This window comes from Vigna unguiculata, chromosome 6 (genome assembly GCF_004118075.2).
Source record: "Vigna unguiculata cultivar IT97K-499-35 chromosome 6, ASM411807v1, whole genome shotgun sequence".
Taxonomy (NCBI): domain Eukaryota; kingdom Viridiplantae; phylum Streptophyta; class Magnoliopsida; order Fabales; family Fabaceae; genus Vigna; species Vigna unguiculata.
This window is the reverse complement of record NC_040284.1, coordinates 27,789,466-27,844,143: the sequence shown is the minus strand read 5'-3', so window position 1 is coordinate 27,844,143 and position 54,678 is coordinate 27,789,466. Positions and strand designations below refer to the sequence as shown.

At 31.1% G+C, this 54,678-nt stretch overlaps 7 protein-coding genes and 1 long non-coding RNA gene across 8 annotated transcripts; 6 read left to right on the top strand and 2 right to left on the bottom strand.

Moving 5' to 3' along the window:
* Positions 1–4,222: 4,222 nt before the first annotated feature.
* LOC114187956 (tonoplast dicarboxylate transporter-like) lies at positions 4,223–8,305 on the top strand. Its single transcript, XM_028076403.1, has 6 exons — positions 4,223–4,810; positions 5,419–5,896; positions 6,994–7,037; positions 7,117–7,212; positions 7,290–7,803; positions 7,903–8,305. The coding sequence occupies exons 1-6, from the start codon at positions 4,373–4,375 to the stop codon at positions 7,929–7,931; spliced, it is 1,599 nt and encodes a 532-aa protein (XP_027932204.1). The 5' UTR covers positions 4,223–4,372; the 3' UTR covers positions 7,932–8,305.
* Positions 8,306–12,739: 4,434 nt separating this feature from the next.
* LOC114187055 (tonoplast dicarboxylate transporter-like) lies at positions 12,740–15,150 on the top strand. Its single transcript, XM_028075175.1, has 6 exons — positions 12,740–13,313; positions 13,401–13,878; positions 14,021–14,064; positions 14,166–14,261; positions 14,346–14,857; positions 14,930–15,150. The coding sequence occupies exons 1-5, from the start codon at positions 12,879–12,881 to the stop codon at positions 14,781–14,783; spliced, it is 1,491 nt and encodes a 496-aa protein (XP_027930976.1). The 5' UTR covers positions 12,740–12,878; the 3' UTR covers positions 14,784–14,857; positions 14,930–15,150.
* Positions 15,151–16,642: 1,492 nt separating this feature from the next.
* LOC114186959 (cysteine proteinase inhibitor 5-like) lies at positions 16,643–17,384 on the top strand. The gene has a single exon (XM_028075045.1). It carries the CDS (start codon positions 16,732–16,734, stop codon positions 17,083–17,085), a length of 354 nt encoding a protein of 117 aa, XP_027930846.1. The 5' UTR covers positions 16,643–16,731; the 3' UTR covers positions 17,086–17,384.
* A 4,015-nt stretch (positions 17,385–21,399) lies between these two features.
* LOC114188715 (putative MO25-like protein At5g47540) lies at positions 21,400–26,281 on the top strand. The gene is made up of 11 exons (XM_028077337.1): positions 21,400–21,795; positions 22,379–22,543; positions 22,717–22,835; positions 23,182–23,256; positions 23,787–23,880; positions 23,980–24,039; positions 24,760–24,828; positions 25,226–25,324; positions 25,628–25,672; positions 25,757–25,859; positions 25,950–26,281. The coding sequence occupies exons 1-11, from the start codon at positions 21,676–21,678 to the stop codon at positions 26,006–26,008; spliced, it is 1,008 nt and encodes a 335-aa protein (XP_027933138.1). The 5' UTR covers positions 21,400–21,675; the 3' UTR covers positions 26,009–26,281.
* Positions 26,282–27,871: 1,590 nt separating this feature from the next.
* Positions 27,872–34,147, top strand: LOC114186922 (inositol-phosphate phosphatase). The gene is made up of 12 exons (XM_028075002.1): positions 27,872–28,164; positions 28,254–28,309; positions 28,427–28,477; positions 31,465–31,545; positions 31,650–31,753; positions 31,844–31,928; positions 32,299–32,353; positions 32,432–32,475; positions 32,844–32,912; positions 32,994–33,094; positions 33,168–33,224; positions 33,878–34,147. Exons 1-12 carry the CDS (start codon positions 28,146–28,148, stop codon positions 33,972–33,974), a joined length of 819 nt encoding a protein of 272 aa, XP_027930803.1. The 5' UTR covers positions 27,872–28,145; the 3' UTR covers positions 33,975–34,147.
* A 464-nt stretch (positions 34,148–34,611) lies between these two features.
* LOC114186923 lies at positions 34,612–39,110 on the top strand. Its single transcript, XR_003605172.1, has 3 exons — positions 34,612–35,388; positions 35,807–35,858; positions 37,180–39,110. It is a non-coding gene; the product is annotated as an uncharacterized LOC114186923 (long non-coding RNA).
* A 138-nt stretch (positions 39,111–39,248) lies between these two features.
* On the bottom strand, positions 39,249–41,131 carry LOC114186921 (cytochrome b561 and DOMON domain-containing protein At5g47530-like). The gene is made up of 3 exons (XM_028075001.1): positions 40,279–41,131; positions 39,940–40,194; positions 39,249–39,839 (listed from the first exon to the last, which is right to left on the bottom strand). The coding sequence occupies exons 1-3, from the start codon at positions 40,909–40,911 to the stop codon at positions 39,504–39,506; spliced, it is 1,224 nt and encodes a 407-aa protein (XP_027930802.1). The 5' UTR covers positions 40,912–41,131; the 3' UTR covers positions 39,249–39,503.
* Positions 41,132–50,349: 9,218 nt separating this feature from the next.
* LOC114188964 (cytochrome b561 and DOMON domain-containing protein At4g17280-like) lies at positions 50,350–51,861 on the bottom strand. Its single transcript, XM_028077649.1, has 2 exons — positions 51,045–51,861; positions 50,350–50,587 (listed from the first exon to the last, which is right to left on the bottom strand). Exon 1 carries the CDS (start codon positions 51,665–51,667, stop codon positions 51,095–51,097), a length of 573 nt encoding a protein of 190 aa, XP_027933450.1. The 5' UTR covers positions 51,668–51,861; the 3' UTR covers positions 50,350–50,587; positions 51,045–51,094.
* Positions 51,862–54,678: the final 2,817 nt, after the last annotated feature.

The following is a 54,678-nucleotide window of genomic DNA, read 5'->3' as shown; positions in this document are numbered from 1 at the left end:
TTTTACTACTGACAATATACATAAATTAAATACTAATACACGTAATCATACATTTAATTCGTATACCATTACTTTAATATATATTTTGATGCATTTTAATAATATATTAAAAGTTAAAATACTTCGTTGATCCTCGTTTTTTTTTTAAATTTTAATTTGGTTCTCGTATTTTTATTAGTCTCAATTAGATTCTTATTTTTGTAAATTAGTATCAATTAGATCTTTTCCGTTAGTAGAGAACTAACACCGTTAAGTAGGTGCCACGTGTCAGCTCCTCGTTTTTGTGAATTTTTTGAATTTTTTGAATTTTTTTAAAATTTTTAAAAAAAATTTTATTTAAAAAAATATATATATTTATGCCACGTGTCATGTCTGTAGTGTGCCACGTGTCAATCTAATATGGTAACACGTGTCAAATTATTATATGAATCTCAATTTGGTCCTCATATTTGTTAATTTGATCTGATTTGAATCCCAAATTCTTTAAAAAAATTTCAATTTCAGGCACTCCAAATTTAGACCAAATTTTACTTTTTTATATAATGTTATGATTATTTTATTAAAATTGATATTTTTATTAAATATTTTAATAATATTAATTGTATTTAATATTAAAATTTTAAATATATTTCTTTTAATTTGTTATAAAATTATTTTAAAATTTTCCATTTGAATTTATAAAATTGTTATTTTTAAGCCAACTCTAAAATATTGTTGATATTGAATATTATACAAATATTTCAAATATAAATTTATTAATCTATATATTTATAATTTTAAAATAAAATTTAAATAAAGTTTAATGTAAAATATAAATTTAAATAAATTAAATATTGTTAAAAATATGTAATAGAAATATCACTTGTAATAAAAGTATCATCATTACATTTATAAAAAAATTAAATTTATTCTAAATTTGTAGCACATAAAATTAAAATTTTTAAAAAAAAATTTAGAACTGAAATCAAATCAACAAAAATGAGGACCAAGATTCATACAATCACTATATTAGATTGACACGTGGCACACTACAAACCTGACACGTGGCATAAATATTTAAAAAAAAAATTAACAAAAAAAATAAGGAGCTGACACATGGTACCTACTTAATGGTGTTAGTTCTATTTACAGAAAGGACCTATTTGATACTAATTTACAAAAACGATACCTAATTGAGACTAATAAAAATACGAGGACCAAATTAAAATTTTACGACAAAAATGAGGATCAACAGAATATTTTAATCTATATTAAATATGTAGTGACAGGTTGATATAAAAAATGTTAAAAGAAAAACTAAAATAACATCATTTTAGTGACACGGTCTTCTTAAGATTATTTTTAATTATACATCAACAGTTAGACATCAAACATATTAACAAAATGAAAAATCAGAAAGCTAAGTTTTTCGTCATGTGTTTTATTTTGTCAAACTTAGTTTTCATTGTTGCAATTTGAAGTTAATGAATTAATTTTCAAGATTTTAAAAATTTATTTAAATTTAATCATTTCGTAAACTTCGTAACAGTAAAAAAATTAGCATAATAATTAAATTTAAATATAAAAAATATTTAAAATTGCTTATTTTTAAAATTTTAGAGAACTGAATTCGTTAATTTAAAAAGATAAAGATCAATACAATTATGAAAATAAAAGACACAAATATACAATTTTTTTCATAAAAGAGTGAAATAATATAATATAAAATAAAACTGCGGAAATGATAAAAGTTCATTCATAAAAGTGACAGTTAAGTCTTTGATTTCCACTCATAAAATCATACCAGTGATTATCATTTGATTTCATTTCATTATAATTTATATTTTAATCCCTCTTAAGAGAGGATAGTTAACTTTACTGAGTATTAAATAAATAACAAAAATATTTTCATGGATCAAGTCGTGTTCGGTCACCATTGCCATCGTATAATAGGTGTTTGGTTATGGTCACATCTTTTTATAATAATAAATGTAAATTAAAAATATTATTAACTTCAGGAGACAATTATTGGATGCATTGATGTAGACGAAATTAATTTAGTACAAATGGTTAATAATATTAAACATTAATGATGATATATAGAAAAAAAAAGACAGATTTTTAATAAAACGTGATATGAATGGTTAGGCCCGAGAGAGAGATGAACATTGACCAATTATATTGAACAAGTAGATCAAGTAGATTAGTTGTGCCACAACCACTAAAATAAAATCCAATATAGGGTCATAGTTATCCAACACCAACCAAGCACAAAAACTTCAGTTTATTCAAAACAAATTCAGTGTGAAAATCAATAGGAACAGTGACGCGAATCCATAAGTGTACTAGTAAAAAATATTTATTAAAGTATACTATATTAACACTTTATCAAGCTTTATCAATTTTTTTTTTTTAAATATCCACGTCTCCTTTTAAGATTTTATTTTCTTAGAAGCAACATGTTCCATTAGTTTCCTAAATAAGTTTGTCGATTTTATTTTATTTATTAAAATTAAAATATAAATACTTTTATCTTTTATACAGACCACGTATAATTTCTTATCAGATAATCTTGAGCAAAGGTAGTCTTTTTGAATATTTTTATTTTTGTTTAACTGCATCTAATTTTATTTAGCTATGATAGTACATTTCTTATAATTTTCATTCATTTTTTTTTTTTATATTACGCAATCACGTATAATCACTAAGTTTACTACAGAATCGTATGCACATTTTTTTTTTAATTTATTGATGTGTATTAATGTTTTTATATCGCAAAATATCAGGACAAAAAACTCACCCGAATGGTTTACTTAAGTAACTAATAGACTTTAACCATTGACGTGTTAGAGAGTTATACCCTAGTTAGTAGTTATTTATGATTATTTGACATCATGATTATGAATAACTAAGTATAGGTAGGACAATATGATATAGTCATGTACCTTCTTAATATATAAACAAATATTTAAACTTCTACAAACCCTCTTCAAATTCAAGGATAAATAGAATTGTACAATATAAAAAAATCAATAAAATACTTGCTGCATTCAATAGTAACTTTTAATTTACTTAGACATTTATAATATTTTATATATTAATTTTGATATTATAATTTGAATGGTTAATTTAATATATAATAAACAAAGATTTTATCTTAAATAATTATTAAATGTTAATCATATTTTTAGAGTTACCCTTTTTAACATATTAAAAATTACATAACATAAAATTATTATTATTATTATTTTATTTTTCTCCTTTTACTCAATTTAAAACTAATATAAATATTTTTATTCATAATTATTTAAATAATATTTTACGAAAAAGTAATGATTATTTTTCAAAAAATAATATTAGATTTATTGTTTGTAGTATAAAAAGATAAAAGGTAGAATTATTGTAGAATATAATAAATATATTACTTAATTGAACAATAAGCTTAAATTAATTATATTAATTATTTTAATTAATATTGTTGAATTAACTTACCAAAAACACTTAACATATATAAGGAAAAAAACAAAAAAAAAAGTGATAAATTTGAAAGCTAAGAAGATGAATAATAATACTTATGTTTGAATTTCTTTTCCAAAATATTTCGACTTTATAGTACGTATAAATTAATAAGTGGTCACGTGAAAGTAACCATAAATTAATAATGATTTCCGAATCTGAGAATAACAGCAATGCTGCGATCCATGTACGAAACCAAAGAGAAAAGAGACCTAGTTTCATTTTTTTTTTTCCGTCACATGCCAAAACTAATCACCACATACTCATAAATCAAACTCATGATAATATTATATTTCTTCTCCATTTTTTTTTTCTTTCACGTGCCAAAACTAATCACCACATACTTATAAATTAATTTCATAATAATTTCGTAAATTAAACCCCTTGTATACTCTGGTTGTAAATCATCTGCACAGATTTAACCTTTCAAATGTTTTATTCTTGTTTTTCCCTCTCCGGATCGATCGTATTAAAATAATTTCGACATTTAATTAGCATAATAGCTACAACCACATTCATAATGGATGAAGTACCCTTATCTTATACAATACGTTCCACCTCACAAAAACATGCTTCATAAATAAATAAAGATTACGTTGTATTTGCCACGTCCTTAAACAAACATCCACATCAGATTATGTTGTATGTTTGTAGTCTTGTAGATTTGTAGATGTAAGTAATTATAATTATAATTACAACACTATTCTTACCTTCATTCTCATCCAGATAAGAATAACACAGCAAAAAAGAAAACAAATTTGTCCACTAATTCTGAAAATTCAATAATAAATCCTCCACGCATATATTTATTTCTACCCAACAAAAGCTTCCACGGCAAAACCATTCTCTGTAACAGCAGTTCTTGGTTCTCTGCAAGATGATCGGAGAACACACAGAGTCACATGTTTCCGATGACCACAAGGTACCTCTTCTGCCCATTCAGGAGGCAGCGGAGGGAACACAGAGAGGCGTCTCCTTCACCTTCAAAACGATTCTAACACTGCAAAACTTCTATGTCATTCTGGGACCTTTGTTGTCCCTTTTCATATGCTTCTTCGTGAAGCTTGACGGTCCACCCACGAGCCAGAAAATGCTTGGTGTGATTGCTTGGGTTTTTACTTGGTGGGTGACCCAAGCCGTGCCGCTTCCGGTCACCTCCATGTGTCCTTTGTTTCTCTTCCCCATCTTCGGGATTGCTTCAGCTGACACCGTGGCGCACTCCTACATGGATGATGTCATCACCCTCGTTTTGGGAAGCTTCATTCTCGCTCTCGCCGTCGAACGCTACAACGTTCACCGGAGATTGGCCTTGAATGTGAGTCACCCCTCTTGCCTTCACTTTCGTTCAATTTTCGCACTTGTTTTACCATCGCAATTGAGTTTTCATCAGTGTCAGCCATCAGCGATCCTGGGGTTTTATTGATTCAATCTCTTCAATTCTTTTATGATTATTCACACCTTTTTTTTCTGGTTCATAATAAGAAAAAAATATTTGTTTTGCCATTATTTTGGGCAGACGGTTTCATCGCCACGTATGCTCAATTATTTGCTTTTGAAATAATAGAATTCTTGACTTTTTTCTCTCTAAGCAAGGGGAAGAAAATTTTGTATTGAATTATTCTATTTTTTTACTTATAAGTAGTTGTAATCCTTAAATAGAAGACGTAATGAACACAGAAGATTAATTATTATATTTAATCTTTCATACTGTTTTTTCTTAATTAAAATTGGGAAGGATTTATAAGAAAATAAATAGAGAATATTATTGTTTTTCTATTTGTGGCTGGTTTGAAATGTGAGATGATATTTTATATTAGGTGGTGGGAAAAGAGGCTATGTTCTATTTCTCTTTTTCTCTGTAGTGGCAAAGAAAAAACATTAGGAAGTGTGATATGATTTGTGAACGTGGCATGGGGCCTGCAGGTAACGTTGCTGTTTTGCGGCGATCCGGTGAATCCAGCGCTGTTACTGTTGGGGCTGTGTGCGACGGTATTCTTCGTGAGCATGTGGCTGCACAACGTGGCGACGGCGGTGATGATGATGCCGGTGGCGACGGGGATCGTGCAGCGGCTGCCTGCGGTGCACGAGCAATCGGGGGCGGTGAACAAGTTCAGCCGTGCGGTGATTCTGACGGTGGTGTACGCGACGCCGATTGGGGGAATAAGCACTCTAACGGGAACGGGTGTGAACTTAATAATAATCGGAATGTGGAAGAGCCTCTTCCCCGAAGCAAAACCAATAAGCTTCAACACGTGGTTCTTCTACGGTTTCCCTGTGGCTATTCTCACCCTTATTTGTTTTTGGTGCATACTCTGTCTCCTCTACGTGCCCAAAGGTTCGGGTCGTGCTTTGTCTTCTTACTTGGATAGAACTCACTTGAAAAGGGACCTTGAAGCTCTTGGTAAGTTTCTGACTTCAACCTTACACAGTTTTCGTTTACTTTACTCTCCAGATTGTGCAATTAGAAAATATAATGGGGGAGGCGCAGAAAAAACCTTCCCAAGCTTCAGCCTTGTCGTTTCCTTGTCGTGTTATATTCTCTCTTTTGTTTTACTTCCATTTGCATCTTTCAATTATACGTGTCCTGTTCTTCATCATGGCCTTCCATTCACAAGTTTATGCTTATCTGGCAACCACGACACCTGTCACTTCAATCTACCAATTTCCTCGAAGATATTTTACAAAAATAAATATGTTCTAATTAGTTAATTTTTTAATAATAAAAAATATGACATTTAATACATTTATCAAACCTAGGACTATAATTATCACTGTGTTTTAAGAGGTGTGGAGAGGACACAACGTCATCCACCTTCACGATGGAAAATGAATAAAAGGAACAAGTTGGGGAATGTGGGACACGTTAACATTCTTTTTTAAACGGTACCACTTCTTTTTAAGGACTTGCAATTTTTAAAATTATTTTAACATTTAAATCATGATATTTTACTGTAATTCAGAAAAATCTTTAATGTATATTTCTATAATAATTAGAATAAAAAAATTTATATTTATTAACTTGTTAACAATATTTTTCAAGAAATACAGCTAATATAATTAATATATAACAGCTTATAAAAACTATTACAGAACTTCTTCTTTTTTGCATACTTTGATTGATGAAGTTTTTGAATGTAAATTGTTAAATTTAGATAGAAAGTGAAAAAAAGAAGAAGAAAAAGATAGTCTGACACACCAAAGGCAAGTAAAATTTAAAACATTTGTTTTTTCTTCTTACTTCAATATTATTGAAGAGGTTGATGGCCGACCTCATCGTACTAAGTGGGTGCGAGAGATAATGATGACGGACATATTTGGAATGAGCATCCCATGGAAGTTGCTGGGTGCATTTTAACGATGCACATTATCGACACGTCTCAAATGTCCTTTACAGCTTTATCGAATAATAAACTGCATCCTTGGTAGAAAAGAAAAATACTTTATAGACCTGTCGTCCAAAAAGTTAAAGCAAATTCAATACTTTATCGATGTTTGCAGGTCCCATGGCTTTCGCTGAGAAGATGGTGTTGTCCGTGTTTGGGGTATGCAAGTCTAAATATATACATTTTAAATTACTACATTTAATCACGGAGGAGCTTAATGTGTTTTGAACTAATGCAGTTGCTGATCGCATTGTGGATGACAAGAAGAATCACAGATGACATTCCTGGATGGGGATCTTTGTTCCACGGTCTTGTTGGAGATGGAAGTGTCAGTGTAAGTATCGTGTTTGTTTGACTCATGACACAAAAAATTGTAGTCGTGAACTAATGAAACAGAAGGAAATAATGTAGGTTATGGTGGCTGTTTTATTGTTCATAATCCCAAACATGAAGCAAGAGGGGGAGAAGCTAATGAGCTGGAATGAGTGCAAAAGGTTACCTTGGAACCTGATTTTGCTTCTGGGAGCTGGTTTTGCCATAGCTGATGGAGTACAATCCAGTGGTTTAGCAGATGTGCTTTCACAAGCCTTGGATTTCTTGGAAGATGCCCCATACTTGGCCATTGTTCCTGCTGTTAGTCTGATATGTAGCATTATTACTGAGTTCATCACCTCCAATGATGCCACTGCTACTCTTCTTGTGCCACTTCTTTATCACATAGCCAGAACAATGCACGTGCACCCGCTTCTTCTCATGGTACCTGGAGGAATAGCAACCGAGTTTGCCTTCTGGCTTCCAACCTCAACACCTTCAAATGTAGTTGGCTTTGCCACCGGACACATAGAAATCAAAGACATGCTCAAAGTTGGTGTGCCTCTCAAGGTTGCTGGGATTGTTGTGCTGTCTATTCTAATGCCTTCACTAGGTGAGTTATATACCTAAGTACCATATCTGTTTCGGCAGACATATATGCTTTAAGAAAGTTAAAAAATGTTTCTGATGTCAAGTGATTTTGTTGTTGCAGGGACATTTGTTTTTGGAGCAAAAACATAAGTGATGTTGCCAAAGGAACACTCTTGTCGGATACCAGATTTGTTTATTCTCCGAATTTCATTTTGATTTATAAATTTGGGCTGTCTACACGCTTTTGCAGAATGTTGTTTGTCTATGGGAGATGAACGGACGTTTAAATATGCAGGGCAAAGGAGATGGGAGAGAAACAACTCCATCTCTTTTATTTTGTATTTGTTTGTTAATTTGTTTATAATTTTTTTACAGGGTTACATCATATAAATATAATGATATAAATAGGGCGAGATTCCAACTATTGTAAAACTTTGTACCAGTAGCAGAAGAAGGGAATTGATTTCTTTTTTTCCTATGTAAAATGCATTTTGTTGATTAGAAGGTGTTGGAGTTCCTGTTGACCTGCTTGCATTTTGGCTTGGTAATTTTGAAACGTACCTTTGTAGATTGGCTTGTCCATAACTAACTAACTATGTTCTGCAATGACTAACTGCAAAAGGGTCATGAACAAAGATAATGAAAAAAATTGATTTATAATTAAAAAATAAAAAAAAAATAAAAAAAAAAACAAAAAATTTATTCAAAAACTTAACACATAACATTGAAAAAAGAAAATTATCAAAATTTAATTATTAAAATATTTTTTTACACGTTTTACTAAACTGTTGGAGAAGTCAGAAAAAAAATTATAAAACTTGAAAAATGAAGATAAAATTAGCTTGCAAAGACCAAGAGGCTAAAAATAGCATATAGTCCAATTTTAGTAATGAATTTGAAAATAGTAAAAGTAGGATTATCAAAGTTAATATTTTCAAACATAAAAAAAAAATATAAACTCTCACTATTAGACTGTGTTTGAACTTGGAAATTTTCTGTTCACGAGAGAGAATTACCTGAATTAATTTCCTGTTTGTTCCAACTTATTTAAGCTGATTTCTGGACGAGAGAACAAATTGTCATCCTCTCAAATACCATAGATCTTTCGTGATTTACTGAAGATAACAAGCGAAATTACAAATATGGCCTTGCATTGAGAGGTGAAGGAACTGATTTTGGGGTAATGTCTTCTTTTTTGTGTACGCATAAAGATTTTCATGTCTTTTGTTTCAAATTTCATCTCCAATTTTGTTTAAAATAATATTATTTGAAATACTAATAAATTTAATAATGACAAAATTATTTAATTGATGGTATTATTTTTTTAATTAAATATTTAAAAGAAAATTATTTTCAATCAATCATATATTATTTTTAATTAATTACACTTACTAAAATGTTTATTTTAAAAATACATTATTTTTTCTATTAACTAAAATTAATTTTAACTAAATTTGAAAAGAGTAATTTAACAATAGGGACAAAAGAGTAATTTTATATTTAAATTTATTAACTTTTTTTAATTTATCATGCACATGACATTATACAAAAACTTTCATCTCAAATCTACCGATAATATATATATATATATATATATATATATATATATATATATATATATATATAAATAATAACAAAATCCTTTTTGTTTGTCATTGGTTTATGGAGGGAAAAATAACTAATTATTATATTCTTAATATTTTTTAAGTTTAAATATTGATTTGATTATAATCTTTGCTTAATTTTTTTAATCTGGTTATAATATTTTTTTATTCAATTTAATTATAATATTTGTCTATTTGTTTAATTTGGTCCTTTTTGTTAACATAATTATTAAAATAGTTAACGAATTGTGAACAATGACTACCATATGTTATTTTGTGATTTTTTTTTAATTTTTTAATTAAAAAAAATGTCCACATGTCAAACCAATAAATATCATGCCGATCAGTATTTTATATTCAATTTGGTCCCAATTTTTGGTTAAAATTGAGCAATTTTGTTTCTCTTCAAATTGAGACCAAATTTAATTTTTATATAAATATTATATCGATATTCTTATTAAAATTGACATTTTCATCAAATATTTTTAATTTAGATTTAGAGTTGGTTTAAAATTAAAATGAAATTTTTTAAACCAATGGTGTTATTCTCCAATCATAAAAATTTTCATTATAATTTTAAACTAACTCTAATCCTAACAAAAAATATTTAATAAAAATGTGAATTTAAAAAAATACCAATATAACATTTATATAAAAATTAAATTTGGTCTCAATTTAAAAAAGGATAAAATTGATCAATTTAAAAAAATAGACTAAATTAAACAAAAATAACTAATATCAATATCAAATTAAATATAAAATATCAATTCTGTCACATTATTGACTTGACACATGGATATACTTAAAAAGATAAAAAAGATAATCAGAAAAATTACAAAGCGACATATGACAGTTATTGTTCACGATCCCTTAATTATTTTGACGATGGAGAAAAAATAATCAAATTAAACAAAATTAAAAAATATTAAAACTAAATTAAAAAAAATATTATGAACAAATTAAAAAAAATGTTAGAATCAAATCGGTATGTAAGCCTATTTTTTAATATCAACTATATCTATAGTAAAAATTTCAACTATCTTATCACTTAATATTGTTTTTGTAACTTTTTTTATCACTATATAAGTCACATTGTTGACTTCAATTTGTCTGCCGAGGATAAAATATTTCATTGATTCCTCTAAATTAATTTTTGACTTAGAATTAATAGTAGACAAAGAAAGTTGATATCTTTTCACACATCAAATTCATATGTTATGATTTATTCTCTGGCTGCATCTTCCTTGGGTAGACAAAATTTCAACATTGAAAATTCTTAACATGATTACAAAATGACTTGCGTATTTAAGATCTAAAGTTTTGCTCAAAATAAAAAGCTCAATAATACTTTCACAAATCTCAAACTGAATTATTTCAGACAATAATTTATAATTGTATCAAATATATATACAAAATAGTGATGTTATGCAATAATATGATAATTTTCAAATAAGATAATGTTAAACATTATTAACTTTAACATTTATGTTACACCGATATCTCAAAGTTAATTAATTATTTATCGTCATAAAAATTTATTACAAAAAAAAAAAATACAAATGAGAAGATCACACCAAATTCATGATAAAATTTATATTTTACCGGACATAAACAAATTATATTTATTATAAAAAATCTAAATAATAAATGAAGACAAAAGAATAAACCATTTATATGGTCATTTATGAATAAAGGCTAAATTAGCTAATTTATTGGCATAATGATTTCTTTCACGTACAACATGAGAAACTTTGAATTACATATACCTATAAAAATATAAGAACCAATGTCTCTTTAAAACTCAAAAGAACCACTCATTGATCCAACAAATCATGACAAACTAAAAAAGAATCACTTTCTAACCAAATATTTAAAAGCCCTTCCTTCTAGTATGCTATAAATGTTCTCGTAAATTCAGCTTAAATAAAAGTCTATACCACTAAAAAAATTAAAAAACTCATTATATATTCATTTGACTTTTTCAAAAATATCAGCACATAAACCAATTAGGACAACTCCTAATTATATAAATAAAATTATCCTCACTAATTTGAATATTGATAAATTTTAACATAACAAAATTAGAGATAATATTATTTATATTTTTAGATTTATTATCGATTATATGTATTAACTTCTTAATTAATAAATAGCAATAATATCATATCTTAATATACTATTCCTTTATACACTTTATATAGATAGTACTATCACTCAATTATTTATGACCACTATTTCAGAATAAAACGAACTAAAGATGTATAATTAAAACTAGTGTAAAATATTTAAAGTAAATAAGATCTTATAAAATCACTTAAAATTCAAGCTGTACCTATATTGCATAAGAGCATGCTCTACGAAAAATTACTTGTCAAGTTAGGTAAACTCAAACTTTGAGGTATAAAGTTTTATATATTTTTTATTGTATGTATGCAAATTTTTATATATGCTTTCTAAGTGGGAACGTGTACAAATAGTAAGACCACTTTCTTACGCAAGAATGACATTTCGATTAGTTTATATTATTAAGAAAAATTATGTTTTGACAAAGTTGTCATAAACAGAATTAAAACAAATAATTCTTTTTATTTTTTAACCAAAATGAAGTAATAAGTTGTACTTTTTTATTTAAATAAATGGTAGTTTGTCTTTGTTATTTTTTTTTGTTAAAGTATCATTTTTCTATTATTAATGTAGTTGAGGCTAGTTCTTTAAGGAGGAATATTGTGCACGTATAAAATATGTGCTATATATTCAAAGCAATTAATTTTGTTTTTTTTATTATTTACATTGATCATATTATATTTGATCTCTTTTTCGATCTCTTATTACATGTCGGGTCACTAATTTCTTTCTCTCTTTTAAATGTTTATATTTAATCTTAAGTTGTATATGCTTCTAACAAAAGATATGATTTTTACTTTATTTTTCATCCCCATTTATAATATTATTTTTGATAAATTCACACCCTCCGAGAAGAAAACCAATTTAAAATAATAAATTTGCAATACATTTAAGCTATAGTTGTTAATGTAAGCATTTATTATCTCAAATCAGATAAAAAAAAAAGAAAAACTTTTGTTATTTACAAAATGTGAGTAAAAATGTTTGAAAAGATATAAGTGATGCTTCATTTACTAAGAGTTATAAAAGATATAAGTGAAACTTATACTGAGTATTTGTATATAATTCACTTTATTATTTTTTATTCAATATTAATATGTGCAGAGAACTATTTTCCGTTTATTTAGCTTATAATTACTATAACGCAACCAAACGTGCATGGATCATTAGCATTGACCAAGAAACTCTATAGAACAATTAATAAACATTCACGTGAAAAAATCCAATAAAAAATACAGCCACGCAAAGGGCACCAAAACTGGAACAGTTTATTCGTTTAGGAACTATAATAATGACACTAATTAATCTCATTTAATCCGAACACCTCCGGCAAACCCATCTTCTGCGACAGTTTCTAGTTCTGTCCGAGATGACCGGAGAAGAAACTCCGTTACCTACTTCCGATGATCACGGAGCACCGCTTCTCCCTGTTCACGAGGCGGTGGAAGGAACACAGAGCATTGTCTCCTTCACCATGAAATCAATTCTAACACTAGAAAACTTCTATGTCCTTTTGGGACCTTTGTTGACCCTTCTCATATGCCTCTTCGTGAAGCTCGAACCTCCCAATAGCCAGAAAATGCTTGGCGTGGCAGCTTGGGTGTTCACGTGGTGGATAACGCAAGCCGTGCCGCTTCCGGTGACCTCCCTGTGTCCTTTGTTTCTCTTCCCCATGTTCGGAATTGCTTCAGCTGATAGCGTGGCGCACTCCTACATGAACGATCTCGTCACGCTCATTTTGGGAAGCTTCATTCTCGCTCTCGCCGTGGAACGATACAACGTTCACCGGAGACTGGCCTTGAATGTTAGTCACTCACTCTTTTTGTTGCCTTCCACTTCAGTTTCACACGTTACTATATATTTGTGAGCCAACATCACGTGGACCCAACAGGTAACTTTGCTGTTTTGTACCGATCCGGTGAATCCGGCGCTGCTATTGTTGGGGCTATGTGCGACGATCTTCTTGGTGAGCATGTGGCTACTGAACGTGCCCACGGCGGTGATGATGATGTCGGTGGTGACGGGGATGTTGCAGCGGCTGCCGCCGATGCAGGAGCAGTCGGAGGAGGTGAGAAAGTTCTGCAAGGCGGTGATTCTGACGGTGGTTTACGCGACGCCGATCGGAGGGATGAGCACCTTGACGGGTACGGGTGTGAACTTGATAATAATTGGGATGTGGAAGAGTCTGTTTCCTGAGGGAAAAGCAATAAGCTTCAACACATGGTTCTTCTTCGGATTCCCCGTGGCTATCCTCATTCTGATTTGTTTTTGGTGCATTCTCTGCCTCCTCTATCTGTCTAAAGGAACTTCTCGCGCTTTGTCTTCTTATTTGGGTAAAGTTCATCTGAGAAGAGACCTCGAAGATCTTGGTAAGTTTCTCCCTAACCCGATGCACTATAGTACACTTTTTAATGTCAATTGTTTCCCTATATAAATAAGACTTTGTCGAATTTTTATATATCCGAATGAAATTAATTAAATCAAATGGAATTCTTTTATGGTTGTTTATAGGTCCCACGACTTTTGCTGAGAAAATGGTGTTGTCTATATCTGGGGTATGTATGTATACCTTCTAAAGTTTTATATCTAATGATGAAGGAACTTAATGTGTTTTCAAATAAACAACTACGTAGTTATTGTATTATGGTAAATACAGTTGCTTATAATATTATGGATGACAAGAAGAATCACTGACGACATTCCTGGATGGGGGGTTTTATTCCATGGACTTGTTGGAGATGGATGTGTCAGTGTAAGTATTCTGTAAGAGTTTTTAGTTCATATATATAACTCATCACACAAAAAATTTGTTCTTCTATGCAATGTGATGATGCAGGTTATGGTGGCTGTCTTACTGTTCATAATCCCAAACATGAAGCGAGAAGGGGAAAAGCTAATGAGCTGGAATGACTGCAAAAAGTTACCTTGGAGCCTCGTTTTGCTTCTAGGAGCTGGTTTTGCCGTTGCCGATGGAGTACAATCTAGTGGCTTAGCGGATGTGTTATCAGGGTTCTTGAATTGCTTGCAAGACACTCCATACATGGCCATTGTTCCTGCTGTTTGTGTAATATGTAGCATTATTACTGAGTTCATCACCTCTAATGCGGCTACTGCAACTCTTGTTGTCCCACTTCTTTATCAAATAGCCATAACTATGCATCTGCATCCACTCATGCTCATTATCCCCGGAGGAATAGCAACAGAGTTTGCTTTCTGGCTTCCAACTTCAACGCCCTCAAATGCACTTGGAATCGCTACTGGACACAGAAATTAAAGACATGCTCAAAGTAGGTGTGCCACTCAAGGTGGCTGGGATTGTTGTCTTGTCTCTTCTCATGCCGTCACTAGGTGCGTTTCCTACCTTCTATGTTCTGCTACACAAATGCTTTTGGGGCTGATAATCAAGTCTCGTTGTTGCAGGAACTATTGTTTTTGGAATACATAACGATACTCGTGAACAACTGATATTGATGAAGGAAAACTCTTGGTTAGTAGCAAATTGATTGCTTCATCCACTTCTACTTTGTTTTGTAAATTTTGATTGAGTCTGTTATCATTCCCAAAACACTATTACATCATTACATGTGCAATGATGTCTTGTACTATATTTATCAAATGGGTAATAATATATTTTTCATCCACCATTTTACTTTTTACTTTTATCTGGTATATATATATATATATATATATATATATATATATATATATATATATATATATATATATCAGAAAAACCGTGTACTCGTTGTGGCGTGTCTTAGTGGATAGTGATTATGTGACAGAGAGGAAGGTGGAGTTGAATGTCTTGATTTGTAGGCTGCAGCACATAGTTCCTTTCCAAAATTATCCATACGTTACATTAAGTTATTATTATTATTATTATTATTATTATTTTATTTGTTATTACGATAATTTGTCCCTATCTGTGACTTCTTTCATGAGTGCACATGGTTTTGGCCATGCATGCCCATCCTTTTATTTCATGATCTGACTATCAAACTTTATTAAGTTAAATGTGGACAATTTCAACTATATATAGAAAATACTTTATTAATTCAAATATTTGATTATGGTAATAAATAATATTTTAAAATATCTTTCAAAAATATGTTAAATATAATGATGTCGTACTTTTACGTTCATTTCCTAAAACCAATTCTAAAACCATTTGAAAAACAAAAAAACTTACTATAGATCCAACCTCTTATCTCTAGAAACAAAGAGATATTTTTTATTAATTAAACATTATTTTATGATGCAATTTTGCTTTTTATTACTAAATGGATGACTTAAAAATTGTTTTGAAAGCACTTAATATGCTGATTTCTTTAATCGTTACTCTTCTTTATTGAGTAATAAAGGGAATAAATTAAGAAAAATACAGAATACGGCGATACCGAAGGTTTTATCTTACTAATTACGATACCGAAACCCATTTTTGGGTTATATGCCTAACTTCACAAGTACCAAGATGGTTGATAAAGACAAGTAAATATTGAAAATACCAATAAAAATATTCTTCAATTACATTAAATATCAAACACGTTCTATATTACACGATAAATAAAACAAGAATTTAATTTTAATATCCTTCAAATTAATTAAAAATTAATACAGATAAAACTCTTAAATTCATTATCATAAAACTCAAACACCTTAACTGTCTCCGACCCTGATGCGACCAACTACAAAGAAGAAATTTCAGAAGTTATGAATGAGTTTGACGATTAGATATGAATTAATCATTAAAAAAACCGTCAGAAATGTGAAATGGTGTGGAGAAAGATATTTATGTATATTTATTATTATTATATTATCATTTATTGAATATATTTTCTTATTTATTTTTATTATAAGAAATAATACATATTTAACCAAAATTACTTACAATAATTGTTTAGACATTAAAATGTTATTGCAATATGAAACTCTCACGTGAGATATTTAAAACTAAAAATATTTATTTATAAAGTTATAAATAATTAGTTATATAGGCCTTTCTCATTTTTAGATGTTAATTAAAAGCGACCATTATTATTTTTTACTAAAAAAATCTTATTCCTTAACGCAGAATTTAACCATTTCAGAAACGGACAGAAACGCGTTTTCACCAACAATAGGAACTCGGAGGCCTAGAAAGTTCACAGAAAACCCCATTATATAACCGTCTTCTTCCTCCGCTATAAATACCAACAACCACTCCTTAACAGAGATCCAAATCTATGATTATGACGATGAAACACCATTGCCTTCTCCTCCTCTCTCTTGTGTTGGTGTCTTACGCTACACGCTCCGACGGGGCGCCGGGCGGGTGGGAGGCGATCAAGGACGTGAAAGAGCAGCACGTGGTGGAGATCGCGGAGTATGCAGTGAGTGAGTACGACAAGCGTTCTGGTGCGAAGCTGAAGCTGGTGAGTGTGTTGAAGGGCGAGACCCAGGTGGTGGCCGGCACCAACTACCGTCTGGTGCTGAAGACCAAGGGCGGTTCCGGCGCCACCAATTACGAGGCCGTTGTGTGGGAGAAACCTTGGCTCAATTTCAAAAACCTCACTTCCTTTAAACCCCTTCCTGCATAGATAATAATCTCCATCTTCACTTCATTCCAGTTGAGTTGTGCTCTTTTCTCTATTATCAACTCCATTCCCAGTTAATGTCTTGTTTTTTGGATGTGTGTGCTAAGTTTGTAATCGTTAATGTAATTATTGCTGTGTAATGGATTCTTCTATACCCTTCTATGTTCCTTTTATGTTCACTCTGTCTTCGTTTATGATTTCTGATCTGGAGAAGCTATGCCTGTACTAGAAACTTTCATCGGATTGTGTTGTGATTGTTGAACAAATTGTATAAAAGTTACGAATAAATTTCGATGACGAAATTTGTGCCTCTAGTTTCAACGTGTAGGGTCATTTCCGTTTAGACCTGCCTACGTGTTTTCCTTTGCCGTGTAGTATGGAATTGGTGATATATTAAATTATGGCGGACTCTACGGTGAATAGTCAGTCCACCCAAATCAGTGGATCAGGAAGATTACACTCACCACCAGTGGCTAAAAACTGTTCGAAATGATTAACTTTAATCTAATTTTAAATTCCAAACTTAGGCGCTCATTATCCAAATTAGTCATAAAATATTAATATTATTATTCACTTCTGATGTGCACCCTTTATTAAACAATTTTACTCTTCAATCAATTCTTCTATTTTTCATTTTTTTTTTCTTGTGTGGTAATTGTCCCGTTACTTTTATATTAGCAACTCCTCTGTCAAACGATTTAGAATGACAACTTAGTAAGGATAACTCATTTGGCTTTATGAATAGAGACAGAAATATGTCACCTAAAATTCACTAAAAATCATATCACCAAATAACAAAGCAGCTACACCAGTTTGCATGCCAATATAAAACACATTATATTAGGTTTAATTAGTCGGATAATACTAACTTTCATTTATATATGTCAATTTAATATTAATTTTTAAAAATGTGTTAATTAAATCTTAATTTTTAAAAATATACCTGAATTAGGTATTTTTCAGTAAAAAAAATATAAATATAAATATTAACATTGTTAACGGTGTTGGTATTTAAAATGATTTACAAAATTAAGTATTAATATTTATATCAAAACTTAGTGATAAAACTCATAAATTCAGTTAACGACTTTAATAATTTTTATTTAAAAATAACCTGTTTAAGATACTATTTCAAAAATTAGGACTAGATTGACACATCTTTAAAAATGAATAATACCAAACTGAGACATTTGAACGAAAATGAGTATTATCCGACTAATTAAACATTTTTTTATTAAGCAAAGCCTGTCTTTAGTATTAAATTTTATACTTAATAACATAAAAGAGTGGAGTGAGGGAGGAGAGTAAGGATATCAAAGATTCACTTTACCAAATGATGTAATAAAGTTTTATAATTGTTCTTTTATATTATTTACTCAGGGGTGAAAAGATGATTTTATTATAGTTTATTATAAAATGTCAAGCGAACAAAATGCGGTTTTTGTTTTATTATATTTATTTTTCCATTTATATTACATTTCATTCCATTTATTTCTATTTCTCCTCACTCATACAAAATCATATTTATATTTAAACATAAAAGTCCTCCTTTTAACTAACTGAGAAAACAGAAAAAAAAAATAACACAGATTAATTTTATTTTATCAAAAGGAACAATATGAAGAAAACTATATCTAACAATATAATAGTTTGTCTTCATCACTTTAGTGTTTGTAAATATATTAGTGTCATTCTCTCAATATTGTTTTAAACCTTGTCTTTGACTAAAATACTGCAACTTCCTTCCTCTTAAATATCTTTGTGACTCTTTAAACCAAGTCCTTTCTAGACCGAGTAATACTAACTTAAAATTATTAAATAATTCTAAAAAGTAAGATTACAAAATAACTCATTTATCCGTTATGGGTCTAATCTAAAATAAATGTATCCAATTTATTTATTATAAAAAAACATTAAATTAAATTTGTCCATTTAATTTTATAGATAAATAAGTATATATCTATTATTTGTCAAAATTAAATTCCAAATTATAATAGGTAATCAATATTAATTTAGCTATTTTTATTAAAAATAATTAGAAGATATATTTTATATATTTACAATTTTTGTTAAAAAATATAATTTAAAAAGGTAGATTGATTTTTTAAATAATATGTTTATTGGTGAATTAGATATTAATACGTAAAATATTGCACAAATAAATTAAATTATATTATTAAATAAGAAAAACCCCTTTGAATTTTTAGTAGATTAATAATTTTTTTTATGACAAAGAATGGGTCACAGCTAATAAATATAAAGGGACACCTAACATAAAGGAAGTGAGTGGGGTTGGGCATTAATTGGATGAATAAATAGCCCAAACATGTGAATGGGAAGTTGGAAAGAACCTTATCAGTCTAGTGATATACTGTTGTGGATCATGTATGTCTCATCTCCCTTCCAATATGTGTTATCATTATCAACATACAATATTGTATTCTATTATAGATTAATTAACCTCTTAAGTTCACATTATATTTAATCTAAGACTTCATTAAAATAAATTATGTTATATGTTTTTGTTCCCGTAAAAGGAATCTAAGGGTCAAATGCTTTTTCATTCTCTCCTCTGTATACTTTTACAAACAGATATTTTTTTCTGTAATGTGCCTTTCTCAGTCATTTTTCTTGTCTTTATTTCAGAGAGCAGTCGCTTAGTTTCATATAAGTTTTCAGTTTGTCCTTGTTTTAGTTTTTTTTAGAATCACAGTAAATGATTGATGTATATCGAAATTATCTTTATTTCTACAAGAATGTGATTAGGTAATCGTTTAGTCATTATCGTGAAAAGAAGAGATGAGCTGCAGATTTATGAATTAGACCTTCGTCTATATGTATAAGTAGACTTAAGATCGGATTTCGCACGTATGTGCACAGGTCGAAAGTGATCTAGTTGTATTAATTTAACATGTGAATGATTTTACCAGTTTAAAACTCGTTTATTCGTATGGTATATAATAACATCCATGAATAATACGGAATCTTATGCTTCCAATCAATTTTTCCTATAATATAATTTTTAGAAACTTTAAAGCTTGAAAACACTCTACAAATTGTCAATAGAAAAGAAAAAGAAAATATTGCAGAGGTTCTTCTACAGTATAGGTAGATAGGAATTACTGTCACTACATCATCTATCCAACAAAATATATAATATAGAATTTGTATTATTTGTTTGTACATCTCCATTCACGAGACTAAAATGTTTAACACTAAAAATATAAAAAAAAAATGCAATTTAATAAACTAAGATATGGACTGAAATAGCTACGAATGAATATAAATGACTAGAATGATTTGAAATTAAACAATTTGGTAATACAGTTATTAATTAAAATTAACGTTGTTGCTTTTTTTATACCATTAAAAATTGTTATTAGCCGGAAGAATCATACTGAAATACGAAAACATGATCGAGATATATACGGCAACAATGAATAAATCCGAATATAGAAAAAAGAAAAAGAGAGGGACTGATTAGGAAAATCTGTCTCATGTAGTGTTGGTTCAAGGGAAAAAAACGCAGAAAAAAAAAATGGTAGGTCAGGTTTTAAGTTCAAAATACTTTAGCTAAAATTGACCACATTAAATTTGGTCCAATACTTACTACGCAAGCCTTCCACAGAAACAAATTAACAACAAAAAAACTTTCGTTGCAAAAACCAAAATATAGTAATAATACAATTTAAATTTATGTTATTATATTGCGCTTGATTTTTCCTAACTCAATTGTACCTTTATCTATATAGTATATAACAAGAACAAACATTGAATTAAAATTAAAATAATTAAAGACTACGTAAAAGTGGATAAATTTGTTGTTATTTTAAGAATTTTACATTTTAAAATATAGTATTTATGTATCGACATTTTAATTGTATATATGTATTTTTTTATGTTAGTCATAAAAGTGAATATATCTTTTAGTTTTAAAATATATATTCTTAATTATCTTTTGTCTCGAAATAATTGTCTATTATCTCTAACTTTCTACAACTGACATTATCTCTTATATATTATTCTTTTCCAATTATCTCTCCTATTTAAAAAATAAACTTGCACACATTTGAATTTTTGGAAACTAATTAAAAGTAAACATAATTTATATTATTTAAAAATTTACTTACAATGAGAATTATATATTAAAAAATATAATAAGTTTGAGAGTGATGGAATTGAGGTGTTGTTTAGGTAATTTGGTTACTTGTGACAGCAGTAGAGTTTTTATAATAGTAAGTTAAGTTTTGATAAGTGGGTGTATTTTTTGTTTGGCTGAAACCGGAGCCAGTAAATAAAATTGAGATGAATTACAAAAGCAGGGTTGTTTTTTCTGGTATTAGTGTCAGGTCCAATCCCAATCCTCTACCTCATCCTTTTCTTCTATCCATGATCTGTTCCTCCATAATTCTCCAACAAAATCTCGGAAGTAAATAAATAAATAAGTAATCATTATATTTGGAAATAATTAAAATATCCAGATTCATCTTGTTCTTATTTTGCCCCTTCCTACCACTCTCTGAGAATCACAAACCCTAACTAGAGTGTGTGATTAGAGAGAAAAGAGAAGAACAAACACAGCACTTTGAGAAGATGAAGGGTCTCTTCAAGTCTAAACCTCGCACTCCTGCAGATGTAGTTCGTCACACCAGAGATCTTCTACTTGTCGTTGATCGGAACTCTGAATCCCGCGAAAGCAAAAGAGAAGAGAAGGTTCGCTTGTTCCCTTACTTTTAGATCGCATTTTTTACTCTTTTTTTTTAATTTCTTATTTTCGCGAGACTCTGATCTCAACTAACTCTGTAACTGTGGTTGTTAGCCGAAAAAATAAAATAAACAAGAAGTTCCGCCTTGAGTTCCCAATGCGTAATGCGTCAGGAACCTTAGAGCCTTGATTTGTGAATCACGATAACCCTGCATGTTGTTTACGACATTCTTTAACTTATATTTGATGTTATTTCTCACTAGAGCATTAATTTAGAGCATATACGACTCATCACTGTAGTTGGTGCTAAGTTGCTTTTTAATAGTTCCATTGTTGGTGGTTAATCCCCTGATTTTAATATTGCAAATTTTGTTGGTTTGTTTGGTTTGGCGGGTGTAACGTAGTGGTAAAAGTAATTGGACTTGATATGCTATCATCATGCATTATCGGAGTTGCAGTGAATTTGTGTAAGCAAATTGGAACTGACGGAGTATTTTGTTTGATAATTTTTTATTGGATCTCGGCTTTTTGTGCGGGGAATTCGTGAGTTCTTATTTGATGTTTATGATTTTTGTGTGGTCCATCTAACAGCAAATGTCCGAGCTATTTAAAAACATGAGGGAGCTTAAGCAAATCCTGTATGGAAATAGTGATTCTGAACCAGTTGCGGAAGCTTGTGCACAGTTGACTCAGGAGTTCTTTAAGGAGGACACGCTGAGACTGTTTATCAAATGTCTTCCAAAATTGAATTTGGAGGTATTAATGAAATTTATGAGACCTCCTGATTGTGCTGTTGATGTAGGTACCCTTTGTAGGATGGGTATGCTTATTACAAATGTGGATGGGGGTAGAATCACATGTTTATCTAACATTGTACTGTGATTGGATTGTTTACTACTTGGCAACCTGGTGACTGTGGGCTTTTGCAGGCCAGAAAAGACGCCACTCAAGTTGTTGCAAATTTACAAAGGCAACAGGTTCAGTTTAAGTTGATTGCATCTGATTACCTAGAGAAAAATCTGGATCTTATGGATGTCTTGATACTTGGGTAAGAAAACATTGGATGACATTCTTGGTTGCTTGATTCTAGTTCTAGAAAGCTTTGCAATAAGGATGGTGGACTCACTTAATCAAATGATTGTAAATCATTTTTTTTTGTCAACCTTGAAAATTTAATTTCTCATAAATAAGACATGATAATAATCTCACGTCCTGATCAGTGGATTTTTGTGATTTTTAAATTTAGTTTCGTGACGTGTATGTCTTCTTCTCTTAACATATTTCAATGTCTATGTTATTTCTTTTTTACTCACTGTGGCTGTCAATAAGTGATACTTACCCAGGTATTGATTCTAATTCTTGTATGCAACTGACCAATAATTGCTGCCTTTCAGCTATGAAAACACAGATATGGCTTTGCACTATGGTGCAATGCTAAGGGAGTGCATACGACATCAGATTGTTGCAAAGTAAGGAAAAAGAACGTGTTGAATTCATTTTTTTTATTGATACCATATAAGTGTTATGATACAGAAAGAAATAAAACCTGCATAATTTCTTATTGATCAACATACTGTATAAGGCAGAACGAAGCTTATTATAAAGCTGTGGTTACAAGGAAAACTAAAAGGAAACAACTAACAAACAGTTGTAACAGAAAAAGATATTTTTCTAACTGTAATATTTTGTGTGCTGTCAAGCTGTTAATGATTGGTGACTGCTAGAAACTACTGTTAAGGTTGTAATCTATGTTAGAATAGCACTGCATTTCCTAGTCATGTACTGTCTCTTTTGGTTCCTATACTTTTCTTATATGTGCCCCCCTCTTGATTCATACAAAATGCGATTGGTGCTGTGATTGGTGCTGTGTGTGAAGTTCGTGAAAAAAAAAAAAAACTGAACACTTGGATTAGAACAGGGGAAAAGACCCACCAGGACATATAATTTTCCCTCACATCATAACTATAGTGTTGCTTAATTGTTCATGGTTTTATATCAGATATGTTCTCAACTCACCTCTTATGAAGAAATTCTTTGACTATATCCAACTCCCAAATTTTGACATTGCTGCGGATGCTGCGGCTACCTTTAAGGTGCATTTCGTGTGAAAAAAATTTTGATTACAAATTCCTTTGTGCAATGCACATTTTTTTTCAAGAGTGTTCATGCCACATAGTGTTGTGTTGTCTCAGGAGCTCTTGACAAGACATAAATCTACTGTAGCCGAATTCCTTTCCAAGAATTATGATTGGGTAGGTTACCCCTTCAAAGTTCAATCTATGTATAAAGTAGCATTTCAATTTTAATTTATACACTTCACTTCCATGCCAGCTTTATCTTTTCATAACATTCTGTTGCTAAATAATATGCATGAGTGATATTTTTTAGCGGCAATGATTCTCATATGACAGCTAATTTAATGCTATGAACATGATGTCAACTTTGTTTTAGTTTTATGGAGTTTTTAAAGGTTAATGGCTTCGATATAAATTATAATAAACTGACAGAGGATTTTAAAAACTCAAGTTCTGATTACTATTTTAGATTTTATCCTTTTTATTCCTATGGATATGGCCCTAGTGATTTACATTTTTTTGTTTCTCTGCTTCTAACTAACTTCTAAGTATTGATTTCTGAACTGATAAAAGATATGCACTTGTAGAAAATTATTCTGCATGCATTGGTGATGAACAAATTTTCTATCAAAAAGCCATACTAGTTTTTGTGTGATTATTAACCACATGTTTAATTTTTCGTATGATTATTAATCGCACAAGTATGTTCGTTCACTATATTTAGGGATTTTTTAAAATAATACCTTTTCAAAGATTTCTTTTAAAACTTTATGCTGCTTTCATATAATTATCTGGTTGTCACTTTATATTAACATGTTTTATTTGTACCTGGTTTATTCAAGTAGTTAATGCCATTTAGTTATCAATGAATACTCACTCTGTTATTGCTGCTTTCAGTTTTTTGCGGAATATAACACTAAGCTGTTGGAATCTTCCAATTATATTACAAGGCGCCAAGCTGTCAAGGTTGTATATAATTTTTTTCATTAATCCCTATAAATTTAATTTTGATCTCAACTATAATTTTTGCTTGTTGAAAACTTAAATTTGGGTTCGAGAAACCTACACCTCCTTGTGTATACCTTTGTAGTTCATTTGACCTATAAAATTTCCTGAAAATTGTAAACAAAAGTATCACATCTAGTCAACAGATACTTTCCAAGTGGATTTCCGTAGTATCTTTGCCTGTTCGTCCATGCATTTGTAGTTCATTTGACCTATGATTTTTCCTGAATTGCTATTGAATTTTGTTTGTTCTCCACCCCCGCCCCCCTGAATGTTGGAGTTTTGGTCTTTACAGTCTTCTGTTCATTTGAGTATGATCTATTTATGATCACTGAGTTGATTTCTTTCTCTTACACAGTTGTTGGGAGATATATTACTTGACCGTTCAAATTCAGCAGTAATGACACGATATGTGAGCTCAAGAGACAACTTGAGGATTTTAATGAATCTTCTAAGAGTATGAGCCCTTTACACAAAACTTGAATGACGTGCCTTATTATGTACCTTTGTGTACTTCATGTTTGTGTCTGCCAATCCTTATCCATACTTGATATATTTCGCTAAATTTACCGTGTGAAAGTGCATCAGTTCCATCAAAATATCTTCACCCTAGTACTATTGTAGTTTGTCAAGATTACAATACTAAAAATTAATGTTCAAATAAGTTTTGGTGATAGTATTCTATATTGGAGGGAGGATTAAGAACCTTCGTATGTGTTTAAAGTGAATTTTAATAGTCCGTACTGATTTATTCCTACAGGAGTCAAGCAAGAGCATACAAATTGAGGCATTTCATGTTTTCAAGGTATTACTATAATAATATTATAGCACATTTTTGGAAGTGACTGTTCTGAATCGCGCGGTTATTGATATTTGTTTGTCATACCAGTTATTTGCTGCTAACCAACATAAACCAGCTGATATCGTCAGTATATTCGTTGCAAACAAAAGTAAGATGCTGAGACTATTGGAAGACTTCAAAATTGATAAAGGTAAGTGATGCCTTCCTCTTGATAGTTTAGTTGCATTTGTGGTATCAATTATCAGTTTTTCATGACCCCATATTTGTTGTGGTTGTGCAGAGGATGAACAATTTGAAGCTGACAAAGCTCAGGTGATGAAGGAAATCGAAGCTCTTTAACCCAGGGAACAATGCACCTGAAGTGCATATTCTGTTAAGTAGCACGTTGCCATGTGGCATTTCACTTTAGCGAATTGTGTATTGTAATAGTTATTAGTTTTTATCATGATGGGACTATCATTTCATACAGACTTCGATGCTTTCTTGCTGTAATTTTATTATCGTCCTTTAAAAATTGTAGATAAATAAATTGCTTAATGAGCTACATGCGGTTTATTATGTCTTTGTAGGTCTAAGTAATAAAGGTATTCGAGGTCATGCAATCTCACAATATTTGTTTTGCTAAATCTACTCATGTGGCATTTTGAACAGTCTTGAGTAGTGTTTACATAACTTTGTTATCATGTTTTTAGAAAAAGAAAATAAGAAGTTAAGATTAGTTTCCGCAACTTAATAGGGTTCTCATTTAATTTGTTCAAGAGTTGAGTTGATTTTAGTTTATTTGGAGGAGTTAATTTACTGTAATCGTACTTTCTTCAATGTATTTGTAGTAAAGTTTATTATCTATATAACGCCTTTGTCAGCAAAGTACTTAAGTGATGGAATTTTACATCAACTATTATTATTTCTTTTTAGGTTGAAGTTTGGTTTTGTAGCAAGATTCTAGTATTACTTTTTAAAATTTTTGAAAAGTCAAAATTTTAGTTTTCTTTCTAAAATATGGTGAATGTGTTTGTAAGCACAGCCTGAATGTTGTTAATTTCACTAAAATATTGTTTACAAACATAATTCTAGTTTAACTTTAAAGAGTCAAAATTGTATATGTAGGTATAGTTATAGTGTAAAATAAAAATATTAAAGTTATGTTTGGAAGTACAAGTGTGCCCAAAATTTGAAAAAAACAAACTTAACCTTGTGTTTTAAAATACAACTTCTAAACGAATTAAAATTGTGTAGTAGTGCTAATTTCAACATGAAATTTAAAAGGAAAAATAGATTGATGAGTTACCTAGTTACATGTTATTTTGTGAAATAATTGAGCTGGATAGATTCATGTTATTTTGTAAAATAATTGAGGTAATGATATGATCTAAGGAAGTTGAGTGAGTGGTAGGGGATAGGGTGGTGCACGCATCACTTCATCATTAGCATTGTAGTTGAAAGGTTTGGGTGTCTGCAGTTTGCACTCTCCACAGGTTTCATTGAGTTGTTTTCTTAATGCTAATTCATTTCAAATAAAGCAATTTCCAACCTAAACTCCCAAAAAATGAAGAGGTAGCAGTCAACTTCTTCAGCTCCACATCAAATACACTATACATTGATTTGCCTTTTTTCCCTATTTTTGCAACAGCATTCAGAGTGGGTGTGGGTCTCTTCATTTGTGGCTCATACTTGAGAGGAGGCTTTTACAAACCAATAAGAGAATAGCTTGATAAGGGTACTAATCACATCCCCTGATTCAGGTACATGTTTGGTACCTATTTGGACACATCCAGGGAACCTAAAACATTGAAAAGTGTGTGGCACAAAACCAAATCAAAGCATCAGGATAATCTCCGGCATATTCCGTATGCCTTTCACTACTGTTACTTTACCAATAATTGTTTAGATTCTAAAATCACCTTTTCATTACACTGTCTTCAGAATTATCTAGATTTGTTTCACTTTATTCAGGGCAATTTTTACATTTTTTGACAAACAAATTAAAAAAATTAAAGTGTTCATTGAGATTCTTTTTGAGTTCCCTATCTGCAATTCGAATATTGAATATGCCTGAAGTAATGACGTCAGAAATCTCTCTATTTGTGCATCGACATATTATTAAAAAGTTAAACTTTTAAGTAATTATTTGAGTTAAACTCATTTGATCATGACCCAAAGATCGTCTGAATGAGAATTTAAAACCTTTTACATAGTTTTAAAATTTCAGTTTCAAAAAGAAATTGAAGACTACTCTGGTAATAAAAGTTCAGCTTTAAAGGAAATAGAAGATTAACAAAAATCATGAAAATGATTTTAGTTATTGAAAAAGTGCGATTGGTCGTGGGTGGTGGTGTGGTTGTTGTGTAGTGAACGCTGGATAGCACATGCAAAAACGAGCTCAAGAACAAAAGCACAGGCTCTACTACATCATCTCATTTCGCCACCTTCTTCACTCTCAGTCTCTGTCTATCGCAGACAACAATTGAAGAAGAAAATGGTTGACATTGACAATGGTATTTGTACCATCCAATATATTATCTATATTTTTCTTACACTTAATTGTTATTTATTGCAAACTCTGCTCACTGAAATTGGACTGTAGATTCGCTCTCGGAATTCCTCGCATCTGCGGTTCACGCGGCTCAGAAAGCTGGCGAGGTCACTTCATTTCCATTCTAAAATCTCTCCATTGATTCGTTTCTCGTTCCGTTCATTTCTCTCTACGCGTTTGTGTATCTCTTGTATCTTACTCTATTGTACGCGCATGGTTTCCAGATTATTCGAAAAGGGTTCTACCAGACCAAACACGTGGAACACAAAGGACAGGTTTGTTTGCGTTCTCTCCGTTGTGTACTCTCTTTTCTTTTACCTTTCTCGCTTCATTCCCTTCCACGCCAACACTATGCGGGTCGGTTTGATTTATGCATAAACCGAATTAATTAATGAGATATTATTTATTTCAAAATTTCCCTGTTTATGAGAAACTTATGAGAAAGAATCATAGCTAATGTTTTATCATCACATTGTAATGTATAACAACACATGAAGTTTTAAGTCTGTTTTAGGCTCTGCAGTCTCGTTTATCTGCCTTTTCATCTTCTCTACCTGAAACCCTATGGTTTCAGTGAAGGTTTTAAATTCGGATTGCAGTCACAGTTGCTGTTTTTTCATGACTCTGAATGTTGTGAAATTGCAGCCGGTGGGCCCACAACTGCAATTGCAAGGCTTGACATTGCGGCTGCAATTGCGAACAATTTTTAAGCCTGGATTTGAATATAGTCTTAACACGGGCCATTCTTTGGGAGTTATTCTATAATGTATTCATTTCTTAATTTGCGAGACAATCTGCCTGTCATATATTTGTTTATTTTTGTGTTAGTGCTTTTCTTCTTTCCGTGTTGCAACTATTTACACAACATTTTGTTTCTCATTCTTTCTTGCGTCTTTATACTCTAGTTCACATCACAAACTTTAGATTTGATTTCGAATGAAATAGTATAAGTATTCAAGAGACAATACTTCAGACAATCCTTATGTGATACCTTTCTCTTACATTTTAGACAACCATTGATTATTATGCACTCAACTCATTTAGGCATATCGTTGTTATCACAATCCAAGGTGCATTCACCTGTCAATAAACTCAAACTGGGGGCCATGGTTCACCCGGTGTCAATTCATAATCAATTCGATTGTGTCTAGCCCCCCACACACTGAAGATGATTTGCATATTCTGTGTATCCGAGCATTTTCTTTTTGTCGCTTGTATTCATTATTAAAGGTCCTGCCAGGCCAATGGTGCCCTACGTCTAACTCTTGTATTTTGTTGCTGTTGTTATCTCTATTTTTTTGCTGAGCCCTGTGTGAGCACTCTGTGATTTCTGGCTGTGTGTGCCGGAAGGGTTAAAAATGAGTCAAAATAAAGAGTTTGTTATTTTGTGAAGCCACCATGAGAAGGGGATTTTGAGTTATCACATGAAGCCAGCGTGGAAGCGTCCCTCCTAGCCCTTAGTTTATTTTGATGTTCATTTTGACTATTATTTGTGAATTATGATTTCTTTTGAAGTTTACAATTCACTTTATTAGGTATGCAACGACTTGTTCGACTTTAAAATGACAATATATAGATGTTTTTATTGTTTGTTTCTTTATGTGAAACACTCTTAGATCAATGCTTTTTAGTTTTTTGTTAATGTTTTTTCTTGCTATATAGATCTATTTATCTCTCTCTCTCTCTCTCTCTCTCTATATATATATATATATATATATATATATATAATTTTAGTTATTGATTATGAATCTTACTATTCTTTACTCAATTTGGTTCGTGTAAGAATCACTAAAGCAGTGAAATAATGAATTAATGAACAATGGCGTTTTACAGTTAAAGCTCTGTATTATTGTAGCGGCGGGTCAATGGAGTAAAAGGTTGCTATTCAGCAATAGCAACTACAGAGACAATAGAGAGAAGAAACAAAAATGCAACAATACCATAACTTTCTCCCCTCCTCTCAGATACTATATAACTAATTGCTACCTCACACATAATCCGCATGCATGAATTTGCCATCCTCATCTTTGCATTTTTTTTACTGCCCACAACCACAGGGTGGTTTGACATTTGTCCATTCTCCATAACAGAATATTCTTATCTTTGTCCATTTCCTGAGTTGCCCTTGTGTTATTTCCACTTGTGACAGTTCATGATTCAGAAATAATTCTTTCAATTTATGATTTGAATCCCTATTTGACAACTGGGCCTGAGGGATTATCATTAAGATATGGAAAGCAAGAATTAAAGAATGCGAAACTGATCTTCAGTCTTGATTATCAAAGGGGGTGAGAGTAAGGAAGTGTTTGAGTGGGGAACATGGAAATGGTGGGTTGGTTTTGCCACCCTACTTTTGTTTCATCAGGTCTTATTTTCATGCCCGGGGTGAGACATATTTTATGATTGTATTAGAGTTTATCATTTAGCATTCCACTTTTGCTTTCTTCATTCTATTCTCGAGCTAGGTAGAAAGCAATAGGAATTTTGTTTAGATTATCACTAGTATTGATGGCAAAGAGTGAACGATTTCACATATAGTGATGAATATGATTTTCTTTTTTATGTACAAACACAAGTTGAAAATAGTTGTGTAGGGACCAAAATCTTAACACATCTAGTCGTACGCATGTTGACATAACGTCATAGTCTGTTCTAGCCATGAGGGATGATTAGATGAGGTTATAACAGTTGTAGATGGCGGTGAGTGAACTGAAAATTTTATCCATATGGACTGATTCGAAAACTTTTTTTTTTTCCATGAATGGATCAAGGTAAAATTATCATCTTAAATAGGAACCAAAAGTTTCACTTCTGGTTTTGTGGATTTTAATTTTTAATGCTTATCTATGTCTAAGCAACCAAGACTGACCAAGCCCAAAAAGGTGGGATATGAAGGACTATAGGAGAAAATTAAGTGAGAAGTTTGGTGTACCTGTCCTATGTTCTTGTAAAGAAGTTCAGATTGAAATTTAATTAAGTGTTATGGGCATTATCATGGCAAAAAATGATGAAAGATTATGGGTCAATTTGTTTAAACTTAAAGTAAGTGTCTTTGAAATGATCAATTAAAAAAAATCGTCTATTTAAGAAGAGCATAAGATTTGCTTATTTTTAAATAAGCTGATTAGACAAACATGAAAAGGTAGAAAGCTGTTTAATTTATAAAAATAATCACTTATTTTAAAAACATAATAAGTACAATAATAAACTTGCTCAATATCTCATTTGCTTACTGTCTTTTTCTATTTTGCATGATGCACAGGTTGATTTGGTCACAGAAACCGATAAAGCATGTGAAGAGCTCATATTTAATCATCTCAAACAGCTCTATCCCACTCACAAGGTTGAACTGTACATATATTCATTAATCAAGTTTAAGATGAGTTACTATTTTCTCTTTTTTGCCTGTGTAATTTTCCTTTAAGTTCTTTGAAATTGGTGTCTTAGTTCATTGGTGAAGAAACCACAGCTGCCTATGGCACTTCCGAACTTACAGATGAACCCACATGGATAGTTGATCCCCTGGATGGAACTACTAACTTTGTGCATGGGTAATAATCAACTCTGATGTTTAAGCTGACAGTGGATTTGTGATACACTAATATATCCATATTACTTGACTGGAATTCTACTATGTGCAGGTTCCCCTTCGTTTGTGTCTCCATTGGTCTCACAATTGGAAAAATTCCTACAATTGGCGTTGTATACAATCCAATTATTAATGAGGTGAGAAATCTTCTCTTTTGCGGATATTTACAAGTGACCGACTATAAAACAATTAAAATTTCCGTTAGAAATATTACAAAATTTATACAATGTGAAATTCTGCATGTGTTGTTTTATCTCATTGGTTCTGGGATACTGTCCAAATGTAGAAACAGGGTAATATTGTTCTGTTGTTTTCTTTTTTGTATCCTTAATGTTATAGAAGACATGCTTGAGAGTAGACATTGACTTAATTCATTCAGGAACATGAGACTTTAATATATCTGTAAATTAGCCTTAATGGTATGACATTTTTTACTTTGTAGTATTTTTAATTAATTTTCCTCTGTCGCATAGTATACAAACTAAAATTTTGGATTGTTGTATGCAGCTTTTTACTGGAATCCGTGGAAAGGGTGCCTTTTTAAATGGGGATCCTATAAAAGGTGTGTCATTTGTTGTTTATTGTTTTTTATTGATTGTTGTTAATTTAAATGTTATGCTGATGCCTTGAAATTTCACAGTATCTTCACAAACTGAACTGATTAGCGCTCTTCTTGCAACTGAGGTAAGTCAAGCTTGTTATAGTTTATGGCGTGAAATCCATTATTATATATTTTTTCACATATTTTTTGCATCAATGAAGTGTTTTCCATTCCCTCTGTGCACTTGTGCAAACGTCCCAAAAGATCAATGTGATCATTTAGCAAATTGTAACTTGTGATTATGAAGTCTGTTTTAGGTTGTATCCCCAGTGAGTTTTTTGTGTTTTACTCACATTATTCTGCTTATTTACTACAAATCTTTCCTTTTTGGTTAGTAAGGTTATCTTACTCTAACTTGGAACACTGATATTATTGATCAGATTCATAAATATTGTGCCTTTTGAATCAAGATAAATTTGAAACTCATTTTTCTTCTCTTCTGAAAGAGCAGGCTGGAACAAAACGTGACAAAGAAACATTAGATGAATCTACCAATAGGATTAAAAGCTTGCTTTTCAAGGTAAAGCTGGGATTTTCCATGTAATCTACTGTACTATAAGGTGATATTAATGTTTCTGCTGTAACACCTTTTCTATGTCAGGTGAGATCTCTTCGAATGAGTGGCTCCTGCGCTCTGAATCTTTGTGGAATTGCATGTGGAAGACTGGACATATTTTTTGAACTTGGCTTTGGTGGTCCTTGGTATGAATATCTCGTACTACATTAATGTTGGGGAATGTGGTATTGTGATTCACAAGGTCTCTTTCTTTTTCAGGGATGTGGCAGGTGGTGCTGTCATTGTTAGAGAAGCTGGAGGAGTTGTGTTTGATCCGTAAGTAACTTTGATTAGATATCCTTATTCTTCATGAAGAGACAAGTAGTAACTTCTAGATAGTCTCTGCCCGGTTAGGTACATAGTCCATTTGGTTCTTCGCAAGCATCTTCATCTTGTGGACAGTTATGCTGACATTGTTAGACGGACATGCATTGTGACATATTGTATTGTAGAGACAGTTAACAGGACTTACTAGCACTTTGGAAAGCTATAATACTGATAGGGAAACTAATATTCTTCGAATTCGAAGATAACTGGGAGAACATCCAAACAAAGAAAATAATAAACGATTCAGAATTCTTCTCCTCTTATTCATATCAAAGTAATAATTGGCTGGACTCTCAATACAGGTCATTGGGATGCCCTCAAGTAAAGGAAATGGAATAAAAAAAAATTGCAGTAACATGACATCACAGAATTGCAGAATAAATAAAACTAGAATCTGTTATAGTTGTAATAAAAGAACCCAAGGGATTGTAGTGTCTGTAGCTGATTGGTTTGCCCACATTCCTCTTAGGTTTAGTCTCAATGTGAGAGTCCAATTCAATAGTAGCTTTAGGACTCGTAGTAGTTGTGCTATCAAACACAGTTGCAGATATGTTGGAAATATTTCATTCTTACGTCATCATCCGGTGTTTCGCTTGCTTCAGGTCTGGTGCAGATTTTGACATAACATCTCAGCGAGTAGCAGCTTCAAACCCTTTCTTAAAGGATGCATTTGTTGATGCTCTGCGCCAAATGGTGTGAGGAAATTTACTATTAATCAATGGCAAGAACTTGTCGTATAAGCCATCTTTTCTAGTTTATTTAAATTTTGGTCATTTAATTTTTAAGATTCTACATTTTTTTGGTAAAAATGATCTGATAAAATTATCAGAATTGTTAAATTCTTATATGAATCCACAGTGCTCGTTAGTGAATCTTGTTTTGCAATAATAAATCACTTTAAATCGTGTAAAAGAAGTGCACTCTTTTTATATGACATCGTAGGCCAGCGCAAAACATCCAAGGGAGCTTCTTCCTACACCTCCAATGATTTTTCCTGTACCCCAAAACCTAAATTATTTCCACGTTTGTCCATGGTAAAAAAAATCAGTTACTGTGAAGCCATTCACCGCGTATCTCTTCACCCCCGAAAACCATACACTGCAACCCCCAAATAAAATAGATTCCCTGCTCCAGCCTGCACCCCCAAGAATCTTTGACCTCTTTTATCCCTCCACTTCTTCCCACGCACCCTCCCCACCTCCACACACTCCTCATCTTTTTTCTCCCCATCCTTCTTCTCCCGCTGTTAGTGTTCTTCTCCGCTGTTCTTCTCCTAGCAGCGACACGCAGGCTCCTGTTTTCGTGCAACCCCATCTTCTCCATTTGCGCAGTTAAGTGTGTATGTTGTAATTGATTTTAGCGATATTTCACCGATCCATGTCTTGTTTTTTATATTTCACTGATGCGTTTGTAACATTCGTGAAAGGGAACACATGCCGTTTAGGTAGATCACACAGAATACACATTCCGTTTAGGATTTTTTTTTTTACTAAAACGGTTTGTGAAAGCCGTTTCCTAGGTAGATGAAACGGAATACACATTCCGTTTAGGGTTTTATTTATTTTTGTTTTCTGAAACGGTTTGTGAAATCCATTTCGTAGGAATTTTTTTTTGTGAAACGGTTTATGAAATCCATTTCCTACATAGATGAAACGGATTTCACATTCAGTTTAGTGTTTTTTTTTTTTTTCTGAAACTTTGTGAAATCCGTTTTCTACATAGTATATTGCTTGTGCTTTTGCAAAGGTAAAAAGAACATTACAAAGGGAGTTTAGGTTTAGGTTCTACTTCTATTCTTTAGTGTTGGAGAAGAGTAATGAATTATTTATATTCTTGGAATGTTCTCTACGGATGCCTCATATTGCCACAACTTATGCCGCAGTTAATACACTTATTACTTTGGGTGGTTAGAAATCCCTCGCATCAATTAAATAGGTGGTCAGTTTATGTGCTCAACGCAAGTTTTTTTATCATATTATGTTCCATTATTTATTTGATGGAGCTAGTTTTTATTTGTGTGGAACTGATTGGTTTGGTACTTTGAACATATTATTCTCAAAGATAAATTGCATGGGTTTCTGCGAAGGATGAAGCAGCCAAATGGGGGGTTCAGGTTTGATATCTTATACATCTTTGTCACTTCAATTAAAAATAAGAAATTATAGTGATATCTTGTACCCCTTTTTAATTATATCTAATGATAGCTATTCTCTAAATCTTTTATAAAGTAGGATATAACTTTTTGTGGTTTACAATTCCATGTATTTGCTCTCTGTTCACAAATGCAATGCACCACCATTCACACCTATGAATGGTGACATTTTTTATTTTCTTGTGTTTGTGGAGCCCCTGTTGTGTAGAAACCAATCTGCCACCGCACACTTGTCTGAAGGGTGTGAATTCATCTGCTTTGTTGAAAGCATTTCTTTAATGCGGTTTATTCTCTTTGTGGTTGAGACATGCAGAGTTGCTTGTGAAACCTTATTTTTCTAATCAATCTTTTCTTTTCAATCATCAAATACTTTATTCAGGATGCATGATGATGGAGAAATTGATGTTCGAGCTTGCTACACTGCAATCTCTGTAAGTGTCACACTGTGACAAATGTCCATTGACACTTTATTTACCAAGGCAGAAAAGCAAAAAATGTATGGGATGTGACACGGATTCTGTAATCCGTTTCTTGCAATTTTTTTTCAAAAAAAATTGCAAATTGTTTTTACGAAACGGATTACAGAATCCGTTTCATAGTGTTATGAAACGGAATCTGTATTCCGTTTCAAAAAAAATTGCAAATTTTTTTTACGAAACGGATTACAGAATCCGTTTCATAACACTATGAAACGGATTCTGTAATCCGTTTCGTAAAAACAATTTGCAATTTTTTTTGAAACGGAATATAGAATCCGTTTCAAAGTGTTATGAAACGGATTCTGTAATTCGTTTCCCATACGTTTTGATTTTTTCGTAAAACGGCTTTTGTATTCCGATACTGGAATGGAGAAGAGACGAAACGCGAGTAGAAGAAATAATGTTTTGGGGGTGCAGGATGTTGGCGACGCAGTAAATGAAATTTACTGCGTCCCACCCACTTTCACCCACTCTCTCATTCATAGTAAATAAGGGTATAACAGTCTTTTTTGGGGGTACAGAAGAACTATTGAAGGTGCAGGGAGAAGCCCCCAACATCCAATCTGATGGATTGAGAATAAATTTTAGAAAAAAGTTTGAACACATGGTTGAGTTGGATCGGGTGAACGGGTAAAGTTGGGGGAACGGGTAAAGTTGAATAAATAAAATTGAGTAAATTAATACTTATATTCAGGTTCAGATAGCGGATCAGAATTGTATGATAATTGATCTCTATTTATGTTTTAATATCTATAAATTTTTAAGTATATTTAAAATTTTATTTTTAGTATATTTTTTGTTAAAATTTAATAATAAATTATATAAAATCATAATCATTATAACAATCATTACTAAAATAGATACATATTATTTTTTTGGTTTAAAGATTTATTGTATTTATTTCATTTATTAAAAACAAAAATCTTTTTTTTGTTAAAAAAAAATGGCTGATTATAAACTTATCCAAACAACCCATCAGAATTAATATGACCCAACCCAACAAATACTAAAGCCTATTACATCGGCTATTATGTAGTAAATGGTCTCGTTTAAGTGCTGATTTAAATTATGTAGCAAGGTTAAGACAAATCATCTAACTGCTGATTTAAATTATATTTACTTATAGTTCATAAAAATTATTTTACAATTGTTTATTCTCTATATTTCTTTTAGTGAAAGTAGCACTACTATAGAATTTGATGGGGAGAATGTGATTGTTTGAGCATATATGTAATCTAATTTTGGTTCATTGTCTGGTGTGTTAATGATGCAGCTATTGGCTTGAGCTTAAGGAATTAGGCAAGAATATGGGAAATGGATATTCATCAAAAGTTTAGTTGAATTGATTAGATAAGTGTCGTGAAGTATTTTTGGTACTCTAACTAGGAAAATGGGGAAGCAAGTTATATTGTGTAAACTTTGTATATAAATGTGAGTATTAGTGAAATAACAGAATTCAGAAAATATTATTTTCCACATGGTATGCAAGCTGCATTAACCCAATGGAATTCACATACACCATCACCAAAGCTTCCTTACCAGTTATTTACAACTCATGAACGAAGGGTTATTGCTCAACAAATCGTGTCGAATAATACCCCTTTTGCATTTGGAATAATCTTGGATGATACCATTTTTTTTTTATAAATCTGACTTCCTCACTGGTGTTACATCAAAACCTTTTGAGTGAGGATCCTCCTCTTGAATTTTAATCATGTTTTGGCATATGTTCGCGAGGATCACAACAATGACACACTAAGCACCTCAAGCTATCTGACACTGCATTTTTGTCCTCCTGGACCTACTCAATCTTCAAAAGAAAAAAATTCATCCAACAAAACTGACACCTTCTTCACATGTACTTATTGTGGTGACAGTGATACTGAAAGCAATGTTGGTACAATATTATTGGCTACACTGAATGGTGACATTTATCAACAACACTACAAAGAAGATCAACCATGTTGTTGTAATCACGAAAAACAAGAATCCTCCTCTTCCAATGTCAAATCTTGCGCATGCAACAATGGTAAGTCCTATGCACATCTTTCTGTGAACAGAACTTGGATTACTCATCAGTGCTATTGATCACATGACAAATGGGTGAAATCAACTGTAAGTTGAGTTCCGTGTTATATGAATTTACAAGAACAATATATATCAAGAAAATATTTACAAATCTTTTAGCCATAAGATTTTAAGCAGAAGATATCAAAGATTAATTATTGGAAGACTTATTTACTTGTCTCACACAGTTCCTTAAAACGATAGAAGACAATCATATCATATCAATTACAAGTAGCCCAGTACAACATGAATGTAGTGAGCATGGGAGGTGGATCACCACTCCATCAAATATCACGCAGGCAAAGATCGTTTTCCATTTGTTGTTTCACAAGATCAATTGTTCTTAAAAAGATTGTGTTTCGGAAAGTTTCCCATTCCTCACTTCACGAGTTGGGTATGACCGATATATACTTCCCACACAAAGTGGAGTGGTGGCGTAAAACAAGAATCTTGGTGAAAATATATATATATATAGCTAGTTATTCATTTTATTTGATTGAGATCATTACGGAGTAACTTGGTACTTTAATTGGTGAAATCGGGAAACAAACTATTCTAGAAATTAAATAACACGTTCAGAAAAGTTATTCAGAAAAAATCTCAACCGCTTTAAATTAATTCCATTCACATGGGGTGTGGGAGACTTCCCATAAACTTCCGTCTAGATTATGCTGCGATTCTTTCCACACTTACTCGTCGCCCTTTTTTCTAATTTCCTACAATACAGACACTGCCTAGTGCCTTGGCCTTTTCGCATGAGTTTGGCCGAAATACAAAGAACAAACAAATGCAACCAGCAACTTATTACACATAAAAATAAGTTGGCGTGCGCACCTACTTGTGGGTTCGGTTTTCAAACTCTCAGAAAAAGAGGATCAACGTGTATTAAATATTGATTTGATAAGGATTAGTTTAAGGGCAGATAGAAAGAGAATAGTCCAATATGACAAAAAGAGCATAATGCATCCATCCCTGCGGCTCGATAAATTCACACCATTCCAAAGATGTTAGGTCAATCATGTTCACCCAAACATCTCATGTCCAGCCTGTACTCTTTATACCATTTATGTTCTTATTCGCAGCTCTCAACGGTTGAATTCCAAGGTGCAGACAGAAATTCAATTCAACACAACGTTTTCGAAAAATTTTTACCAAATTGTTCATACAAAAAAATCCACCCTGCTCTTGCCCAAAGCAGAAAGAACAAAAGAAAAAAATGTAATATCTTTATCTAACCACAAGATATAACATAAGAAGATATTTGAAACTGAAAGGTATGGAGAAAGAGTAAGACGGAGGTAAATAAATACAAATATGGAAAAACCGATACAAAGTATCCTCTGGAATAGCAGGAACTCGTTAACTATCCTACGAAAGAATTTCATATCGAAACCAAACTCTAAGCTAGTGGAGTGTCCTAAACACACTTCACGTGTAAACAAATATATAGACAGAAAAGGAGTTTAACAACAAAACTCATATAGATAGAATTCAGAAGCCAAAAATCCAGTATCTATATGGTCACTTTCCCTACACATGCTGTGCACTAGAACCATACCCATTAACACCATTTGTTCCGTTGATTCCATGTGCTGTCTTGTTCGCTGATTTCTTCCTCTTCAACACAATGAACCATGTGTAAGCCTCCAAAAGCACAGCGATACCACCCAAAGCTGCAATGATGCCAATGTAAGCATGCTTCCAGTCATTGTAGCGATCCCCTACGGAAACCTCCAAGGCTTCGAACCCTTTAAAGATGTTGATGATACTGATGATTATGGTGGCGTATCCAATGGCGTAGTGGTAAAAGTTCCAGTAGATTCTGATTTTGTGATCCTTGTTGGGCCTCAGAAGCAGAGCAAAAACCTGTATTCAGCGAAAGAGGTAGTTTGTTTGAGTCCCCATAGCATTCAAAAGAAGAGGGTTCGGAAACAAAAACAAATGAAGAGCATCTCATAAATCATACCTGAAGGGTTCCAAGGCAGAAGAGGGTGATTCCGAGTGCTCTATGGGTATCGTAGGTAACACCAGTTGAGTCACTGCCAAGCTTGAGACCAGTTCCCCAACCAGCAACACCAACTATGTATGCAGAGGTTTGGCAGGTAACGTGAAGGTAAAACCAAGCAGGGTCAGCAGATTTGAACACCTTCAAATACCTAGCTATGATGGCACCAAGGGGCATCAAAGTCCCCCAGCTCATAGCATTAAGAATTCCATGGACCTGACAACAAATCAACATCCTTCAATCAGCTTCTCAAAAAAAAAAAGAAAAAAAAGTCCAGGCACCAGAAAAATAGGTACTTACATTTCTTCTTCTTCGGAGTGAACCCCCACTTGATCCTGCTTGAGTGGCACCAGAAAGAAGATCCAAACTTTCCTTAGATTGGGTGTTGGACAAAGAATGCGCTTGAGGGGTAGAACCAGAGAGAGAACCGTCATTCCAAAGGTGGACCAAAGTAGCGGTATTGTTTGGAAGAGTGAGGGTGGCATAGATGGTGATCTCATTGTTCTGACGGGTAGCCGTCAAGCCAGAATGAGGATAAGAGATGGCTCCCTCTGCCAACTGGGTTGCGGGACTTTGGATGGAAGAAGTGTATGCTCTTGGGGTGCCGCCAGATTGTGAGATAGCCACCAGAGCCTGTGCTCCAGTCATGGATGAAGAGAGGTCATTGTTAGGATTTATAGCCCACGAAACCCACCTGTCTGAGTCGGAGATTCCAGAGTGTCTGAATGCTATGTCCAACCTGCCTGAGGACTGATCATAAGACCAGTGAAGGTAAGAGCTTAAGTGAGGAAGATCACGGCACGTGGTAAACACCCTGTTCTCCGTGAAGGTATGGCTCGAGCATGCCTGTGACTGTGCCGAGGTTGTCAGAAGGAGATTGCCCAACACAGATATGGCCAAAACAAGCCTCACCACCATCAGCTTTCCAACCATTTTCCTTTCACCTCTCTTGCTTGATCCTGAAAAAGTTGCTTCGACAGTTTTAGAATCTCTCTGTTGGCTCCCGCTGAAAACTTACAGGGAAGGAGATCTGAACCGACAACAAGTGGCTGTTGAAACCTTGCTCGATTGATTGTTTCGTTTTTGGTTTCTTGCAGATACAAACCCTCTCAAGATGAATGAACTGGAGGAGGTTGTGGGAGAGAATGAGGGGAAACGGGGGTTATTATAGGACTGGGTAGGGTTAGGTAGTTGAGTAGTTGATGTCCAAAGATGACTAAAAGTCTCACACAAGAAAAAAAAAAGATTGAATTTTTAAAATAAAAGCACGCATAATCTAGATGCCCTAATTCGTTTAAAGTATGAATTGATGTCGCATTATGATATTCCCTCTCTCACATAAGAAAAAAAAAAAGGCTAAGTTTTTCTATTGACAAAGAAACCCCTTGAATTATAAATTATTAAATTTAAAAGCTTTTTAATTATGAAATTACAGAAACGACCTGTTCTGTCTCCCTACCGGGGTCCACCTTCTCCCCGTAAGAGGAAGCTTCCATTACGTGTGTCATGTAGAAGCAATTTGATTTGTTCTAAAAACAACAGTTGGAAATTTGGAATTCCGACCTGTGATGTTAAGTGGACAATTTTTTCCACCATTGTGAAACCACCACCTTTTCACACCTGTCTCTTTGTGCAACGTAAGACTTCGCAGTACATTTTTTTTATTTTTTAATTTTCCATATCTAAGTTGGAACGGTGATTTTGATGGTTGAAGTGAAAGAATGAGAAAATTGTTGGACGGTTTAACCAAACAGGTTCCGTGTGTATGGCAAAGCAACCTCTTCATCCCTTTCGTCTTTCTTGCGTAGCCATGTCGTCAGTCCCAAACCCATGAGGTTGACTGTATTTCTCCCAAACGTAGATATACGGTACGGTACTACTATTCAACAATCGATAAATAATTTGTTTTAATTTTATACATTATGCAATCTTATCTTCTCATCATATATAACCTTCACTTCAACTTTAATATATAATTTTGGATCAACATGTTTTTTATCCACGTGTTTTTAAATGTATGAACTTTAATAATTCATATGAACTTTTAAATGTATTTAAAAAATAACTTGAAATTTAAAGTCGTTCCGAAACTAATTATGATTAGAGTTGTATGTTAAGTGATTGAATAGTTTATATTGGCATTAAGCGGGCAAAGAGGCAAAGAGGAGACTTCTCTTGTCCTGTACACCGTTACCATGTGACTGGGAATAAATTTAGCACCGATGATTGAATAATTATGGGATCTTAAACTAAGCATGTTGAATTAAGAAACACGGTTGTTAAGTGTGACAAAATTTCGTAGTCAACTTTAGAAGATTCTTAGTATTTGTTCCTTTAATGGTTGTATTTGTTGTGGTGTGGTAGTAGTGATAGATTATTGCATCCGGAAGTTTGGGTCGGAGTCAACTGAGAGAAGGGCTTGGAGGATGTGTTGAATAAATTGTGAGTAATTTAGTTCAACTTTTTGTGGCTGCTCCGTTTGAGTGGGTCAACAAACTTAGATATCACACTCACATGAAAATTGGAATACGCGTCACAAGTCAAAAAATGCAAGCGGAACCAATCTACTGCAACCAAACCCATACACCCAACAGGACTAGGACTAGGTTAATCTCTATAATTACCATTACCATAAACAAATCAATACCCACGAAGAGGAACTGCTTCGGATTTGGTCGTGTCCATGTTCCAAGAATAATGCTGCATTTTTTTCGTGCCTTTTTCTGAACATACAATGAAAAGGTGTTTTTTTTCATTCATATGACCATTTGGTAAGCTTGTTGAATGTCCGAGCAAAAGTGCATTGATTGTTTGAAGTATTTATAGAATATACTTTTTTGCAGTCTATCGCGTAAAGAAAATCATTTTGGATTCTGATTTAGAGTAGAACTGATGGAGAGTACTAGACTACTACTATGGTTAAATTTTTCTGAGTCTTATTTTTCTTGTTCACGATATTACTTTTAAGGTGTGTCCTTGAGTTTGCATTAATTTAAAAGGTTAAAACACTTTTTTTTTCAATTTTCATCAAATTTTATTAAATAAGTCATAATTTTGATTTTATGTTCAAATAGATTCTAATTTTTATCAATTTTATTCAATTGGATCATTTTTTGTTAACATTATTTAAATTATTAACGGGCATGAAGAGTAACTGTCACGTGTCATTTCATAGTTTTTTTTTTTAATTTTTTAATTTTTTTAATTGGTTTTTTTGATTTTTTTTAAATTTTTTTTTGATTTTTTTTTTTGAATTGTTTTTAAATTTCCACGTGTCAACCCAGCAGGTTCTATATTCAGTCTGGTCTCTATATTTGTTATTTTTGTTCAATTGAGTTCCAATTTTTGTTAATATGAATCAATTTGGTCTCTCTCCCAATTGAAACAACATTTAATGACTTTGACACGTGATACGCTACTGGGTTGACACGTGAATATTTAAAAAAATAAAAAAAAATTTAAAAATCACGAAGTAACACGTGGTCGTCACTGTTTATGGTCGTTAATGATTTAAACGGTGTTAGCAAAAAGAAACTCAATTAAACAAAATTGACGAAAATTTAGACCTATTTGAACACAAAATCAAAATTAGTACTTATTTGACAAAATTTGACTAAAATTGGGATAAAAAGGTATTTTAACCCATTTAAAACTATTTGAAAATTCATATATGATCTAGATTTTATAAAATGTGTTTCGATTAAAAATTAGGTTAAAGTAAGTATTTTATATTAAATATTAAATAAGAGTAATAACAAATGCTCCCTGAAAAAGTACTATTTATACTTTGGCCCATTGAATAGTTGACTGAAGTGATTAAAGTGATAAACACTATTATTGCTTGAATTATTTAAAGGTACAACCAATTAAAGTGAAAGCTTCCGCGTAGATTTCCACTTTCACACAGTATAATATAAATTGAGATAGAATTCTTTTTCTTTATTTAACGCTTTTTAAATTTCTCATATATTCAAATGCATTTCTTTGGTAATTAACTAAGTTGGGAGAGCTTTAAATTTTCCACATCTTTTCCTTTACGCTTCCTTTAATTAACTTTTTTGGGTTTGTTAGAAAGAAGTGAAATTAGGAAATTTGGACATGAATAAATGATAAATACATTAAAAATAAAGATGTTCAATTCAAAATAAAAAATATAAGAGAAATCAAATAAAAATACTCGAACATATATATATATATATATATATATATATATATATATTTTTTTTTTTCTTTGTCATTATCTAATAGCATAGGATCTTCTTGAATGGGCAATTATATAATTATGATGTGTGAAAATTCTTAAGAAGAGAAGAGTGCATGATTTACTAATAATATAAAAAATATTGAGGAAAAAAAATTGGTAGCGAATTAAAGAGGATGAAATGCGAAATTCACGACTTTGTATTGATTCAAATATTATATTTTATTGAATAGTTTTTAAAATCACAAGTGCATACAAGTTAAGTTAATGTTGAATGTTTAACAGATGACATATATATATATATATATATATATATATATATATATATATATATATATATATATATAATACTCGCATGTTAAGAGAGCGAGTATGGGTATCATAGTATCCGTACTCGTAGATATTCGTACCCGCTATAATCTAATTTAAATTAAAAAAATAAAAAAAAAACATGTTATTTTTTTATCAATTAGTTTTAAAAAAAAATCATTTTTTTTGTAATCTGTCATTCAACACTCTTTAAATGTGTTATTTTGACTTTGTTTAAAATTTATGAATGTTATGTATTGTATTTTATTTGAATTTACGATTAAAATATGTTGTTAAATATTTATTTTTATTTTTTTTAAATATCCGCGGTACTCATGAATATTAAAAAATTATGTGAGTACCCGCATAACGGATACCCAATGGATATGGATACAGATTTGGGTGAATATTTATCAAGCAGGTAGGATACGAAGGAACTACTACCCATACCTTATCCATCTCGTTTACATCCTTAATAATAATGCACGTGCTTGCATTAATATATATATATATATATATATATATATATATATATATATATATAAATTACCTATGTAAGAAAGATTTATAGTTAATTTTTGTCGTGTAAAAATATTTGCAAAGCAAAACACACTCATAAAGTTATCGGTGAAATTATTCGACAAATATATTTTATTAGCGTTTGTAGAATATTTAGAAGAAAATGTATTTTAAAAGTTAAATTGTGGTTCATTTGACAAAAATGGTTTGGAATTATGTTTCAAAATCCTTAAATATATAGTGAAGTTTACGTGATGAAAATGTCATAAAAAATATATTCATAAGAAAACGGTCAATTGATGGCAAAAATTAGTGGCTGGTAAAGTTAATTAAGAAAGGTAGTTATAGCATTATAAAAAAGATAAAGTATTGTTTAAAACGGCACACATAGTGCGTCAACGCGTCAAAGAGTTTCACATTTTCGTCAAAGTAAGAGAGGGGATGCCTTGCCGTACACATGCATTAGTTAACTTTTAAATCTTCAAAATAAGCATTGGCTAATTAATCTTTAAAACTATTTTAATTGAACATATGTTTTTGAGGCTTTTTTCGGTAACAAACTATCAGTCAGTAATATTATTAAAGTTATGCTCGTGTTTAATGTGTCAAGTGTCATGTTGATTTTTTTTTATTAGCATGTTTTACAATTTAATTCAAACATTAGATAATAAAATCATTACGATTAGCATTTTTTTTTCGTGAAAAATATAAACATCGTTATCATATGAATTTTCAAAAAAAAGAAAGTCTATATAATTTGTTAGTCGTAGTATTTTTAATTTTTTTAACTTTTTTATTGATAATATTGCTAATGAATAATAAATACAATATTAATAGTAATAAATTTATATTAAAATAAAGGATAAATATGTTGTCGGTCCCTTAACTTTCAGTAAAAATTGGAATTAATCCTTCATCTTTAATAAATGAGTGAATTTAATCCCTTTAACCACATTTTGTTAAATTTATTTGACGTTTTAATTGTTTTTCTAAGTAAATATTAAAGCAAAAATGAGTAAATAATTCAATTACTATCATGAAATGTGTTTAAAATATCAAATAAATTTAAAAAATTTGATTAAAAGACTAAATAATATAACTTTTAATTTTTTCTTCTTCTTTTTCCTTTTCATTATTAGTTTTCATGATGATTAATGTACTTTTGCAGTCTTCCATTATCGATGTTTTCTCTTTTAAAGATTTTGTTTTTTTGCATGAGAAAAATATTATATATTTTTCCCAAAAATAATTTCGTCATTGAAATGCATTTATGATACTCGTGTTAAAATATATGTTGTGATAGAGGACAATTGAATGTTTGAGCAAAGAAAAAAAAGTCAAAATTATTATATTTTATTATAAGAAATTTTTTAAATAATAATTAATTTTAATGATAAAATAATTAATTATTATTATTATAATGAATTGTATATTAATTTATAAATTAAAATTATTAGTAATTAAAATAATTTCGAAATTTTTTAACTAGTCTTTAAATTGGTAACTACAATCATTTCTATAATTTGTCACTAATATTAATTATTAATGTTTTTTTAAAGGAAATGATTCTTAGAAAATTGTGTATTATTGCTATGTTCTTTTATTTTAATAATTATTTATTGTTGGTATATTATTTTATTTCTCTTAAGTTATTTTACATGTTATTTCTGTATTTTTTTTATTTTTTCTTGACTCAACCACGAATTGTTCCTATATTGAAAAGAAAATAAGTACAAATAATAAATATTCAATACAATTTTACAGCATAAATAACATTTTTTATCTAAAATCCGTGAAATACCAATAGACTCAAATTGAACCAAATTTGATATCTTAACAATTTACAATAAATAAACAACTATTTGATGATTAATTATGTCAAAATTATTATATATATATATATATATATATATATATATATATATATATATATTGAATTGGATCATTAAGTATATTATTAAAACGAAGTTATAGTTTATTTGAGTCAAAATGTAAATTTTTTTTTCTTCAGAACATTACTCTAAAAGTCTAACTTACCCAAATTACAAGTTTTTTGTTAGATAGACAATAACTTTTAAACTTTAGACAATAAATACTTTGGCTGTGACAAGTCTTACATAGATTTTTGACAAAAATAATTGAAACCAAAAGACATAACAAAAAAAAAAACTAAAAGCTGTTAAATTAAATTTATTAATTTATAAATATTTAACAAACTTATTCATTAAAAATATTGATAAATATAAAATGACAGCATGTTATCTAATTTTTATCTAGTTTTTTTATTGTAGTTTATTGATAAAATACATTTTGGAGTCTTCATAATTTCATTTTTTTTTCATTATAAAACCTTTTCATTTATAACTATACATCAATTATAAAAACACTTATATAATTAATCTTATATTATATGTTAAGTTAAGATATTTGTGGTCTCAATTAAAATAAACAAAATAACATACTTTTCAGTAGACATCATATTTTGATCATGTTAATGAAAATAAGGTATGACTAAAAATGATAGAATAAATAGTATAAAGGATTATTGAAAATCAGCGTAATGTTAATTATAAAAAAGTAATATAATTATTTCATAAATTAGAAAAAAATAGTATATATTGAAAATATAAAATAATTCAGTGTCTTAAAATTGACAATAATTACCCAAAAATTCATATCATCGACAATTTTTGATTAAATATATAACATTGTAAAATTATTTATTTAGTCATTACATCGATAATAAAATCAAATAAAAGTATTCATAATATATATCTGTCCTTGTTAATATCTTATGTAATTAATAAAAAGATAAAAAAATAAGAAAATCTCATATGAGTGAAAGAAAACAATAAAATTCACTTTATTGAGAAAAAAATAACGACAAAATAAGTATAAAAGGCAGTAATTAGAAGTTAATATGTTATAAAAAAAAACACTTGAAGTATGTATCATCTTTAAAAAAATATTAGAAAGCTTGTTTAGTAAATAATATTAATAAAGTACTTTTAAACTAAATCAAAAAAAGTAAAACTTATCTAATAATAGAAGAAAAAGTTAAACAATGCACGAAATCATCAAAACTTTAATGTTGAGTTAGGGATACAATTATCCCATCCCACAAAAATGCTCAATACTACTTAGAAATCAAAAGTATAGATAATTTATGAAAACACATGTCCTTCAGCATTTTAACTCCTTTAATTGCGGTATACTCTAAACAACTTTTTGCGACAGAAGTTTAAAACCTAATATTTAATAATAGGAGAGTCTCATTCCTCATTCAGTTTTTTCTTTGATTTGTTCAACCATATCATCCATAATAATACACGTAAATACGATACGTAGCCTTATGCAAACGTAACTGTAAGAATATGAATCTGTGACAAAAACTTTCGAAAGTACTACGTAAATGCTGTCGTAACATTGAAGAAAAAATTGTGACAGTCAAAATAGATTTTATCAACCAAATTGGGAGTTAAACAAATATTTAGTAACGTCTTACTGGAAACATGTTTGAAGTCATTTGTGGAAGTCATTGCAGAGATCGATTATATTTGAAGTCAAGCAAACATGGTGGTAATTGGTAAAATAGTGGACCGTATCTGTTAAATTATAATTTTCTTTACATTAATTAATGATGAGAGAATGTATACTAAAATACCTCCAATTTTGACATTTTTTTACAAGTTCGTTGTGTTTAACTATTTATACTCTTAATTATGGCGTAGGAAGATTTCAAACCCAACAAAAACAAAGGAAATAATGTTTGATACTTCTATTGTATAAAATACATGCATAATGAATTATTATTATTATTATTATTTAAGCCATTTTATAAATACAAAGATTCTTTATATTTTAGAATTTTTAACTTACTTTATATTACACTGGGTGCTGATCTTATTTATAATTGAGGAAGTTTTGGTCCCTCCATTTTAAACTCTGTCTATTTAACCATATTTATGAAACCTTAATAACCCTTTCTGAAATTTCTTAACACATAAAACAAAAGAGACGTTTTCTTTTATTTGGTTTGCAGGGAGTTATTAATAAAATAATGGAAAGAAGAAGAATAGCGAGACGCAGTTAAGCCTGTTGAATGCGGAAAAGTTGAAAAGCTCCAAAATAGTGGCATTTGAATATTAAGCCATGAATTCGTCACCTCTTGGTTGATATATTATTACAAGACTTTTATTTTAGATCGCCAACTTTTTCTTCGTCCCTGTACACCCCTGTTTTTTTTCAAAATTTAGTGGCGTGTTGCTTGGAAAATTGACTCATTAATTATGACCTGTTGAAAATTTAGCGTGAGATCTTTCAAAAAAAAAAAACACAGAGGGTTTTATTTGAATGGTTGAAAGAAAACTTGATTAGAAGTGACGAGTAGTAAATTTGAAGGGGTCGTAGAAGATAACTTAGTGAAGTCACAAGTGTACAAGTGTTGAAGGTAATTGTCCATTAACTTTCCCTTAATAATATTTTATTGCGTTAAAGTAATAGTTAACAAGGAATTATGTGTGTGTAATGGTAGGTGAGCTGAAAGTTTCACAAGATCTTTGGTGGATTGGACAAGGTTCGTGTAACATCTCAATCAATCCAGTTTTAACTCAATGTTTGAAGTTTATGATCCTGACCAAGTGCTTTTAACTCCAACAATTCTAGAAGTGTCTTTTATGGTTTTTGACACTACGACTTCTCTTCTCTCACCCTTATAACAAGACAATTCTCATGTCCCTCTTAATGTGTTCTCCCTTTCAATCGTCACCAATTTTCTGTCCTGTATTGATTAGTGAATACGCATGGGTATAATAAAAGCAATTTCATGACTTTGACATTAAACACTGTATATTCCATTCCCACTCAATTGAATACTATATAATAATAGTTACATTTAAAAAGACAAATACTACTGCCCTTTTAACTTCTCTGTAGTAACATATTATTAAATATTTTTTATCTATATTTCCTTAGTTTATTTTTTTCTTATAAAGAACATTTGTTAGTATTGTTTTAATAAAAAAATAAGAGCGTAAGAAAAAAATAAATCATTTGTTAATTTTTCAAGTTCAGTTTATCAAATACTTGGTTAAGTTTATTTATTTAACTCAAAACACATCTAAGAAAACTTAAATATGGGTTCAAATATTTAAATAAGCTCAATTTACCTTGGGTGATCAATTCAACACATTTAGTCATCATGTATTAGTTTCTCTTCCGAATTTTGTAATGGTTTGGCAAGGCATCCTACTCCTTTTTATTAAATAAAATTATTACTTCGACTTTTGCACTAACAAATTATATTTGTTTGTTAACAAAAAAAAATCTCGTTTATTCGTGAATTAATATCACATTTAAACATAGCAATAATATATACAATATATCTATGAATACATATACATCAAGTGTTATTTATTTATGCTTATAAATGTAACTATTATATTGAATCATACAAAAGAAAAAAATTAAAAACATCCAGTTCCTCATGGGTTATAGATTCTTTGCTGCACGAGGGATGTATCATCGTGTTCTTCCGCAGAAGGAAAGGAACAAAATGTATTGGTGTATCTCTTTATTTGCCTGCAAAAGAAACATATAACAATTTGAGTCAGGTTATATAGAACTGTACTATTCTTTATATAATTCCAAAACTCTCATCTCTTAAAAGTCGAAACTAAAAGTTATTTATATATACACGTTGAGATGGTTTTTAGGACAAAAGATAACGAAGTTTTAAAGTGAAGAATACATGCAATCAAATATACAGATGTATACACATGTGATTTATTAAAAAATCTTTTTTTTTCCTAAAGTTTGTGTGAGAATCAATGAAATTTTGACTTTAAATTCTCTGTATGCATGCTGAAGACTTGCAGAACAGTGAAACCAAAGGACAAAACTTTACGTATTTGGCATTGAACACATGAAACAAATAGATAGAATTAAGGCATGCAAATCCTCAACACACGCACATGCACATAAAGGAAACCAGTTAACAAGAAGCACACAAAAAAGATTGCGAAAGGCAGTTACTTACATTAATTTATTGTTCTTGTTCTAAGCACACTTGATCCTGGCTGCATTGAACTAGAGAAGATCGAAGGTTTCCTTGGCTTGGAGGTTAGAAGTAGCAAGTTGATGCTGTGCAGGAGTAGAAGCAGACAGAGGACCATCTTGCCAAAGGTGGACCAAATTGGTGGTACCGTTTGGAAGAGTGAGGGTGGCATAGATGGTGATCTCACTATTCTCACGGGTAGCTCTCAAACCAGAGATGGCATAAGAAATGTTTCCCTCTGCCAACTGGGTTGAGTAACCTTGGATGGAAGAAGTGTATGCTCTTGGGGCACCACCGGATTCTGAGATAGCCACCAGAGCCTGTGCTCCAACCATAGCTGAATTGAGGTTGTTGTTGGGATTGATGGCCCATGCAACCCACCTGTCCGAAGCGTTGATTCCAGCGTGTCTGAATGCCATGTCCAACTTGGCTGTGGCCTGCTCGTAGGTCCAGTGGAGGTACGAGGTTAAGTGGGGAAGGTCGCGGCATGAGGTGAAGACCTTGTTGTCGGTGAAGGTGTGGTTCATGCATGTCTGTGACTGTACTGAGGATGTGAGAAGAAGAGAGACCAACACAGATAACGCAAGCCTCAACTTTTCAACCATGTTATATATTTCTACACCTTACACTTCCTTCTTTATCTGGTTTTTGGTTGTAGAAAACACAACACGAGCAAAGTGGGAGGAGATTGTGTTATATATTTTTTGTTGCTATGTTATAACAAACCTGTTCCAATTGGATGAATGTTTACAGACATCTTTTCAGGGTGAGATTAAAAAGGAAAACTGAATGGACATTGTTACAGTCTTCAAACTCGTGTGTTTTTAAGAAGAAATATTCAAGAAAGATAAAGTAATTAAATAAACTAAAGTGCATGCTGGTCGAGGTATATAATAATTAAGAAATTGAATACCTTTTATTGACTGGGATTGATATCCTTCATCTTGTTTTTTTTTTTAGAGAAATCTCAAAATCTCTTCTTCTTTTTTTATTATATGAAAATTTCAATATGTTGAAACAAGATATATTTATATTGGGCTACTACAGATAGGTTCATATTGTGCAGCATTTCTTTGGTTATAACATATTTAAATGCATGCCTAACAGGAAAATAGGGTAGGGAAGGTTGTCTCTTCACATGTGTATGGACAAACACCCCTTATGTCATGTTTATATATTCACACTTTGTTGATGAAACAAAAATATAAAGTCAATTGCTATTATTAGTTAAAGGAGAGGATAAAGAATGAAACTTTGAATTAGCAATTTCATTATTTGAATCGCATATACGATTTTGAAACCATGGGTAAATCACAATTTATCTCACTAACAATTAAGGGAAGTTTGTGAAACCATGAACATGTAAGCATGGACGGATGGGGAATAGTTGCATTTTGAATATGGTGCATAGAATTCGGCACCGCATCAACTTTTTCTTCGTCCTTTTTTTTTTTTTTTCCCTTAGTGGCGTGTTGCTTGGGAGATTAACATGATGATCTGTTATCAAATATTCAAAGTCGGATCTTTCTCTTAGAAAAAAGGACCAAGGGACGATTTTAATGGTTGAAGATTTATTCGAACCTAACAAATTATTCAAAAGAAAATTTATTGCTGGAAATATTGTGTGCGAAATGTTTCTAGAGGTCAAACCAATGCTTCGCGTGTATAATAACATTTTCTTGCCTCTCATGTCCCAATCTACTGCTATTCTGGTAATTACATTTTCCATTTCAATCACTAACATCATATGTGATACTGCATACAATTCTGTTTTTCTGACTTTGTTATTCTTTTGCTACAATTGCATCTTAAAAGCGCGACTCAAAATTAAAGAAACAGTTTCTTTTCCTTGTTCCATATTTCCATAAAAATATTCGGTTAAAAAATACATCCTTAATGGGAAAGTCAAAAAACACTTTATGGGTAATAAGAAATTAGAGAAGCCCAGGTTCGTAGCCCATTATGGCAGTAATTGTCGGGTATTATTCGTAATGGTCCATTTAGTGAAACAAAATATTGACTTCCTTTTATTGTCAACATCAACATTGTTTCTTATTGGCGCCCCCTAAATGCTATTTAAACCTCTACCCCAATTGAAAGAAAGATTATATAGTCCCGATCCTTTCTCTGTTTATGGTAGTGAAATTTAAATTTAATTTAATTTCATTAAACCAATTTAATAAAATAACATGTGTTTCACTAATAAATTATAAAGTGATTTTATTTTTAATTGATGTAAAATCTTTAAAATATTTCCTTACAGTACATTCATGTCGAGATATAAGAATCGAGTGACAGAAAAGATTCAAATCTAAATTAAAATGAATTTTAAATAACTTTTATACCATATTGAAATAGTAAGATTTAAATTTAAGGGTTAAATATATTTTTTTGTTCTTTAATTTTCGGTTAAAATTGAAATTATTGTTTTTTCAAATTTTGAATAGATTTAATCCTCAAACTTTAAAAATATGTGAATTTAATTATTTTAACCACATTTTGTTAAGTTTATTTGACGTTTTAAATGTGTTTTACGATAACATTGAAGTAAAAATGTGTTAAACACCATAAATAACTTGAATATTATCATGAAACGCGTTTAAAACATCAAATAAAATATATAATTAAATTAGACCAAAATTTCAAAGAAGAAATAATTATAAAGAATCTCATCCTTTATATCAATCTCTTGCATTTTCTGAACCTGATCTACACTCAAGTAGTCCATTTTTTCCATAGCTGCACCCCTTACCTTTCTTTCAGCTTTCTTCCACTCATGTATTTTTTTACGGAAAAATTATCATTGACCTACTCAGCTGAGAATTTTCAGCTCATTTTTTCTGGTGTTAAAAATGTGTCTGTACTGCGCATTTATGCAGAACGACAAAAGTTCCTTATGAAGGAAGTTCTGTAGACCACTTCATATTGACATTCTACTCTAAGCATACTATCTAATGATTAAGGAAGGAATTATTCACTTACCACATTGTAAACCTCGTACTCATTCATTGACTTTCTAAATATGTATATAAAGTTATTTCTTTTCTCAAAGTAGTAGAGCGGAGAGTCATCATCTAAAAACGCTTAAACACTATACATTTATAACTCAATTATTTGTTTGCGATTCACCCTCTTAAACTTCCCTTTTGATCAGTGAGTAGTGTTTCCTCGTGAAGATGTAAAGAGATAAAAATTATAGCAAACACATTTTCTCACAAAAATCATTTTAGCTCACAGAAAAAGAGAGGAAACAGTTGCGATTATGCAGACAAAACTGAGAAAGTGAAAGTAGTTTATAGAAAGCCCAATTTAAGATAGGGTGAGTTTGGACCACCCCAATTTTGGTGGGAAAAGTGGTGGGCTTTTTCCATTGTGCTTGTGCATGGTTGATTGGTAATTTTGTTTTGGTCCAGTAGTGGTAGAACTCTAACTATGACGTTTCAGCAAAGGGGTGGGGGACCTGTGACACCATTTCAAAACACATTATAATTAAAGTTCAGATTGGGACCACACCAGGCCCTTCAACGGCCTACTCTTCATTATATATACCTATATGTGTACCTTAGCTTTTCGAATAAATTTTGTGAAGTTGAATTAGATTTAGAATTTATTTTTT

Excerpts from the sequence above, each read along its gene's own strand:
- LOC114188964 (XM_028077649.1), bottom strand. The coding sequence starts at position 51,667 with ATGGTTGAAAAGTTGAGGCTTGCGTTATCTGTGTTGGTCTCTCTTCTT.
- LOC114188715 (XM_028077337.1), top strand. The coding sequence starts at position 21,676 with ATGAAGGGTCTCTTCAAGTCTAAACCTCGCACTCCTGCAGATGTAGTT. Across the intron at positions 22,544-22,716 it reads TTCCAAAATTGAATTTGGAG|GCCAGAAAAGACGCCACTCA; the intron begins GTATTAATGAAA and ends GGGCTTTTGCAG. Across the intron at positions 23,257-23,786 it reads CGACATCAGATTGTTGCAAA|ATATGTTCTCAACTCACCTC; the intron begins GTAAGGAAAAAG and ends GTTTTATATCAG.
- LOC114186959 (XM_028075045.1), top strand. The coding sequence starts at position 16,732 with ATGATTATGACGATGAAACACCATTGCCTTCTCCTCCTCTCTCTTGTG.
- LOC114187055 (XM_028075175.1), top strand. The coding sequence starts at position 12,879 with ATGACCGGAGAAGAAACTCCGTTACCTACTTCCGATGATCACGGAGCA. Across the intron at positions 13,314-13,400 it reads ACCGGAGACTGGCCTTGAAT|GTAACTTTGCTGTTTTGTAC; the intron begins GTTAGTCACTCA and ends TGGACCCAACAG. Across the intron at positions 14,262-14,345 it reads TTGGAGATGGATGTGTCAGT|GTTATGGTGGCTGTCTTACT; the intron begins GTAAGTATTCTG and ends GTGATGATGCAG.
- LOC114186921 (XM_028075001.1), bottom strand. The coding sequence starts at position 40,911 with ATGGTTGGAAAGCTGATGGTGGTGAGGCTTGTTTTGGCCATATCTGTG. Across the intron at positions 40,195-40,278 it reads CACTCCGAAGAAGAAGAAAT|GTCCATGGAATTCTTAATGC; the intron begins GTAAGTACCTAT and ends ATTTGTTGTCAG. Across the intron at positions 39,840-39,939 it reads TCTGCCTTGGAACCCTTCAG|GTTTTTGCTCTGCTTCTGAG; the intron begins GTATGATTTATG and ends CGCTGAATACAG.
- LOC114187956 (XM_028076403.1), top strand. The coding sequence starts at position 4,373 with ATGATCGGAGAACACACAGAGTCACATGTTTCCGATGACCACAAGGTA. Across the intron at positions 4,811-5,418 it reads ACCGGAGATTGGCCTTGAAT|GTAACGTTGCTGTTTTGCGG; the intron begins GTGAGTCACCCC and ends TGGGGCCTGCAG. Across the intron at positions 7,213-7,289 it reads TTGGAGATGGAAGTGTCAGT|GTTATGGTGGCTGTTTTATT; the intron begins GTAAGTATCGTG and ends GAAATAATGTAG.
- LOC114186922 (XM_028075002.1), top strand. Across the intron at positions 31,546-31,649 it reads AGCTCTATCCCACTCACAAG|TTCATTGGTGAAGAAACCAC; the intron begins GTTGAACTGTAC and ends TTGGTGTCTTAG. Across the intron at positions 31,754-31,843 it reads ACTACTAACTTTGTGCATGG|GTTCCCCTTCGTTTGTGTCT; the intron begins GTAATAATCAAC and ends TACTATGTGCAG.